General features: G+C 36.8%; 4 protein-coding genes, 1 long non-coding RNA gene and 1 pseudogene across 6 annotated transcripts in view; 2 read left to right on the top strand and 4 right to left on the bottom strand.

The window, feature by feature from the left end:
• Nucleotides 1–281: 281 nt before the first annotated feature.
• Nucleotides 282–4,786, top strand: LOC137002486 (NLR family CARD domain-containing protein 3-like). The gene is made up of 7 exons (XM_067362178.1): nucleotides 282–343; nucleotides 651–752; nucleotides 949–2,811; nucleotides 3,009–3,182; nucleotides 3,280–3,453; nucleotides 4,108–4,154; nucleotides 4,242–4,786. The coding sequence occupies exons 1-7, from the start codon at nucleotides 282–284 to the stop codon at nucleotides 4,784–4,786; spliced, it is 2,967 nt and encodes a 988-aa protein (XP_067218279.1).
• Nucleotides 4,787–9,784: 4,998 nt separating this feature from the next.
• LOC137015762 (uncharacterized) lies at nucleotides 9,785–13,388 on the bottom strand. Of its 2 annotated transcripts, XM_067380728.1 has the most exons (5): nucleotides 13,170–13,388; nucleotides 11,478–11,801; nucleotides 10,979–11,320; nucleotides 10,750–10,891; nucleotides 9,785–10,677 (listed from the first exon to the last, which is right to left on the bottom strand). In XM_067380728.1, exons 2-4 carry the CDS (start codon nucleotides 11,761–11,763, stop codon nucleotides 10,758–10,760), a joined length of 762 nt encoding a protein of 253 aa, XP_067236829.1. In that variant the 5' UTR covers nucleotides 11,764–11,801; nucleotides 13,170–13,388; the 3' UTR covers nucleotides 9,785–10,677; nucleotides 10,750–10,757. The 2 variants fall into 2 exon arrangements, with proteins under 2 accessions (XP_067236829.1, XP_067236828.1); XM_067380727.1 differs by having other exon boundaries at nucleotides 9,785–10,891.
• A 3,597-nt stretch (nucleotides 13,389–16,985) lies between these two features.
• Nucleotides 16,986–18,073, bottom strand: LOC137016962 (uncharacterized). Its single transcript, XR_010894524.1, has 4 exons — nucleotides 18,044–18,073; nucleotides 17,609–17,662; nucleotides 17,421–17,492; nucleotides 16,986–17,279 (listed from the first exon to the last, which is right to left on the bottom strand). It is a non-coding gene; the product is annotated as an uncharacterized lncRNA (long non-coding RNA).
• Nucleotides 18,074–18,649: 576 nt separating this feature from the next.
• LOC137002478 (uncharacterized) lies at nucleotides 18,650–19,848 on the bottom strand. Its single transcript, XM_067362164.1, has 3 exons — nucleotides 19,788–19,848; nucleotides 19,092–19,409; nucleotides 18,650–19,011 (listed from the first exon to the last, which is right to left on the bottom strand). The coding sequence occupies exons 1-3, from the start codon at nucleotides 19,846–19,848 to the stop codon at nucleotides 18,650–18,652; spliced, it is 741 nt and encodes a 246-aa protein (XP_067218265.1).
• A 6,132-nt stretch (nucleotides 19,849–25,980) lies between these two features.
• Nucleotides 25,981–34,412, bottom strand: LOC137016126 (ras-related C3 botulinum toxin substrate 1 pseudogene; annotated as a pseudogene).
• Nucleotides 34,413–44,634: 10,222 nt separating this feature from the next.
• The window catches only part of LOC137015578 (DLA class I histocompatibility antigen, A9/A9 alpha chain-like), a 12,396-nt gene continuing 5,679 nt past the window's right edge, over nucleotides 44,635–51,351 (top strand). Inside the window, exons 1-3 of the mRNA XM_067380631.1 lie at nucleotides 44,635–44,834; nucleotides 47,697–47,933; nucleotides 51,332–51,351. The exon at nucleotides 51,332–51,351 is cut by the window's right edge and continues 259 nt beyond it. Coding sequence (XP_067236732.1) covers nucleotides 44,786–44,834; nucleotides 47,697–47,933; nucleotides 51,332–51,351 — 306 coding nt within the window. The 5' untranslated portion in view covers nucleotides 44,635–44,785. The remainder of the gene's footprint in view (nucleotides 44,835–47,696; nucleotides 47,934–51,331) is intronic.

Raw genomic sequence — 51,351 nt, 5'->3', positions numbered from 1 at the left:
ATGTCTATTCATAGCGCACAAACTACATAATGACGCAAGTATTACGCTGCCCCAAAGACTTATGGGAATTGCAGCACCAAACTCATATGTCACCCGGTTACACTAGCATAACCAGAAATAAAAATCTTAACACTTTTTTTTCCAGTTCTGCAACGTACAGTAGTAATGTATAATGTATAAACCATTTTGACCAGGACAGCATCAATGTACTACAAAAAACTAGAGACAACTTTTTAACTCTGTATTTCCACATAGAATTGTCTAAAGACACTGCCTCTAAAATGAGCCTCCATGACAAGAAAGATTGTGAATTCAGTGATGCAACAGTGACCTCTGACCCCAGGTAAGACGCTACCTATTTTTGCATTTGACAGATGATTTTATCCAAAGTGACTTACATTGTATTCCTGAAGCCTACAGTCAGCTTTGCTATTTACAGTGGCTTTGCTCTCATTGATTCTTATTGGTGGAAAGATCTTCCTAAAAACATAAATGATAAACTGAGCCCCTGGCTTTTTTCAAGCCACATATAAAGCTGCAGTAACTTTGAGCATGTGAAATTTTGGATTCTCCTGTATTGTGCAATTACTACAGCCACACTAGTACAATATAACTAGTGCTCTAATGCCATTTTGTTTTTCTTTTGTCAGTATCAGCAGGATGAAGAGACAGAGATCAGAGTCAGTAAAGTCTAACAACTCTAAGATGGAACCCCTTCAATTCAGTAATGGACCAGTGACCTCTGAACATCTGTTAGTACAAACGTTTATTTGCTAATTTATTCTAGTGCATCTCAAATGCATAATGATTTCATACTCCTGCTTATCAGCAACAGGGGTACATCACAAAGAGGGCCCCCAAAATTATACACAGGCCAATATTTTTTCTCACAGTTCTTAACAGTCATTGTAATCACTGTGATTTGTGTTTTTTCTGCACTTTTTTCAGCAGGGGGGGGATACATGAGACTCACAATCAGACTTACATCAGGAAGGACAACACAGAGGCATTCCTGCAGACACTCAAACTGGAGACTGGAGACCTGCAGCTAGTCAAAGACCAGCACAAAACCAGCATGAAGAACAAGTATGAGAGATTATTTGAGGGAACCAGACTCCAAGAGAATGAAACCCTCCTGAACAGGATCTACACACAGCTCTACATCATAGAGGGAGAGAGTGAAGGAGTAAATGAAGAACATGAGGTTTTACAGATGGAGAAAACAGCCAGAACACAACACTCACAAGACACTCCAATCTACTGCAATGACATATTTAAAGCCTCACCTGAACCAGGATGTGAGGAGAAACACCAGATCAAGACTGTTCTTACTAAAGGCGTCGCTGGAATCGGAAAAACCGTCTCTGTGCAGAAGTTCATTCTGGACTGGGCCGAGGGAAAAGCCAACCAGGATGTAGATTTCATGTTTGTGCTTCCATTTCGAGAGCTGAACTTGATCCGAGATCATCAGTACAGTCTTCACAGACTTCTGCTGGACTTTCATCCTGAACTTGAAGATCTGGACTCAAAGATTTATGAGGAGTGTAAAGTTGTGTTCATCTTTGATGGTCTGGATGAAAGCAGAATGAGATTGAGGTTTTCAGGCAAAAATAAAGTTTCTGATGTGACTGAGACTTCATCAGTGGGTGTGTTGATGTCAAACCTCATGAAAGGAGATCTGCTTCCCTCTGCTCTCATCTGGATTACCTCCAGACCAGCAGCAGCCAATCAGATCCCATCTGAATACATCAACCGTCTGACAGAGATTCAGGGATTCAATGAGCCCCAGAAGGAGGAATATTTCAGGAAGAGGATCAGTGACGAGCATCAAGCCAGGAAAATCCTCTTCCACATCAGAAGAGCAAGAAGCCTCCACATCATGTGCCACATACCCGTCTTCTGCTGGATCTCATCCACTGTGCTTCAGAAGCTCCTGAAAGAAGATCTGAGTGCAGAAATCCCTCAAACTCTGACTGAAATGTACATCCACTTCCTGCTGACTCAGATCAACATGAGGAATCAGAAATATGGAAAGAGAAAACGAAAAAAACTCCTGAAGTCCAACAGAAAAGTGATTGTGAAACTTGCTGAAGTGGCTTTCAATCAGCTGATGAAGGGCAATGTGATGTTCTATGAGGAGGACCTGAGAGAGAGCGGCATAGACGTCACTGACGCCTCAGTGTATTCTGGGATTTGCACTGAGATCTTTAGGGAGGAAAGTGTGATTCATCAGAGGAAAGTCTTCAGCTTCATTCATCTGAGCGTTCAGGAGTTTCTTGCTGCACTTTATGTCTTTTACTTTTATCTAAGTACAACAATGGAGGGACTGAAGAATTTAGTTTCAATACAAAATCTGCTTAAAGGAGCTGTAGATAAAGCAATTGAGAGTGAAAATGGACGGCTGGATCTGTTCATGCGGTTCCTGCTGGGCATCTCATTGGATTCCAATCAGAGACTCTTACAGGATCTACTGACACACACAGACAACAGCTCAGAGAGCATCAGGAGAACCACACAGTACATTAAAGAGAAGATCAAAGATGGATATGGACTCTCCACTGAAAGATCCATCAATCTGTTCCTCTGTCTGCTGGAAGTGAAAGATCAGACTCTGTCCAGAGAGATTCAGGAGTTTGTGAAATCAGACAAACGCTCAGAGGAGAAACTCTCTCCTGCTCACTGCTCAACAATCACCTACATGCTTCAGATGTCAGAGGAGGTGCTGGATGAGCTGGACCTCAAGAAATACAACACATCAGATGAGGGTAGAAGAAGACTGATACCAGCTATAATCAACTGCAGAAAAGCCCTGTGAGTGTTTAATCTTGTATTACAGTGAAGAGTTTCTGAATAAAATTACAATTGTTGTGAAAATCTTAAGTATTTTTGCTTATTTTTAGAATATCTTTTTTTTTTTTTTTTTTTTTTTTTTTTAAAAAAATTAAGTTCATATTTTTTAAATAATTATTGTTGAATTCAGTTAAGAATATAATTCTTGTGACTTTCAGTTTTGCTGGCTGTAATCTCACCGAACAGTCGTGTGAAATTGTGACATCAGCTCTTCAATCCTCAAACTCTGTCCTGAGAGAGCTGGACCTGAGTAACAATGACCTGCATGATTCAATAGTAAAGCTGCTCTCTGATGGATTGAAGAGTCCAAAATGTCAGCTGGAGATACTGAGGTTTGGCTTTCACATTGAGTTATCCATATGTTGATGATTATTTGAAGGTTAGTGTTCCATAGAAACTTCCCCTGTTTACTGTTTTGTGTGTCTGTAGGTTGTCTGGCTGTATGGTGACAGAGGAAGGCTGTGGTTATGTGTCATCAGCTCTGAGATCAAACCCCTCATACCTGAGAGAGCTGGATCTGAGCTACAATCACCCAGGACAATTGGGAGCCCAACTGCTCAATGACATTCTGAAGGGTCCAAACTACAAACTGCAGATACTCAAGTGTGTACAACTTAAGAACCCATGTAGTGTTATCTATTGGTTACAGAGTTACTGAATGCAGTTGATATACAACTGAATATTACATTATTTGTTTTAAGATTATTTGCATACATCTAATTTGTTTTAGCTCCTTTGGCTGTTCACTACCCAGCAGGCACAAGATGTATACTCCAGTGTAGGTCAGACGCTGGATTTTGGTTTAAAATTAATATCAGGTTGATTTTTAAATCCAATGTTTGGTTGATGTAAATCTCCAACATTGGGCAGACATCGAATTTTGCTTGGAATAAACATAAAAAATGTATAAAAAAAAAATATATTAAAAAAATTGTGAAATCCATGGCAGTACAGGTGCCAATCATTTGCCATTAATGGAAATAACAATTGAAGACCACCTGTGCCTGCTGGGTAGGGTGTCAAAAACACTACAGCATATTTTCTGTAAAGTTATTCACAGGGGCCTAAATATATCAATATATCAAAAATCTGAAAACATTGAGACATAGGGCTCTGTAAAGCTGCTTTGGAAAGATATCTATTGAGAAATGTGCTATACAAATAAATGTGACTCAACTCTTTATATTAACAGACTGATTGTGAATATCTATTCAAACTAATTACAGTTGTTTTTTTCTGTATGTTTGTGTGTTTTAGTTTGGATCATGGAGGGCTCTTCAGGATCAAATCAGGATTACAAAAATGTAGGTTCTTCCTCTTGCACACTCTTGCACATTCAGTGAAAACCAATGAGAATAATAAACTGTTTTTATTTCTCTTCTTGTGTTTAGATGCCTGTGATCTCTCACTGGATCCAAACACAGCAAATATTCACCTCATTCTGTCTGAAGAGAACAGAAAGATTAAATATGTGAAAGATCCTCAGCCATATCCTGATCATTCAGAGAGATTTGCTCATAATCCTCAGGTTCTGAGTCGAGAGAGTCTGACTGGACGCTGTTACTGGGAGGTTGAACGGGTCTCCTGGGCTCGTATAGCAGTGGCCTACTCAGGAATCGACAGGGAAGAAGAGACTGACAGTTGGTTTGGATACAATGACCAATCCTGGTGTCTTTTCTGCACTGATAATGGATTTGTTGTCTGGCACGGTAACGACAGCATTAACATACCGACCCATTTAACAAAATCTAAGAGAGTAGGAGTGTATCTGGACTGGCCATCCGGCACTCTGTCCTTCTACAGCATCTCTGACACAGGCCCACCAACACACTTACACACATTCAACACCACATTCACTGAACCCCTCTATGCAGGATTTGGGGTTTTTAAGTCTGAACTGTCACTGTGTAGGAATCAACAACAAACAAAGGCTTAAATGCCAAGGCAGACTGAGTACAGATGCAATGGAGTACTGCTGTAACACTAAATATCTCCATTCTCATGCAAGTTGCACACAGATAATGAATGTATATAAAAATTCACACTGGTTTCAGGAAAAAAAAAAAAAAACATTATTAATGTCTATTTTTAATATATGGCAACAAGTCAATCAACATTTCCACAATCATGCCACCACTTTGATTTTGCCATCCAACTACATACAAATCAGTGCAATCTGATGTCTTATTTATTTACTGATTTATTAATTCATTGTATATATTTATTAAATATCACTTTTAAATTTTAAATTTTAAGTGAAAATAATTAAATAATTTGATGAATGAATAATTACGCTTATTCTCTCTCATTTGGCCTGATTAGTTGGGCAGATTCCATAATAAAAGAACAAATGTGAAATAAATGGCAGACATTCTTCTTTACTGAGTCAGCACTTCCAGCCAATGGTTATGTATTTTTCATTTACATGAAAGTTTTAGACATGCAGTTTGTCTTCTTTTTTTTTTAATTAGTTTTTTTTTTTTTTTTTTTTATTTACAGTAATGTGGCAACATATATATACTGTTGGCCTGTTGTCCACATACAAAAGTTCTTTTAAATGAACTGACTGTATGTTCTTTGTTTACAGTAAAATTGTTCTGCTAGAAAGGTTTAAAGGGTGAGGGCATCATTTCTGGGTTACAAACACGGACTCTGACTGGCACTGTGTATATGATGGTCTTTACTCTTCTAGATATACTATGAAATGTAAAGAAACTCCACCTTTCATCTCTCGACTGTCAGATAGCAGACAAACTATTAGGAAATCAGAGAGACGTTCAGCAGCTCTTCATGCTTCAGATGCCAGAAAGTGTATGTAAGCATCACAGGAGGCCAGTGAAACCATAATAAGTCATAAGAACTGTGTTTTGAGCAATACAGAGTCACTGAGATCCTCCTGTTTTCTCAGGATTGTGTGCGAGACAGAAGTAAATTAACTGGTTTCTTTAAATGTGCCATTACTGCAATGTTTGTATTGTAAATATTTTTTGTGGTCTGTATCCACAGTTTAGTCTGACAAAAACCCAGTTCAAACTATTTTTATTGTCAGTTTGCTCATTAATTAATGAACTGTAAGTGGCATTCAATTCAATTTATTTGATCACTTTTGTTCCAATGCAACTTTACAGAGAATATGTCTGTGTAAACAATATTATATGAATAAACAAAGGAAGATGATATGAATGTTAAAGGTGCCCTAGAACCCTTTTTCAAAAGGTGTAATATAAGTCTAAGGTGTCTCCTGAATGTGTCTGTGAAGTTTCAGCTGAAAATACCACATAGTTTTTTTTTAAATTCATTTTTTAACTGCCTATTTTGGTACATCATTATAAATGCGCCGATTCAGCGTGCTTCCCCTTTAAATCTTTGTGCTCCCGCCCCTGAGCTCTTGACTATAATACAGTGCATAAACAAAGTTCACACAGCTAATATAACCCTCAAAATGGATCTTTACAAAGTATTCGTCATGCAGCATATCAGATCATGTGAGTATAGTATTTATTTGGATGTTTACATTTGATTCTGAATGAGTTTGATAGTGCTCTGTGGCTAAAGCTAACATTACACACTGTTGGAGAGATTTATAAAGAATGAAGTTGTGTTTATGAATGATACAGACTGCAAGTGTTTAATAATGAGGTTTATAATAATAATAATGCTCCATCTGTCATTTTTTCGCTATTGTCCTTGCTTGCTTACCTAGTCTGATGATTCAGCTGTGCACAGATCCAGACGTTAATACTGGCTTGTCTAATGCCTTGAACATGGGCTGGCATATGCAAATATTGGGGTTGTACATATTAATGATCCCGACTGTTACGTAACAGTCAGTGTTATGTTGAGATTCGCCTGTTCTTCAGAGGTCTTTTAAACAAATGAGATTTATATAAGAAGGAGGAAACAATGGAGTTTGAGACTCACTGTATGTCATTTCCATGTACTGAACTCTTGTTATTCAACTATTCAATTCTAGGGAACCTTTAACATTAGACATGCAGTAGAGGTCACAACAGTGTTTAAAGTGTCATGAAGTGTCCTGAGACTGCCTTGTTTCCCTGGCTGAAGCCTGGGGATGAATCTGCCCCAATGACGCGGTTTAGCCACTAACTAGAGATCCAGTCTTTGTGGTGGTTTCTGCACTCTAGTCGGATAATGACGAAGATGAGGCACAGGTTGCATTTTTACTAGAAATCTTGCCCACACCACCTACTAGTGAACCTTGGGCAACCGTTCCTTCTGAAAATACATCGGTACGACATGTTGCTGGGCCTCCAAATCACTGGAGATTGCTGAAGACAATAACTGGTCAACATATCTCCTCCATGTCTGATTGTCTTTATTTTCAACAATGTACGAAACAAGGCCAGTTTGTGCAAGAATGGTTGCGAGTACACATTTTGCTCCCTTTCCATAATTACGAGCAAGTGAGCGGCCACCTCTGTTGAATCTTCTAAACTTTGCCTTACGTCGCCTCTCCACCTGCATTCGCTGTTGTGACAAGACAATCTGCTTGGTTCCTGTTGGTCTCAGCAGGTCCAGTCCAGTGCTGTAGCTGGAGAGACTTGTATTTTACAGACATTTTTAAAACGTTCTTTATGATCTTTTACTGACTGCTTTCACTAAGTGTCAATGATAGTCTTTTATTGTACACAAAATGTAAAAAAATTTTTTGTCTCATCTACCGAATTCTAGTTGAAGAATAAGGATCTTTGGTCTTATTTATCTGTCACTGGTGATTCATTGTGTCACTGGTGTTACTGTTTTTTGTCTGTCACATTAAATAAAATGTGTCATATGTGACATGATAATAATTTTACATTCACTGAATTCTGCTACACTCAAGAATTAAGATGTGAAGGATTGCATCATTACTTGTTTATAACTGTTTTTTCAAATATTTTCATTGTTATATAAATACATGGTTGTGCAACTGAATTATCATCATTCAATCACACTTTTAACTAACCTGATTGAAATAAAAAAAAACCCACATTATCTCTTTATTTTTTTTGCATTATCATTATTATTCTGTAACTCTGACTGCATGTGCTGAAAACATGAGAAGTAATATTTCATAAAAACGTTTAAAAATGCCAGAGAAGTAAGGTAACACCAGTGACAAAAAAAAAAAAAAAAAAAAAAAAGCACATGCGGTCTTTAAATAAATGCACAAAAAATCATTAATGTATCATTTATGTGTTTCATAGGGCCTGTTTACTACCTGGTCACTTCATGCATTTTCCATTTTTGGTCTGATTTTATTTGTCCATTAGTACTGTTGGTAAATTAATGAACATTTGTATTGGATAAGAAGTGAGTAACACATCATCAACATGTGAATGTAGATTTGAGCACATAAATCTCAGAGGAAACTTGAGTCTTGTCTGATGTTACAGGGACAGATGATCACGTGTTTATCCGGTGATGAAGGAATGAAGCCATCAAAGGCTTTGAGTGACGATACTACAGAAATGAATACAAAGTCTATTTAAATCTCAAGTTGTAGTTTATTTTAATTATTGTAATATAAACAGAGTTATTACAGCACTTTTCTGATTCTTGATGTCTGTATGTTTGCTGATCTTTTGTGGTGGAGCAGGACCTGTGAGGAAAGGTGACGGCGGCATTTGTTAGAAAAAAAGGAAAACACGAAAAACAAAAATATGAAGTAAGATCGTTTTGTTAGTTCTAATACAGAAATCAATCGACACTGTGCTCTTAAAATGACTGCTTTTGTATGCTGTTCAGATGTACTTTCACTTTCGGTTCCACGTGATCGAATCACTGATGCTGATAAACTCAATATGGATATCTGGCGCCTCCTGCTGGACACTCAGAAAACAACATCAACACACACCAGAACTTTACACTTATTTTTATTATTTCAGCTACATTGTGTTTTCATGAAATACATAAACTAGTGAAATTCAGTCTTGTCTAGATGAAGTAAAACCTGAATCGGTTCACTCTGAATTAATAAGTTCTTTAAAACAGTGTGAATGTGTGAGACAGACTTATTTACAGATCATGTATTTATTATTGATGTCACAATACATATTTCAAAGCAGCTTTGCAGAGATCTGTGTGTCTCAGTGTCAGTCAGAAATGATTATTACAGTCTTTGTTGATTTATTTGTGCTATAATTCACTGTACATTGGTTCATCAGACATTTTGATCTAGTTTTGTTTTAATCTGAACTGGATTTGAGCAGTGGCCCTCCAGCAACAGGTTTGGACACCCCTCGTTTAGAGACACTTTAATGATTAACACACTTCGGTTTAATGCTCTTCTGATAAAATAAATGCTGATAAGCATCCTTTCATGTCACTGAAGCTCTCAGGAGCTTAAAGTGTCAAAATCTGTCAATCTTTTTTCCCAGTGTGCCGCACTGTGGTCCAAGAGCAACTCTCACGGGCCACATTTACATATGACGTCACCAATGAAAACCAGTCAGATCTAATGTTATGAACAGATAATATTATTATTATATCTAGATGTCACACACAGAAGAGACGGTGTTTTCTGACGGCACATACAGTGTTTTATTTCTGTCACTCTCTGCAAAATCACCAAATACTATAAGAAATTTCACAAATGTCTGACCTCTTGTTCAATAAACTCACGTTACACAATCCCCTGATATTCAGTATGTCACAGAAAATGAGAACAATGTATTCCACCAAATAAAAACTAACTTACTGACATTACAGTAATCAGATAATAATGCTCAATTAACACTATTTAACTGTGGGTGTAAATCCTCTTCAACAGCATCGTATCAGTCACCAAACAATAACGGCGTGTTACAGGCCTGTCATGACCGTATGGGGTCAGCTGAAGCAGGAACATGAAGAAAGAGTCTCACTACCAGAGACATGCTGAAAAAAATAAGCTTTATTTCATAATAAGGGTTTGTTGTCAGGGGCAGACAAGGCCAAAATAACAAACAGAACAATCTCTTTGTTTAACCTCTACACTTCCTAACACAAAAATAAAGAAAACAAAATACAGTTTAAACTCACCAACCTCCCGAACCAAAAACAATGAGAAAAGATAGATATGCAAAATAAAATGCCATCAAACCCCATACATTCTTTAGTTTGTCAAAAATATACTGTATTTACCAGAATATTTACAGGTGATAATACAGAAGTCTGTAGCAAACAAAGCAAGATCAGAATCCAGAATCGTCAAACAGGCGAGGGTCAAGAAAACAGGAACTATCAAATGTCCAAAATCTCCAGATAATCCCTCACAATCAATCTCTCTACGACACTCTAGACCAGCACTAAATAACTATCTAAACTGAAGAATAACAAGTTTTGACTAATTTTAAATAAACACAAAAAATAAAGATGAAAAATGATCGTGAGAAATGTAGGTCTACTTTTGCTATTGTTAAATAAATGTTCAGCAATATCTCCCAAAGATTTCTGAATTTTTGCACATTTTTCTCTTTATATATATATTGTTGATATGATAACTAGTAAATACACAAAGAGTCATCATGCTTATTTAAACCATGTCTGAAAATAATATATGATCACCAAAATGATTTTATATGGCAAAAACACATTATAGTTCGAACTTACATTCATTTAATCCATTTTAATTTAGATAAAAAATAGTGAAAGTGTAATGTTTAAGTGTGGTCAGCATATCATTGTCAGCATGTGCGTTTGTGACGGGCGCAGGTTGAGAACCACACTAAACATCATCTGTACTTGTGTTGTTTTGCCATAAATGAGACGACTGAATTCTGATGGATCAACATGACTCTCTCAGTGAGTCTCTCCTGCAGATCCAGCTGTAGCGCCTACTAGTGACTGAACATAGAAACAACACATTATTTTATGTGATCACAGCCTGATCCTAGTCTTGATATCAACAAACTTAACTTTGATGGTTATTTCTGCACGCTCTTCTTCTGCTGAAGACTGCAGGATCTGATGTCATAAACCAGAACAACCACAGTAGCCACGCCCACCAGAGCAGAGAGAGCCAATCGGATCACAGCTTCAGTAAAGCCACAACAGCCTTCTGAGAAAAGAAATGAGCAACATAAAAATATAAATATTGTTGAGTTAATGAAAACAAACACACAAAACAATTATAATAGTTACTTACGGCTGACAGTGACAGTGAATCTCTTGTGTAAAGTCTGTTTGCTGCTGCTGATCTTCACTTTATAAACTCCAGAGTCTGATAATCTGGTGTTTGTGATGGTCAGAGATCCAGTCTGATGATCCAGCTTCAGTCTGTCTCTGAATCTCTCATCAGGATCATATAATGGTGGACTCTTGGCCTCTAGATCATGTTTAGCTATGAGTTTTCCTTCATCTCCAAACCTCCACACTATCAGCTCTTTTCCATGTGTTTCAGTATCAGTCTGAAGAGTGACAGATTCTCCCTCCGTCTCTGATACTCTCTTCATTTCACCTTTAAAAGCTTCAATAACAGCTGGAGACTCTGCATGAGACAGATTCACAGATATTAAACATTAAACACAGTTACTGGCACTAGAATATTAACTTTAACAGTCAATTAGTTTACTTAATTCATTTTAATTAATAAAACTACAATAAACTTCAAAACATCTAATTATTCATAAATAAAGTGTCCTCACCATAGACAGTAACTCTGAAATTCAAAGGTAAGGTCCCAGTTCTGTGGTTGATCTCTAGTTTATAAAGTCCAGAGTGTTTAGTTCTCATGTTTGTGATTGTCAGAGATCCAGTCTGATCCAGCTTCAGTCTGTCTCTGAACATCTCAGGGAGACTGCGAGACAGTGAAATGTTATTTTCCTCGATTTGAGCAATGACTGAATGTGAATCTCCAAACCTCCACATCATCTGAATAATTCCCTGTATTTGAGTAAGATCAGGGTTTAGAGTGACTGAATCTCCCTCCATCACTGTCTTCTCTTCATCTGATTCAGCACCAAACACTCCTGCAGAACAAACACAAACAGTTTCTCAGAGATTAAACTCATATAACACTGATGCTCATGTTACTGAACAGAGTTCAACAGAAATCAGTCTTGGCCTCATAAACAGTATTTGACTTATTACAAGGCCCCTATGATGCTCATTTATGGATTCATAATTTTGATTATGGGGTCTGCAAAATTGGGTTTTTCACCCTCTGTCTGAACGCTCTATTTTTATAATTTTTTACAGAACCATCAGAACAATACAGCATGTAAAACTGTGTAATTCCCCAACAAATGTTAAGATTGGGAGGTAATACATGATCACACTCTCAAAGTTACACAATATATCATCAAAACGGTAATACCTCAGGAGACACAATTACAGAACTGGTCTCTGTCAAAAATAACTTGCACCAACAAGTACCAAAATGTCTCTCTGAATATCCACAGGTCTGAAGTGCACTGAATAATATGAACAAATATTAAATGCTGTGGGTCAGCACCGGGTGTGGCACACATTTCCTGAAAACAAGTGAAGCCAAATCGTTTCGATCGCCCCCTGGTGGCTAGCTGGTCATAAAGCCCACCATCTCCATGTAAACCAATGGGACAATCAAGTTACACTTCAATAGCATTTTTCAGGAATGTATCACAACCTTTGGAACATGAAAACAAAATAATTTTGGTAAATTGCTGTAATTTTTTCTGAGCATATTTGTGTGTACCGTACGTACATCAGGGGAGGTGCTGTCTAAAGCAGGGATGGGCTAGAGAGACACTGCCCTGCATAGTTTACTCCCAACCCTGATGAAACTAGTAATCCTGAAGGAATTGATCAGCTGGTTCAGGTGTGTTTGATCAGGGCTGGAGCTGAACTCTGCAGGACAGTGAGTTTGTCCATCCCTGGTCTAAAGTGACATACTGGCAACATATAATCAGTCAGTTTGCCCACTAGGCATTTACTATAGCCCTGTAAACATTCATTTGAATTAATTATTGGACTTCATTTTGCACAGTGAGAGTAATTTGCAGACTTATCTTCAACCATGGTAAAAAATAATTAAATAAATAAATAAAAACTCCCCTGCCCGTAGCTCCCTAGTAACTCTTGAAACCTCGATTAGCTTGTTTAGATGCGTTTCATTTGAAGCAAAACTCTGCATGACTCTGGGTTTCCAGGACCATGTTGGCCACCATACTGATCATACTGTTTCCAGTGTCAGAAATACCGATCGTACTGTTTCCAGTGTCCGAAATACTGATCGTACTGTTTCCAGTGTCCGAAATACTGATCGTACTGTTTCCAGTGTCCGAAATACTGATCGTACTGTTTCCAGTGTCAGAGTGAAACCCAATGTGAAAAATAAACAGAAATCATGAACTTACCGCACAGTAGTAGAAAAATCTGAAACTATTTGAAATTGTTCTTCATACTGTCGAAGATTCCAGTAAAATCTGATTTCAGTGAATATTGCTGTTGTTTCTGAACCACACTCTCCCGACCGAAAGCGATGAGGGTGATCAAACACCCGCTAAACACCAACACAGAGAGATCTGAAAGACTGCAGAAGTGCAGAAAACTGTAATGACAGAGACTATAACGGTTCTTTCTTTTGTCCTGTCCAAATACCCACACTTGCAGTCTTTGCACTTTGACCACTTCTCTACTTACATGACGTATTTCCTGTCATTTCCTGTATTTGGCTGAAGTGGGCGTGAAGACCACAAGTTTGTGTAGAACGTTTGATTACCCGATGAGTCTTGTAAAAAATCCATGTGTTTACAGAGCTTTTTATTATTATTATTATTATTATTATTTGTTTTCAATACTCTGCATTTTAAATACACTTCTAAATGTCTGTTCAGTCGCTGTGTAACTAACAGAAGACACAATATTAAAATTGTGGTGCTTCTTTAAGTGATAAACAGCAGTTGTAAATGTTGTACAAAATACACACAGCCCACTCATCTTTGCATCGATAAAATGCGAATTTGAATATGAAGATAATTGTTGATCATCAGATGTTTGAGTGACCCTAGAGTGGCCCTATTGCGTCCATTGCCAGAGTAAGCCAATGAAACAGGCTGGGAAGTGCTAGATAGGCCTTGAGACACTGTGCAAGCGGCACCAGCTGAACTCCAGACGCACCTGCAGAGGGGCAGCAAGGTGGAGCGCAGGGGCCCAACCCGGGAGGCATAGCGTCCTGCATGTGTTTGATCACTTCCGTCCGCTTCTGCACTGCAGAGAAATGCTGGGCAAACTCCTCAACAGTGTCGCTGAAGAGACTGGCAAAGCAAACTTTGCTATCCTCCTTTATCTCAGTCCGGTTCTGCCGTTCCTGGACCACTAAGGTGGGCCTCGTCTGACCCACACGGTGACTTTCATTGCCCTGAGGGTAAAGTCCATCGCTGTACGCAGTTCCTGCATCAACCAGAGTTCAGAACTACCTTCATGCAGCTCGTTTGGTGCTTCGGACTGTGTACTTGCAGGAGGGCCATAGCATGCAAGGTGGAGGCAGCCTGTCCGGAGGCACTATAAGCTTTGGTGGCCGAGACCTTACAGGCCTTACGGGCATAAATGGACCGCAATTGCATGCTCCACCTGAGGATTACTCTGGGATCAATCCAATCCCTCCTTCAGACAGCACACCAAATAAACACTATATCTGATTTCATGTATGTAGGAACTTGTGAAATGATGGAATTTTAAAAGTGTGATTTCTAGAGCTGGAAAAGTCACGGGAAATAATAAAATCTTGAGTTAAGCTGTAATATATTCTACCAGATTGAAATTGCTTATTTTAAAAAAATAAAAGAAAAACAACTTTGCATGAGGTTTTTGAATGGCAATTTGACACACATTGGACTTATGATTGCTATTTTCAAAGGTGCATTAACACAAAAAACTATACAGCAAGCAAACACACTAAAGGAAAGTGAATCATTGCCTAAACATAAAATAATGAGTGTCCATATAAAGGTCATTTGTTTGTTGTATCTCTGCAGTTATGATAATGGTGATTATGGAATCATCATCATACAGATTATTCAATAATCATTAAGTCAAACTCTGAGTCTGTATGAAGTTTTACAGTGACATTTTCATCTATTCCAGAGTCAAGACTTTCTCACAATATTAAGATGGCTGATAGCCGTCCTACACTTCCGTAACTAAAATAGTGAATTAATTATAGCAGTTGTGTTGTTTTCAGAGCTGTGATCTCACTGTTGAGGTTTGGAAACATGTTAATGTAGAGTATGAGTTAGTTTAAGCACTTCCTCTGTAGTGCCGCACTACATTCAACTCTATCTGTTCAGTTAACAATAGCATTAGTTCAGCCTGTTTAATAAACTGAATTTTAACCCAGTTTAGAAATGCATCAACAAAAACAAACTTCTGGAAGTATATTTTCAAGAGTCTGTTTGAGTGTCAGTGTTACAGTTAAAGTTTTACTGTATTCTCATCTTCAGACAGCATGTACACCAACTCTGTCAGATAATAAAATATAGTGGCTGGATCTGACATCAGCTCAATCTGATTGGCTGCTCAGCATATGCAGCTTCCATTGGTCCTTTGTGTCTGAATGGGCGGGGCTTGGATAAAATTAGATGAGCATCAGACTTTGCCTGTATAGAGTTTACTGTAGTGTTGTATTGTATTAACACAGTTTATCTACACTATCTCTGTATCTTTATACTCAAACAAACTAAGTTGGTGAAATTATTTTAAGTCAATATCTATAAGTATTTTAAAAATAATTGCACTTACAAGCCTAAACCAATAACTTTACTCTTGTAAGGTGAAGTGTGTTAAAGTCATCAGTGTATCAAATAATGCGAATCATTATGAACATGAATGAATAATTTCATTATTAGTTTATCTTTGCAGCTTTGCTTCACAGTTTAACATCCTCACATTATGAGCTCATGAAGGGGATTCACCATTAAACAATCTTGAATGCCAGGACCCAAAGTTTGACAGCAGAACCTTGCCCTGAGCATCACACTCCCTCAACCGGCCTGCCTTCGTCCCATAGTGCATCCTGCTGCTATCTCCTGCTAAAACCTCACTGTTCCTACACATGATAACACATGATGTACATAAATAATGAACTGAATGTGAATGTTGCTTGCTCTCCAACAGTTGTAAAATGGCAGAAATGTGTTTGTTAACTTAAAATTAAAGACAGTCATATATGTGTGTGGTATATGCCTATATATATAATAACATCATAGAATGTGTAGGATTGTGTGACAGCAAAAATATGCTGCTTCAAATGTATACATGGTATATCATGAATCCCACAAGATTTGTGGACGAAAACATTAAACACTATCAGGTGCATCCCTTTACTAAAATATACATTATATAACACCTAATTTCAACATTTATTCTCTCTATCCAGAGCGAATCCTGAAAAGCTCATTGTTTTCTATTTGGTTTCAATTGTTTTCATTAATTATTTTCATTATTTGTTTACAATTGTTTTCATCAATTGTTTTCTATCTTTAATGCTTTTTTTTTTTTTTTTTTTTTTTAGATATTTTTAAAATGTTATTTACCTCTAAACTACTAGATTTATTAATAATGTAATTTAATAATATAATTTCAGCACATTGTTTCATGTAAATACAAAATAACTCCTTAAGAAAATGTGTTAAAATAACTCAAATGTCTCACACTGGGTGTCTCTGCTGACCTCTTGTGGAAAAAAATATATGACATGATATTTCATGACTTTTGCCACTAGTTGGCCTTTAGCTCTATATGGAGCAAATGAACTGTTCCTCTGGGTCCTAAAGTCAGTTTTTCTTTAGGTTTTTTTTCTTCTTCTGTATGCTTTCAGGTTTATATTTATACATTATAAAATCATTTTTTGGTAAAATTGTAGCATTTTTTCTTTTAATTTTGAGCATTTTTAGATTTGTATTCATACTGAAGTGTCAGATATTGTAATAATTCAAGAAAAACAAAACAACAACAAGTTAAAAACAAGAATATTTATTTGAAAGAGCTCATTTTAATTCACAATTTAAACAAATGCTGTTGCAGCTTTAAAAAAATGCTAATGCTGCTATAATTTCACCATTTATTTGTCATTTAATGAGAATGATGTAAGAGAGTAAAAGTGTCGTCATTTTCTAGTCCAAACCTGCAGCTCTGAATGAATAATAAAGACGCATTAACTGATCAACAAGCAGACAGAAACTATACAAAAAACATGCTGAACTGAGAAAAATAAGCAATAACTACAAATAAATCAGAGCATCACTTTGGATTGTTTGTGAACATGTAAAAGACATTGAAAGTATTTATAATGGCACTGAATGACACCATTAGATTCATCTTCTTCTGCTCATGTGGTTTTTGTGTCATTATTTGACTGATTTGTGATGGTTCTTGTTCACAGAGGCATAACGTTCACTGCAGTTTTCCTGAGATCCAGCTTTTGCTCCTCTGATGGAAGCATAAGTCACTTTATCATCACAGCGAACCTGAATGAACATCACAGTTATTGTTTCAACACACAATTATTACAGCATGATGTTTGAGCTCAATTCATGACACAAATTCAGAAGAAAACACAAACTATCATGTTGAGAGAAGCTGGACAACATCAAGGAAGTGTTTCTCACCTTCTTCTTTTGGTCTTGGTTTTTACTGTACGCAGTGACCTCAGAATAAGTCACATGATCATCTGTCTGCTCCTAAACACCAATGGAAATATGACAAACCAAGATATTGTAGTAGACTGAGTTCAATTGTGGCAGTTCCAGTTGTGTCCTCTAGGGGGTGTGTGTGCTTATGTTGAGTGTGAATTTACCTGTTGAGGAAGAGTGTTCTGTCCTGTTGGATAGACAGGTCGTGTTTGCTGATCCTGTAAAAAGAGCAGTTATTAGTAAAATCCTCTCCTGCATTCTCCTCTCTTGTGTGGTTTATTGATGCCAAGTTTCACAATGACGTTATGATGACAGATCCTTGAGACATGAATGATGTTACAGGAAAATCACCACAGTGTCAAATATACACAAACATACACAGATTACTGAAGATGAATCATATTGTTCACTGGCAGTAGATGAATGTAAATGTTGATTGTGTCGTTGGTTCATCATATTTATTCTTATCTGTGAGTTTTAGAGCAGAAACAGTTCAAATACACTAACCTGTCATTATATAATCTGACTAATACGAGTGTCATATTTCAGGATCAGAGCTTATAAACACTAATAACTCATGATCGACCTACAATACTCACCTCAGAGTCATCAGTTCCTCTTCTGTTATCTGAAACATAACGTCAAGAGAATATTGATGATCAAACACATAATACAGTCTCCAATTAAACTGATTTTATAATAATTCTAGTGCTGTAGAATAGAAACATTAAACTCTGTCTGAGAGGAATTCTGTCTAAATTACACGTTTATTTCATCAGATGTTTTGGACTTTTTGTCTGTTATATAATATGAGAAACTGTAAAAACTCACCGTCTCTTTTTCTGCGAATCATCCAGATAATAAGAGCAGGAAGGAGAACAGCGAATGAAACGACAACAATCACAATCACTGAGAGAGAGACGATATTACAGTCATATTAATACTGATGTCCACTGAGCTCATTTTCACTACAATGAGTTCATTTAGATCCTGATTCTAGAAAAACTCCAGAGTGTGAAAACAAGCACTGAAATGAGGATGATCTTCATACACACCTGGAGAGGTTGGGATCTTCTGATTCTCTGTACAAATGAAAGGATGGATGAATTAAAGTTTGGCTTGATTTCTTCTCAGAGTTTGAGCTGCTGACTGGAATCAGAAGATGAATGTTCAGATGTTCATCTGTAGGACATTAACATCATATTTTACAGTAGTAATAGTTGTTTCTCACCTGAATACTTGACAGTGTATCTGACTGAGGTCTGGAGGTGATTTCTGAGAGTAAGCTGACATCTCCACTCTCTGTTGTCATCTTCATTCAGGAGTGTTGTAGTCAGAGTGATGATACAGTGATCTGATGAGAATAATATCTGATATCTGGAGTCTGTCTTCAGATCAACACCAGCCTGATTCACCCACAACAGATGAAGACCATCAGAACGAACCCAATCATCACAGGAGAATCCAGAATATGAATACACCTGACAGGAGAGAGTCACAGAGCGACCTGGACTGATCTCAGTCTGTGAGGATGATGATGATGATGATGATGATGATGATGGAGACACTGAAACTAAGACACAGGACACAATAATCAACTGAGTTTAAAAGGAAAATTTTAAATTGATCACATGATCATAAACTCACCATGAAGAACATGCAGATAAACACGTTCATCAGGTCCTTGTTTTCCTCCATTCACATATTGTTGGCAGATATAAGATCCATAATCTTCTTCTGTGACGTTCTTGATGTTCAGAGAGCAGTCAGACCCCAGACTCAGTCTCTCATGTCTCTCTGTGTCTTTCTTCTTTATCCCTAATTCAATCAGTGGAACTGCTGCTGAATATCTGTTATAGTAGAGCCATGTAGTTGATTTACAGTCAGAAAGATCATTATTACAGGACAGATGGACATTTTCACCAGAACTGATGAACACATGAGCATCATTCACTCCACTGGACCCTGAAACACAGTATATTTGAGTGATCATTATGATATATATTAATAAATGAAGGTAAAACATACCAACATATAAATCAGAAGATTCAAATCATAGTCTTTTTCCCTCATGAACACAATCATCACACTCTCCAGAATAAAGTGTTTGTCTTGATCATGTAGCTGTTGAAATCTCTGAATATGAAGATAATTGTTGATCATCAGATGTTTGAGTGACTCTATGTCCAGTATCAGGAATAATACAGTATGATCTGTATGTATCAATACACAACTCTGAGATCACAACGTGAATGTGTGCAAGAATAAACTGAGCATGTTCAAATCAACTCTTTCCAGACTAATTCCACTAAATGTCTTTAGAGAAAATCCAGATTTCTTTACCTGTGAGAAGTGAAGAGAGAATGATCAGTCCCAGCAGACACAGATCACACTGATCAGCCATTTTCTGTTTCTGTCAGTCTTTCTCTTCTTTATATAGTTATATAGTTACAGTTCTTCCTCTAAACACTGTCAGCTCCTCCTGTGTGTCTGAACTTCCTCTGATCTGACCGACTAAAGTGTTGAAATCCTGCTAGAGTTGATATATGCATATGTATATATAGTGACACTGTACCAGTGCATGATGGAGAAGTGTTGCTTGTCTTTTTCATTAATGCTCAAATGTAATTTACAGCACATTTAAACTGTAATAGGAACTGTCTCTCAAGAGAATCTGATGGTGATGTGCCATAACCATAACTATAACTATAACCATAACCATAACCATAACTATAACTATAACCATAACCATAACTATAACTATAACTATAACCATAACTATAACTATAACTATAACTATAACCATAACTATAACCATAACCATAACTATAACCATAACCATAACCATAACTATAACCATAACTATAACTATAACTATAACCATAACCATAACTATAACTATAACCATAACCATAACCATAACTATAACCATAACTATAACTATAACTATAACCATAACCATAACTATAACTATAACCATAACCATAACCATAACTATAACTATAACCATAACCATAACCATAACTATAACTATAACCATAACCATAACTATAACCATAACCATAACCATAACTATAACCATAACCATAACTATAACCATAACCATAACTATAACCATAACCATAACCATAACTATAACTATAACCATAACCATAACTATAACCATAACTATAACCATAACCATAACCATAACTATAACTATAACTATAACCATAACCATAACTATAACTATAACCATAACCATAACTATAACCATAACCATAACTATAACTATAACTATAACCATAACCATAACTATAACTATAACCATAACCATAACCATAACTATAACTATAACCATAACCATAACTATAACTATAACCATAACTATAACCATAACTATAACTATAACTATAACCATAACCATAACTATAACCATAACCATAACCATAACTATAACTATAACCATAACCATAACCATAACTATAACTATAACCATAACCATAACTATAACCATAACCATAACCATAACTATAACCACTAACATGAGAGAGATCAGGCTTTGACAGGACAGCGCTTGTGAAGCTTGTTCTTCAGTGTGATAAAGTTCATATTGTAAACCACACTGGCTCAACACACATCTGATCTGAACTCAGTCTATAAGGATGTACTTTTGCACACGAGAACATTTACTGTTAGTTTCATTTCTTTATTTTTAAATTTCCTGCATGCAGTTAAATTATAGAAATACAATCATTCAATTATTAGTGCTCAAACAAACTCTTTATTAAAAGTCACTGGACTACATAAAAACAAGTTGAAACGACGTGTTCATCCAAACACCATCCTCAGATGTAAAAACACAGGAAGTGAAGGACCTGCTACAGTCACATGACCAGCACACAAATAGAAGTCACATGACTTAGGTTAACCACATAGCAGATGGTGTTCCTCTGCGCTCATGGTAGAGCCTCTTCTCCTCCCGCGGTGGAGCACACTGACCCGTCCACACAGCGCCGTGGCATCGTTTCTTAGACAGCGTTATATACGTGAGTCACATGATGTCTCAAACCCCTCCTCTGTTCAATGAGGGACGCTCCAACCCTTTACATGAATGGCACATGAATCTCCTTAGTTTTCTCTGTCCAGAATCCTCCCCTCATGGATGTGAAAGCTGTGTTTCTTTTGGTGTAAGTGATGTAAACTGCTGAGTCCTGCCCTGAAGAGCTCGTCTGTGAGATCCATGTGTCCATAAAGTGGCTGTTTTGTTTCCTCTATGGACAGATCCTTGCATTCCTCACTGCACTTAAAGGGTTAGTTCACCCAAAAATGAAAATTATGTCATTTATTACTCATGTCGTTTCACACCCGTAAGACCTTCATTAATCTTCAGAACACAAATTAAGATATTTTAGTTGAAATCCGATGGATCTGTGAGGCCTCCATAGGGAGCAATGACATTTCCTCTCTCAAGATCCATAAAGGTACTAAAAACACTTTTAAATCAGTTCATGTGAGTACAGTGGTTCAATATTAATATTATAAAGTGACGAGAATATTTTTGGTGTGCCAAAAAATAACAAAATAATGACTTATAAAGTGATGGCCGATTTCAAAACACTGCTTCAGGAAGATTCGGAGCATAAATGAATCAGCGTATCGAATCTGCTGATCGGAGCGCCAAAGTCACGTCATTTCAGCCGTTGGCAGTTTGACACGCGATCCGAATCATGATTCGAAAACAGAGTACTAAAATAAACTGTATTTCAACTTTCTGTGCGCTTTTTTTTCACATGGGAAGTCAAAGTGTGGATCTAAACCACTCACAAGTACAAATAAGACTTTAAGACTTTTATGGCCTTAAATTTTAATCTAGTCTTAACTTTTAAACTAGTGGATAATCCAAGGCACTCGAATCAAGTAAAAAATGATTTTAAAAAGCCTTTATTTCATCTTGGCTAATTCTTAAAAACAGGTGACGCGTACAAACTGCACACCTTTGCGGCTGGTATTGCCTTCATCAGGGTGTGAGTAACAAACACATTTGAGTTCATTTTGAGCAGCAGTTAATTAGTCTAATGAGTTTCACCTGATTGAGCTACACAAGACAAACAGAAGTGAGGAAACTGAGGATTACATATCAAATTATATCAAACACAGTATAATCAATATATTAGTAAAGACTCCACAATTCAATGAATATAATCAATAACATCACAAATCAATAAACATTATATATATATATATATATATATATATATATATATATATATAAAATAAAAAATATATGTTAGATTGAGAAAATATTACAAAAAAAAGGTACAAAGTCTAATTCCCCATTTGAGCCTGGAAATTTAGTTGCTTTCAATGTATAGATCCAGAAAGACTCTGTTTGTAGAAGCTTATTAACCCTATAACCTCCTCTTATTGACCTACAAACATGTTCTGTGCCGATTATCTTCAATGTTCCTGCTACCATTCCTTATAATGAAGAGCCATCGGATATAAAGGGTTACAGACTCGAATTGCATTCTTATGTTCTGCTAATCTAATCTTTAATTTCCTAGTAATCATCCCTATAAAAGCAACCAAATGGACACTCCAACCGATACACCACAAATGAAGTATTACAATTAATAAATGATTTTATTTTATAATCAAAGCCTGAAGTTACATCTTTAATCATGTTAGTCTTAACCATATTGTCACAGTGATTACAATTGCCACATCTGTGATTTCCTGCACTCGGGCATTACCAAGAACTAGATTTCTTAGAGGGAAGATGACTTCTCACTAATTTATCTCTAATCATAGATGCTTTCTGAAAGGCAATGGAAGGAGACTTAGGCATGACTTTCCTGAGATGACGATCACTCATAACAATTTCACAATTATTTTTTATAATTTTCTTAATTCTGTTCGCTTCTGTACTAAACTGTGTAACAAAATAAACAGAATTGTCAAAATCTTGTGGTTTGCGTTTTTGTACTAGTAACTCATCTCTACTGATATTTCTTGCTTTATCAAAAGCTTTTGATAGTTTGATAGTTGGTTTGTACGTGTCACCTGTTTTTAAGAATTCGCCAAGATGAAATAAAGGCTTTTTAAAATAATTTATTTTTTTATAAAATTCATTGTTTTTCTTTGTGTAATTTAAAACCTTTTAAGGATCTGTAGGAACCCTGCATAATTTGGCCTCACTTTTCAGGATATGTACAGCACGATTTTTCTGAACACACAGATCTCAACTTTCTTGTTGGTGTGAACAGGAGTTAATGGATCCCAATTAACTAACAAAATGACTTGTACATAAGACATATTTTGTTCTTCAGCACATGAAGATGATCTGCTTACCATGATTTCAGACTGTGGTGATGTGGTTTCTCCACTGCATGGATCTTCATGTGTATCTTCAGGTGAGTTTTAATAGAGAAACTCTTTCCACACTGATCACACGTGTGCATCTTCTCTCCAGTGTGGATCCTCTCATGTGTTTTCAGATCTGCTGACCGACTGAAGTGAACATCATAAAACTGAGACTTGCTGTGATAGACAACTTGCAATAATTTGCATTTTTATAAATTAATTTCATATGTCCCTGAAGCTTTCTATGAATGCGGTACATTAATCTTCTGATTGTACAGAATCAGCTGTTGGTCCACTGACAGAGTCCAGCGGTCTGGGTGAAGGTATAATGCGTGTCATTTCAGCGCTCCTGCTAATCTGATTTGATAGGTTACATTATCTGTTGTTACTTTATCATCTGAGGTATCTGACAGGACTTTTGTGCATTGGACTTTTGTATGAATAGACATATGCTGTGTTTAGATAAATCATTCAGATTGACCTGTATGATGCAGTTAGATCATACGACACACTGAGAGGTAAACACTGTAAAAACGTAGTAATGTATAATAAATTAAGATAATGTGTATGTGTTTGCACATATTGTGATTTTAGCTGACTGTTTATCATGATTATATTATAACGGTTATTAGGTTATTAGTTAGATTTGATAATAAGATAATGTTATATCAGTGTAGGCATAAGTGTATAGTGTGGTATATTGCATATGATCAACATATTATCCATATAATGTCTAGGCTTGATAATTGCTGCTGTTATGATTATCATCGTCATTATTATTATGTCAATATATAACAATGTATAACAATCAATTTGTGATCAGGAGCAAAAATTGAATCAATTTAAGACAGTGGTGACAGTGTTGATGGTAATAAATATAGAGATAATTACATGGAAAAACAATGATAAATATCTTAATAATTGAATTTATTGCACACAACATAATTCTTAGATCAGGGCTGGCAAGTGGTGGCTCTGTTGCTTGGATAGCGCCCCCTTCTGGCAGCTGACTCGCCAAAATCTTGTCTCTTTTAATGCACAGCACAGACAAACAGGTAAAGGGTGGTCCTGTTGTTTCTCTCTGACAGCAGGTTCACAAGAACACCTTCGTTAATGAACAACACACACAATTTAACTGATTATTATTACCATCAACACCACTAAACCATCATAATTATTTAATACAATTGTCATGCTTAAATAGTGAGTTATAGTATATTATACATAATTGGAAGTATTATTCACAATTCTTAACTAATATATTGATATATAATGATGTACGATGGTAATATGAGCTATACCAGTAATATTTATATAACAAGTATCATAAGCATAGAGAGAAACATGTACGACATTGGTGTGATATTGTATATAAATATATTGTTTTTTATATTGGTAACCGTTCATTAGGATGAATAGGGGGTGGGGTTAAATAAGTTTGTCATCTTCCCACTCCTTTTCGAGCTATAATGATAGATAAACTGTGAACATCTCTGAAATATATTTACAGATACTGTTATTCCAGTTATTTCTTTTGTTTGTTTTTTTTTCTTTAACCACTGTGGGTATAATGTTTAATACTGTACAATATATTAATTTTTCTGTGTACAATACTTTTATTTCTATGACTCAAAATAAAGTAATCAATCAATAAATATATAAATGAGGTTTATTGTGATCTATAATCTGGTCTGAGAATCTCATCTACACTATATTTAGTTTTGGGACGCCTGCCTTTACGCACACATGAACTTTAATGACATCATTCTTAATCTGTAGGGTTTAATATGGAGTTGGTCCACCCTTTGCAGCTATAACAGCTTCAACTCTTCTGGGAAATCTTTCCACAAGGTTTAGGAGTGTTTTTATGGGGATTTTTGACCATTCTTCCCAGGTGAAAAAAAGTACACTTCTATAATTTACTTAAAGTGCTCTATTTCCGTGCACTAATTTTGTATTTAATATACTAAAAATTCTTCTTTAGTGCTTCTTAAGATCATCTAAGTGTACTCAACTGTGCTATTTCGAGACAGTATGAAATATGAACTAAAATGTGCTTTTAATACACTATCTATTAGCTACCACTTGTAGCATGCATCTCTTACTGACATCTCTCGACATGATTAACCTTTTTTGGTGAAATATTGAGGAGACAGGAGCTAATGTGTGTGTCGCACATAATCCCCAGCAATTGTTTATTCAATGTCTTCCTTTACATTGTAGTTCAATAAAGCTTTATCAAAAGTATATTTCTTTTTTTTTTTTTTCTTATTAATGCACAAACGTCATTTTTTTCCTCTGTCAAAACAATGCACAATGCACATTTCACATTTATATTTCCCCCCTTTTTTCCACACACACACACACACACACACACACACACACACACACACACACACACACACACACACACACAAATCACACATTTGAGCTTTTCACTTCTTTAAATCTACTGAGACAATTCAAAAGTTATCTTATGCATATAAGATCATCACACATGACTGGAAATGTAAGGCCTAAGAACCTTAGAAATGTATGTAAACCATACACATTTAACAAGTTACTGATTTTGTAATCAGATTTGCCATTATGTTACATTACATCTTCACAAACTGGAATATTTATATACAATATATTTGCAACATAAACATATGCATAGGAATTAAATGACTCGTGTGCATATTGTTTTGTTATTGACCTGTTAAAGCAGGAAAATTGAGGAGATAGGAGCAAATGTGTGTGTCGCACATAATCCCCAGCAATAGAGTACCTCAGGGATGACGTGTTTTTGTAGGCAAAACCCGCATTTTAGGACTTCCGGTTCCATCGCCGTAAAGTCTATGGGTTTTTTGAATGGGTTTTTGCTAAATCGCCTGAAATAAGGTCTGTGGTTAACAAAGACTCTAAATATGTTCACGTTTTGATCTATGACATAAAACACACCAGTTATAACCTGCTTGTGATTTTTTGACTGTGTCTTAAAATCGGTGGTTGCTAACAAATTGCTAAAAGGGAACTACTTCCTTTGGCGGGGACTTTAGACGTCATCATTAAAAACGGGACATTTGGACAGCATTTCTCATGAAAAAGTGGATAAGTATTCATAACAGCACAGATCATAATCAGTGAGCATGTTTTTAAATAAAGTTGTTTTCTAAATAAAGTTTGAGGACGCTTGGTGGTGATGACATTGATCCGCGACCATGGTGTGCTGTAGTCCGTTTATAGCCTACTGTTAGCCTTTTATATCTGACGACTTTATTTGGGCTTCAAAATGTATAAATGTTGTGTTAACTTGTAAAGATTATCTTGATAGACAAAACGTGTAAGTGTCATAACCCTTTGTTAAACACAGAGCTTATTTTCTGCGATTTTCCAAAAGTCTATGGGAAAAATGCATAATGCCGCTAACTTCCGGGTTGGCCTAAAAAACACGTCATCCCTGAGGTACTCTATTGTGAGAGCGCCGGCGCACAATGCTATTCTGTACGAGTCCTCAGCTCATTTTCAAAATAAGAGTCCTGATCTCACTCAGCAAAAGACAATGATTTACACTTTACATTTTTCAGCTTCCTGTTACATTTGACATATCAAATATAAGCAAAAATGAAAAATAGTATATGGAAAATAAACTGTTTCTTCCAAAATCACAATACCCAAAATGTGTACATACTTTAGGGTGTCACACAAACAATTAAAATGCAGTTTAGTTTGTGAGGATGCCAAGGAATAATTGAATAAGAGTGTAAAAGTAGGCTACATAAAATAATTATTATTGTGTAACAAGCAAATTAAAATGATTCACATTTATTATTTACAAAATGGAAAAAGTAAATAAAACGTTTGTTAAGATCATGACTCAAACATTTACATTTTGGGCTTAATAGCAACATGCCATTAATGGGCTTATTCAAGTCCTCTTTTATTTTTGGAGTTATTTTTCCCCATTCCACATCTTCCACATGTGTGTTTCAGTCTGTGTTGCAAGTTGGTGAATAAAGATACTTGCCAGGTTTAGTGTCACTACTCCACTTTATTAATTTATCCAGTGTAATACCCGGATGCCGCCACACAAATGTGGCTTTTTGTTAATGACTGTCCTACTACAGGATTTAACACAGAGTAACAGCTCACTACCAGTTACAAAAGACACTGGAACAGTCCGTCACAGCCAATTCTAGTTGCATTTTTCATTAATTACTTTCTTAAATTATACTTTGACTATGTTCTGGCTCGCCATCTAGTGAGTCAACATTTTTTTTGGCCCAATGCCAAACTTACTTGCCAACCCCTGATGTAAAGTATAATTTAAACAATTCGCTTCTTCGCGTGGATTTCCTTTGCTGTACACAACTTGGTTCGTGCGAGACTAGCCTATTCTCACCGGAGATCACACTGCACCTGGGACGCCACTCTCCTGTGAGCGCGCGTATGACAATTAGTGGAAGCTAGAGATTACAGTTTATAAAGTGTTAAATATGGATATTTTTCTTACACAAATGCACCGCTTCGCTTCAAAAGGCCCTTATTAACCCCCTGGAGCTGTGTGGACTTCTTTTATAATAGATGAGTGCAATGTTTTGGACTTTTTTGCAATGCTAAAGAATCCAAACAGAACATCCTTACAAAACAGAAAAAAACAGTTGATGAACTTTGAAAATTCAAACCCCAGATGATCTGAAGAGCAGTTTCTTTTGGGGCACCACAAAAAGAGCAGCACATGTCTGTCTCTGACTTAAATCTTTTTAAAGTAGGCTTTAGCTGGGTGAAATAATAATTTGTATGAGATTTTTTTTAAAACTTGTCTTGTCTTATTTCCTGAATGACCTGTCAAGTTTCTTCTTCCCCAGCAAACACACATTTTCCAGCAGGTTCAGAGGATGAAACACTTTTTCTCTCTTTTCTTCACCGGCGGCTGGTACAGAACTGCACGGATGGCTTCATCAAACACTGTTTTAATTCCCTGCTGTGTTAAGGCAGAGCACTCCAGGTACTTCACAGCTCCTATATCCTTGGCCATTTCCAAGCCTTGATGATATGTAATTGGGGTTTCATTCTCCTTTTTCAGCCTTTCAATGGTGTCCTTGTTGCCTCTCAAATCAAGTTTAGTCCCGACAAGTATTATTGGTGTGCAGGGGCAAAAATGTCTGACCTCTGGATACCACTTTTGAAGGATGTTCTTAAATGAGAATGGCCTATCAAGAGAGAAACAGATCAAGAACACATCTGTGTTCACGTAGGAAAGTGGTCGAAGCCTGTCATAATCCTCCACCCCTGCTGTGTCCACCAGTTCCAGTTTTACTGGCTTCCCATCAGCAGTCACACTGACAGAATGATTTTCAAAAACAGTGGGGATAAACGCCTTTGGAAAGACATTGTTGATGTAGCTGATGAGAAGACGTGTTTTTCCCACAATTCCATCCCCAACAACCACGCACTTTATGTCCCGCATCTGTACTCACTCACTGCAGCGTACTGTCCCGTGTCCCGTTATTCCACACAATAAGTGGTGCAGTTTCTGTGAAAGCCAAAGGAAAATGTGAACTTCCTTTTGCTCTGAGTTAGTTGTTTGGCTGCATTCCAACACATTTCCTGTTATTCCGGTTATACAAACAGCCACCACCCAAAAAATCAGATGTGAATCAGATCTCATACATTATATATTTACAACAAATATTTTTAATAGTGTTTATAATCTTCTTTAAATAATATTTACATTTAATATTTGTTTAAAAATGTAGTTTGGGTAAATCAGGAAAGATAATTACTCTTTTTAAGATATGCCAAACACAGATATGACTGCTCAACCCCATTATCATCCTGTCCTCGTGTGAACACAGACACTCCTGATATCCATCCATCTATTCATCTATTCTCCATACCACAGACAGATGTGGCCCCTGATGTGTTTTAAATCAGTGCCTTTCAAGTAAGAAGCAGATCTGTGTACTTTCGGTTTCATTTTAGCAGGAAAACTGCAGCATTAAAGGGTTTATTACAAATTTGACAGAAAAACAAATCTGTATTCTGTAAGTAATAAAGAGAGCAGAAAAGTAAGAAGTAACTGAAAAGAAATCTGAGACAGACACTTCTTTAGACTGAAACACATTAATATGATTTAAAATAATATAATTTTGTTGGTAATTACCTGGAGATGTTGCGTAGACATGATAAAGGGTTATAGCGAGGGAAATGCTTGAAGAAACCACTGAAATGTGACAAAAAAAAAAAAAAAATGACAAATTAAACACCACTCTGGGAATCTTGCACCTGATGGCAAACAAAACATGCACAAGACACAAGTATGAGTCAAAATGCTTTATTACGACAGCATAAAAATGCAATCAAATTTCAGAGAAGCAAAGACATGACTCAATATCACTTCTGAGAAGGACTTGTAGTGTGTTTCTCTATTTGTTGTGGACTTTTGCAGCGCATGTGTTGTCAAACTGATGAAGATGTTTTCTTTATTTGCTGGTGTTTTTTCTGTTTGCATGTGTTTTCTTCATTTGCAGCGCGTTGAGCTCACTCTGCACTGACAGAACGTGTGGTGCAAACTGCTTGTGGTCGGTGCCAACCCAACACTTCATCATAACCTTTCAGTTCAACTTGGGTCGTCAACCATTACTCCTTCCAGGACAGCCAGAAACCTTGGAGTGGTGATGGATGATTGTTTAAGCTTCACAGATCATGTTGCTACAACGGCCCGGTCCTGCAGATTTGCCTTGTACAACATCAGGAAGATTAGACCCTTCCTATCGGAGCATTCCACACAAATTCTTGTCCAAGCTCTTGTTCTATCCAGACTGGACTATTGTAATGCTCTTTTGGCTGGCCTTCCAGCATGCACTATCAAGCCTCTTCAATTGATCCAGAACGCTGCAGCAAGACTGGTCTTCAATGAACCGAAGAGAGCGCACGTCACTCCTCTCTTCATCAGTCTGCATTGGCTGCCAGTAGCTGCTCGCATCCAAATCAAGGCTCTGATGTTTGCCTACAGAACGACCGCTGGCTCTGCACCGCTATACCTTAACTCACTATTTCAGACTTATGCACTCTCCAGAAACTTGCGTTCTGCAAGTGAACAGCGCCTTGTGGTGCCATCCCAGAGGGGCACAAAATCACTCTCACGGACCTTCTCCGGGTCTGTTCCTGGCTGGTGGAATGACCTGCCACGCTCTATCCGAGCAGCTGAGTCTCTAGCCATTTTCAGAAAAATGCTAAACACATATATTTTTCGTCAGCACTTGACCCGGTAATAATAGCACTTTTTATTTATCTTTCTTTTCTTCGATTTCTACTCTTTTTCCATCTATTTGTGACTTGACACAGCACTGTTGTACTCATGTTGATTTTATTGCTTCTACTGTTCTTATTTGTAAGTTGCTTTGGAGAAAAGCACCTGCTAAATGACTATATGATATGCCGATTTGATACTCAATTATTATCAATGTTGAAAACAGTTGTGTTGCTTAATATTTTTTGGGAAACTGAGATACTTTTTCAGGATTCATTGATGAATAAAAGGTTAAAAAGAACAGCAAAATTTATTCAAAATAGAAATATTTTCTAACAAAAATGTATCACGTAATTAAAAAAATATTAAGCAGCACAACATTAATAAATCATCATAATAGAATAATTTCTGAAGGATCATGTGACAGTGAAGACTCAGAAATGATACTGATAATTCAGTTTTGATCACAGGAATAAATTATATTTTACAATATATTATAATAGAAAACCATTATTTTAAATTGTAATATTACTGTTTTTTTTCTGTATTTAATCAAATAAATGCAGGCTTGATGAGTAGAAGAGACTTCTTTCGAAAACATGAAAAGTAGTAATGTTTCCAAACTTTTGAATGATAGTGTATATTTTTTGTGTTAGAAGTAGTTCTATTTATTAAAATTGCAATATGCAGTTTGTGTGTATCATATGTATAGATATAAATAATATAAATCATATAGTTAAGCATGCAGTATTGTTTACATCTAATTCCTTTGCATAGCTACGCAATGCATCCGATCTCAAAATCAATTTTTGGCGGTTTCGTACAGCAAAGATATGGATTTAAGAAAGTGGTTTAAAGATTCATTGTTGACAAAGATCTCCACACAGAATACTTTAAAAGATATGTACATAATTTTGTCTTTTTCTTGGTGCATTAAGACACATGAACCATTCTTCTTCTTAAGTTTTTGAATGTCCCCGTTCAAGTTCTGCTAATTCACGAGCAAGTCAGACTCATTAAAGGGTTAGTTCACCCATAAATGAAAATAATGTCATTAATTACTCACCCTCATGTCGTTTCACACCTGTAAGACCTTCATTCATCTTCAGAACACAAATTAAGATAATTTTTGTTGAAATCTGATGGCTCAGTGAGGCCTCCATAGGGAGCAATGACATTTCCTCTCTCAAGATCCATTAATGTACTAAAAACATATTTAAATCAGTTCATGTGAGTACAGTGGTTCAATATTAATATTATAAAGTGACGAGAATATTTTTGGTGCGCCAAAAAAAACAAAATAACGACTTATTTAGTGATGGCCGATTTCAAAACACTGCTTCAGGAAGCTTCGGAGCATAAATGAATCAGCGTATCGAATCTGCCAAAGTCACGTGATTTCAGCAGTTTGACACGCGAATCATGATTTGACACAAAAGATTCATAACGCTCCGAAGCATCCTGAAGCAGTGTTTTGAAACTTTATAAGTTATTTAGGTTTTTTTTGGCGCACCAAAAGTATTCTCGTGGCTTTATAATATTAATATTGAACCACTGTACTCACATGAACTGATTTAAATATGTTTTTAGTACATTAATGGATCTTGAGAGAGGAAATGTCATTGCTGGCTATGAAGGCCTCATGGAGTCATCGGATTCCATCAAAAATATCTTAATTTGTGTTCTGAAGATGAATGAAGGTCTTACGGGTGTGGAAGGACATGAGGATGAGAAATAAATTACATTATTTTCATTTTTGGGTGAACTATCCTTTTAAATAATTCTACATTGACACTGATGTAAGGCTGTTTATGGGATGAATGGATACTATTTGGTTACTATTAGGCTCATTCCTCTTCACTCTAGGGTGTGAAATAAATAAATATTTATTTTAGTTGCTGAATTGAACATACCTATTAAAGTTGTTTGACAACTCTAAAACCTAGCTTTACTATTTCTTCCATTTCTTTAAATGGTAGTAATAGCAGCAGTAGTCAGCCTATGCCATTATCAAATCAGCCATTGTTTTTGTTTTTTTTAATTTCAAACTTTGTTTTTTAATTGCGTTACAGCGATCACCTGTAGTTTACTAAAAATTAAATGCACAATAATACAAAATAGAGTAAATGATGAAGAAAGCCCATAAACGTTTATTTTCGGATCAGGTAAACAGCACTTCACAATGCACATGCAAATCAAAAGTAAAACTAAAATATTTTTGTTGAAATCCTATTATTCATAAGGCGTAAAGTTACCCTGTGTCTCTGTTTTGGTGCTTGAGGACGACATGATTAAGACTTAAAGCAGATCAGTAATGGGCGAATCTCTCCACTGCGATCACTGGAAACAGGCAAAACAGTATTAATATTAACGACAATAATAATAAATTCTGCCATGTACAGTGCAATCTGTTTGTTTATGTATTACAAGAAATACAGTGATGATGCAAGACTTTAAATAAATCAAACCGAACAAATAATACAATTATATAAGCCTATAGACAATATAGCTGATAACTGAGAGGAAACTTCCACTTCTCCCCGCCCTGTGAAATAAAGGTTAAAGCATAAAATATAAAAAAAGACGTACAAGTGTGGTGAATCTGGCTGTGATTATTAGTTGAGGTAAAATGGCGGCCCACTGCTTTGTACGTGTGTCTGTGTGTACTTGGATTAGTGAAATGCAGAATAACAATAAACAATCCACTTTATTATACAGTGATTTCTCCCTCTAGTTTCGTCTTGCTGAGCTGCGCAGATCTGCGTCTGAAACTTTGAACGAAGTCGGGTTATGTCGCGTTCTTTAGTTTTAAACACTTTTTAAGCAGTTTTAAGCACTTCATTTATTGCCACACTATAATCTGTGAATTATCTTATCAGAAAACTGAACACATTAAGCGTTGTCAGGCTTTTATTTGTGCTGAATGGATACAACAAAAACATCGGAGTTTTAATCACAAGATGGCTTCCACACTCCTGATGCTTCAAATGTAACGAAACAATCAGAGTAAATCTTCAAAGCTGTAGCAGGCTTCATTTGTCAATACTGTGATCCTCAGTCATATCAGACAAAGTTACTGACAATATAAATTCGCCTACACAACATATAATGACTTTAATGTGGCGTAGCTTAGTCTATATTTTCAGATGTAAAAACTAGCTGCACAAATCGAAAGTAAAACAGTAGGGATAATCTGTGGTAAAGAAAGACACTTCCCTACATAGATAAAGTCAAAATATTGTCGGTATAATTATTATGATCAAAAACAATATTAAAATAAAGACAGAACGCTACCTTTTGTCTATTTTGTGGCGCTTGATAACGACATTATGCGGAGCAGCAAATATTCTGCGCAGTTGTATCAAGGCGACTTCCTCAAATGCGATCACCGGAAGAAGAACATAGTCACATGACACTATCTTCTTGTATGTAGCTGCAGTATAAACGTATGAGGGAGGGAACTAGAATAAATTATCTACACAGTTATTTTTATATTGCAGACTAAAATCCCGAGAGGATATTTAAGCTAATTTACGAACGTGAAGGCAAAAGTGCCGCTGCTCCGATTTTAGTTATTTTAGAAACAGGAGGAGGATCTTCACAGCAATTCACAAGCATCCGTTATTACGGAGCCCTAATCCTGACATAGAAGAAAAAAAAATTATATCGTGGCCACGAATTAGGAATTCGTTCCCACGATTTAACAATACGTGCGCACGTTTTATTAACTCGTTCCCTCGATTTAGTTAAATCGTTCCCACGTTTTATTAATTCGTTCCCTCGATTAAGCTAAATCGAGGGAACGAATTAATAAAACGAGGGAACGATTTAACTAGCTAAATCGAGGGAACGAATTGATAAAACGTGGGAACGATTTAGCTTAATCGAGGGAACGAATTAATAAAACGTGGGAACGATTTAACTAAATCGAGGGAACGAGTTAATAAAACGTGCGCACTGTTAAATCGTGGGAACGAATTCCTAATTCGTGGCCACGATATATATATATTTTTCTTCTATGTCAGGATTAGGGCTCCGTACGTTATAGCCCCCGAGGTACATATTTTATTTAACAACAGTAAGCTCAATAAAGTAATGGCCAACACATCTCAGTTTAAACACTGGCCTATAAGCATCGCTAATTATAGAAATTAAATTATGCAAGAAAAATTCATGCCTCGCAGTAAAAATGAATAGTAAAAGAACTAGGAGAAAAACATACTTTATAGGAACAACTCTATCAGTTATAGGCCTATCTATGCTCTATTCAATATATCAGCTATATGCTGTATTTTGAGAAAAACTAACTTTATCTTAATATACCAACTTTTGAGGATTAACTTGTTTATTATTTATATCAACTGACTACCAACACAAAAAAGCAAACACTCTACTGAATCCTTTGATGCGCAAAGTCTTTCACTGCAGCTTTAATGTCGATGTTACGAGCACGGGCATTCTCAATACTCACAAGAGCTAAACTGTGACATTGTCTTTCTTGTGACATTGTGCTCCGGAGAAATGTCTTGATCACTTTCAATTTCGATAATGACCTTTCAGCAGTTGCAACCGTTACAGGCAAAGTTAAAACAACTTGAGAGCTGTTGCAACATCGGGGACACTGGGCAGGATAGAGTGGTGTCTTATAATTAACAGCTGCGCAAGATCTGCAGTAGAGCCATGCTCAATCTCATGTAGCCTATTGCGGGCTTCTGTGCATTTCTGAACGATAGCAACTGCATGGCAAATTCTGATGACAAGTCGTCAGTGTACTGAACCACTAAAGTGTTTGCCATTTGAAATAGTTTGTTGTCAGAGAAGCGCAGAAGTGCACCAGGGCACAAAAACCCAAAGGGCTTTGCCACTTCATTCATCCCACAGAACCTGCGTTTAAGTTGCCCTGTACATGTGTCGACTGTTGCACAAAAAACTGACACCCTAAAGTACTCTTTGGCATTTTGCAGACGCTGGTCTTCGCACATTTCAAAGTGCGTTTTAATGCGCCTCGCGCGCTTGAGTAAATGAAGAACCACTGCCCCATGATTCCGCCAGTGCTTCTGCTGTGGCATGTACGCTCTCAAACTAGTTTGGTGAATGTGTCTAATGCATTCCCAAGGAGTGCTGGTCAGCATGATGTCCATGTTTTTATCTTGGAGGGCACGTGAGGCAACGTTTACTGTCTCCAAAATTTTGCCCTGCATGACAAACTCGAACTTCTCCATTGCCTTTTTTCAAACCCATAGCTTCTGCACGCTCATCGAGTTTCTTATAAGAAAGATTTTACTGAGCGCTTGTAAAACATCCGCATAGCGAAATCGCAAAGATTCAATTGCGTCTTTTCTGGATGCCCAGCGCGTTAGGCATTAACTCTTCAAAGTGCGCTGGCCAGATGAATTGGAGAGATGTCCCTCTAACAGTTCCCACCTCTTTATGCTCCCACTAAAGAAGACATAAAGCTTTTGTACGGTGTCATAATATCCACGCACCTCTGTCACATTCTGGCAGGCGTCGTTGAGAACAAGATTCAGGTTATGGGAAGCGCAGTGGATGTAAATTGCACTCGGCTCCCTTGCTAGAATGCGTTTCTGAACACCATAATATGCTCCACTCATTGCGCTTGCACCGTCATATCTCTGACCTCGGCACTTGTGTATAGATATGCTTTCAGACTCTAAAAGCGTCACTATTTCATTTTCTATCCCCAAAGCACCGTGGTCATGTACTGCAAGGAGGCCCAAAAAGCTCTGGTTAATTTTGACCTCTGTTGGTGTTTCATTGTGATCCTTAAGGATGGTGACGTATCTGAGCACTTGGCTCAGCTGATGTCTTGTGTTGTGTCCATTATAAGAGAGTAAAAGTCAGCATCTTTTATCTCTTTCACAATTTGGCCTTTTACTTTTTGAGCAAGCATATTAATGATTTCATTTTGAATGCGAGGACTCAAATAGTTTATCCTGCTTTTACTTTCTAGCAGCCTTTGTAATATCGGGTCATATCTCGCAAGGAGTTCTATGAGCGACAAAAAAATCCATTGTTTAATTCAGCAATTTTCTCCTGATGAAACGCTAAGTTGCAAGATGCAAGTGTGAGTGTCACATCCACAATTCTAGTGAGAACCTCAGCCCAATAACCAGGGGTGCACATTAGAGGTACGCAGGTACGCATGCGCGGTAAAAATAAACTATGCGTACCAGAAAACATGGAGGGAAGCGCTTTTGAGTACCGGTTCACAGGGATACGTTTACTTACTGGAGTAGGATTTTTCTCCATCTCTGGTAAGATAGCAATCATGATAATATGTGTGTTCTTTAATTATTAGGTGTGCAACGGATCGCAGTTAATCCGTGATCCATACGGATAAGGTCCAACGGTTCGGCACGCATGTGATTCGCGGATTAACTGCTATATTTAACCATCATGGAGTGAAAGTTTGTAATTTGGACGTGTTTTGTCTCGCCAATTAACACATTCAAACGACTTTAAAAGCGGAAGAAGAGGCGAAAATCGGGACTCGCGAACTGTAATCTGTGCGCACAGCCCCCCGAAACGCGCGCATGATGAGAGTCAGACAGCGCTCGAACACCGAATTAATTCCGCTTTCGCGTTTACTTGCGCTTGAAAGGAAACATACACACAAAATTATGTCAAAATACCTGTCTCGGCAAGTATTCTCTCGGTTATGTCATAAGTGAAGTGTTGAGAAAGAAACCGGATGTGTGTCAGTTATTCGGTCCGTGCTTTCCTTCTTAAAGTGACAGCAGCCTTTGCTGTCAATAATGTTAGTAAAAAAAATAATAAAAATCCTTATCATCATCTACCATGTTCGAGAGAAAAGAAGATAGTGAGGAGAGCAGTCAGGAGGAAAGTGATTAGGACAGCTTTTAGGATGTGTCGTGTAAAGTGTGAGTACCAAGCAACATCTCCAGGTACTCCCTTGAGAACCAGACCAAAAAAGTTATGTGCACCCCTGCCAATAACTGACCTCTTGCGCATATGCGGATGATTTGGGTATCAACACTAAGGTTCCGTTTCCATGTATCATATCACAAGCAGACAAGTGTGATCGGGTAAGCTCATGCTCTTTTATTTTCCGAGAAAGCCCCTGCTAGTCATTTATACCAACGTTTCTGAGGTTCTGGGTTCTAATCCGCCCTTATATCTGTGTTTTTTTTTTTCTCTCTCTCTAATTAAAAGTGTTCAGTGATTGTACATCAAGAGCTCATGTGCACGAGCGCCAAGAGAACCGATAACAGCAGCAACGAGCACTGGCCATCATTTCAGAAACAACACGTTCCAGCGGATAGATCGCGTCTTATTTAACACAGACCTATGAATTTCTTATCGAATTGAGATGTTTCTTTCTTTTAGGTACAACTATTCGCTGAGTTTAAGTTAATTTTTGAGACGTTTCAGAAAGATTCTCGCAGAAAAACAACTGAAAGCGCACCCTGTATTTATATTTATTTTTATTTTACAAAAATACAAGGTTTTGTTGTTATTGTGAGCATACACAAATAAAAGTAGACCATTTGTAGTCTTGCATCAATCTGTAGGCTATCGCCAAAAATGACGGAAGGCCTGTTTTACGTTGTTTCAGCTGTCATGAGGAAAAACTCCATCAGAATGTAATCAGTTTAGTTTCATATTTATATTTAAATATTGAGCTATAGCCTTATATTATTTTTTTTAAAATTTCACATATTATGAAAAGTGAATAGCATGACGGATGCGCAATGTTGGGAGACCTGCAGCGGGTCAGACATGAGTTTGACCACTTCATTAAGTTTTGTTTTATAGTAAGTCTTTCTTTAAAGTGAATTTCGTTTTGTAGAAACTGTATCTTAATTTCAATCAATGTTTCATTAACCAATTGCCTATATTTAATAATTATGAAGAAAACGCTTGTGGAATGGATTGAAGAAACCCATGTTTCCGCGGCCTTTGAATAAGGCTGAAGCGATAGACGTCTTTCTGTTTTTATTACATTTCTTAAACACGTCTTTATTAATTAATTGATAAGATATTTTTGGTCTAACAATATATTTTAGCTGGTCTAAATTCTAAGTTAGACACAAATTTGCGTAGGCCTATATAAGGTTCCCTTCTAGATAAGTGCGTAAAATTGCTGTTTCGGACGCATATTTTCGATCCAAATTTGGACCCCGACAACACTCTTGAGAGGAAGGCTCTTTGTTGCCTTCTAGTGGTCACTCTCCAAATGACATGCAGCTTAATACTTCACTACAGAAGTGACCTTTGTCCAAATCAGAGTCAGTGGCTGCGTCCGAAACCGCCTACTTCTCTACTATATAGTAGGGGGAAAGCAGTAGGCGAGAGAATAAGTATGTCAGAATCCTCAGTAATCATAAATGAGTAGTCGAGAAGTTCCCGGATGATCTACTGCTTCCGCCCAGATTCTGAAGTGTTTCTCGCTGGATACTTTTCTATCCCAGGAGGCCACGGGAGAGGATACGTCATAATCGAACACGGAGGAGAAAAGTGTTTCATTGCACAATTTTTTGTGTGTATAACTTACAAAACAATATGCACAATTAAAAAAATAACACAAATACAAATGCAATTTCATATTTTTATTTAAGAACATTATTTGGTTCACTGTGCTGGAGCTTAGGTGGATACTTTTTTAGGATATCACATCACCAGCTTTAGAAAATATTTGTTCGTTTGACCCCGACCTGACGTGTCAGTGAAACAACTAAGCTTAATTTCCACAGGTCATGTGACAGCCTCATTTCAAGCAATGAGCACACATGTGTTTATGAGGGAATGATGCCATCAAAGGCTTTGAGTGACGATACTACAGAAATGAATACAAAGTCTATTTAAATCTTAAGTTGTAGTTTATATTAATTATTGTAATTTAAACAGAGTTATTACAGCACTGTTCTGATTATTGATGTCTGTATGTTTGCTGCAGATCTTTTGTGGAGGAGCAGGACCTGTGAGGAAAGGTGACGGCGGCATTTGTTAGAAAAATAAAAAAGAAGGAAAACACGAAAAACAAAAATATAAAGTAAGATAATTTTGTTAGTTCTAATACAGAAATCAGTCGACACTGTGCTGTTAAAATGACTGCTTTTGTATGCCGTTCAGATGTACTTTCACTTTCGGTTCCACGTGATCGAATCACTGACGCTGATAATCTCAATATAATGGATATCCTCCTGCTGGACACTCAGAAAACAACATCAACACACACCAGCACTGAGAAACTGGAGAAACTTGAGGATATCTCTGTCAATCCCAGAATCAATCACCAGAAGAGAGGTTCCACTGCAGTCCGAGTCTGAAGTTTTCAGGAAGACTGTCCCGTCACCACAGTCAACAATTTAACAGTCGGAGGAAGCAGCAAGACAGATAAATGAATGTCCTGACCTTGATTATATTTGTTCTCATGTGTGGAGACACAGTAACAGCAGCAGGAGGAACGAAACGCCTGCTGAAAACCAGCGCTGTTATGAAGAGGTTATGATGAGACGCTGAAGGAGGAGCAGATGTGTCCGTGGAAATCCAGTTACTCCATAATGGGAACTTGACTGACTGCTTCATTTCCACTTTAAGAGTGTCATTAAATTCCTCCGTCTTCCAGCTCCATCAGGATCAGCTCATCCTCATCATCTGGCCAGCAGGATGAAGCTGGAAAACCCGAAGCTGGAGCTGATGTGCTTTAACAAGAAGGAGTTGATATGAAGAATGAGTGTGAAATGATCCTGATGAACTCTTGTGACTCTGAACAGAGAATGAGACAAATATGAACTGACAAAGATCATCAGTGAGAGTTTGAGTTCAGATCCTGTCAGACACTCTGAACATTTCTCTCTCCGTCTCTGAACTCTTTTGAACTTCAACTTTACACTTATTTTTATTATTTCAGCTACATTGTATTTCCATGAAACACATAAACTAGTGAAATACAGTCTTGTCTAGATGAAGTAAATCCTGAATCGTTTCACTCTGAATTAATACATTCTTTAAAACAGTGTGAATGTGAGACAAACTTATTTACAGATCATGTATTTATTATTGATGTCACAATACCTTTACAGAGATCTATGTGTCTCAGTGTAATAGATGTACAGAAATGATGATTGTAGTCATTGATTTAGTTTTGCTATAATTCTAATAATAATAATTATAATATAAACATAATAAAATAATTCTATAATTTTAATTTGACCTGGATTTGAGCGTTGGACACCCCTCATTTAGAGACACTTTAATGATTAACACACTACGGTTTAATGCTCTTCTGATAAAATAAATGCTGATAAGCATCCTTTCATGACACTGAAGCTCTCAGGAGCTAAAAGTGTCTAAAGCTGCAGTTACTTTTGCTTTTATCCACGTGAATGTGTGAGAGAGATGAAGTGTGAAACCCAGAGCAGAAACTGACCAGTGCATTGGAAATGTTGTGCTTAATACTGAACAACTACATTTGAATGAGCTTATTTTAAACATTTGTGAAGATTATACAACTATGCTCTTGAAATATGAGTGATACAGGGTTCTCAATCTTTTTTCCCAGTGTGCCGCACTGTGGTCCAAGTGCAAGTCTCACGGGCCACATTTACATATGACGTCACCAATGAAAACCAATCAGATCTAATGTTATGGTATTAACAGATAATATTATTATTATATCACAGAAGAGACAGTGTTTTCTGATGGCACATACAGTGTTTTATTTCTGTCACACTGTAAATTCTGTTCAACGGCATCTTAACAGTCACCAAACAATGACGGCGTGTTACAGGCATGTTATGACCGTATGGGGTCAGCTGAAACAGGAAAATGAAGAAAGAGTCTCACTACCAGAGACATGCTGAAAAGAAATGTTTCATTTTATAATATGGGTTTGTTGTCAGGGGCAGACAAGTTCCAGACAAAACAATCTCTTTGTTTAACCTCTACAATTATAAAGAAAACAAAATACAGTTTAAACTTACCAAAAACAATGTGAAAAGATAGATATACAAACTAAAATGCCATAAAACCCCATACATCCCTTAATTTGTCAAAAATATATTACAGGTGATAATGTAGAAGTCTGTAGCAAACAAAGCAAGATCAGAATCCAGAATCGTCAAACAGGCGCGGGTCAAGAAAACAGGAACTATCAAATGTCCAAAATCACAATCTCCAAATAATCCCTCACAATCAATCTCTCTACGACACTCTAGACCAGCATTAAATAAAACTGATAAATAACAGGTTTTGACTCATTTTAAATAAACACAAAATATAATGATGAAAAATGATCGTGAGAAATGTACTTTTGCTATTGTTAAATAAATGTTCAGCAATATCTCCCAAAGATTTCTGAATTTTTGCACATTTTTCTCTCTATATATTGTCGATATGATAACTAGTAAATACTTTTAAACCATGTTAGGGCTAGACCCTATGCGACATATTCTAATCAAAACTATGAGCGCGAAATTAGAATTATCAATATTTTAACACTTTAACGTTATTCTATAAACACTATTACTGCAAAATGTCTGTTATTATAATTATGTCAGAATTTTTTTTTTCATAATTATTAAATCACTTTTTATGTTAAAGGTGCTCTAAGCGATCTCATGCGTTTTTAGGCCAAAAACATTTTTTGTCACATACAGCAAACATCTCCTCACTATCCGCTAGCTGCCTGTCCCCTAAACACACTGTAAAAAAACACGGTCTCTGTAGTCGCCACAAGCTCCAAAAACGGACACAAAAGCAAACTGGTGCAGCCTGGACCACTAAAAACAATAAACAGTGCCTCAGCCAATAACAGACAAGCAGCGTCAATACGCAAGCTACTTACATTTTAAATGCGCGTTCATGACTGTTCAGGAAGCACGGAGGGGAGGAGGAGGAGGGAGGGTCTAGCTAGCCTCTGTTTTGTTTGACAACACTTCGAACGTCAACAGGAAGTTACTCCGCTCAGGATCGCTTAGAGCACCTTTAATTATCTCCATAAAATCTACTATGTATTTATTTTAGATGTATTGAGTGTTTGCTTTGTATGGATATAACCATGAATTGTTTGCGTTGAGAAGCTCAGTCACTGAATCCCTAAATAATCTGCATGTTGACAGAGGAAAGGTTGTTAAACTTCTTAAAGGGGTGAATGAGAGGAAGAGCCCAGGGCCTGATGGTATTGGGGGGTCGGATTCTCAAAAATTGTGCAGAGCAACTAGCCGATATTTTCTGCCACATTTTTACTAAATCTCTTGAGCTATGCATAGTACCTACTCTCTGTTATTATTCCAGTTCCTAAAATTAGGACCCCAAAAATATTGAAGGACTTCAGACCCATCGCATTGATTTCCTTAATTATGAAAACTTTTGAAAAAAATTGTAAAAGTTGAACTTATGAGTCATGTCCTACCAGTGCTGGACCCACTTCAATTTGCCTACAGACCAGGAAGAGGAGCTGATGATGCAATTGCAACCTTGCTTAACTTGTCACTAACTCATCTTGAGGAAGCAAATGCTCTGGTCCGTTTACTTTTTATAGACTTCTCATCAGCATTTAATTGCATTCAACCTCACTTGTTGGCAGAGAGACTGAGATCTATTAATGTAGACAATACCCTCATTCTGTGGCTTATCGATTTTTTAACAAATAGAAGTAAAACTAAAGAAATGTGCATTGACTTCAGGAAATCCCCTCCTTTGCTCCCCCCAGCACTGATTGATGGTCAGTCTGTGGAGGTGGTACAAGAATACAAGTATCTGGGCATAATGATGGACAATAAACTCTTCTTTGAGTCCCAGGTGGATGCCGTTTGTAGCAAAGCTTACCAGAGAGTGCACTTTCTTCGCAAACTGAGAAATCTTGATGTTGACCGTGTTTTTATGAAAATGTTTTATTGTTGCTTCATTGAATCAGTTCTTACTTTTTCGTATGTCTGCTGGTTTAATGTTAAATTTAAAAAAAACAGAAAGTGAAGGAGTGTGGGAAAATTGCTGGCATACAGCTTAACAACTTCATGGACACTTTTAAAGCCAGGTCTGTTAAAAAAGCTAAAGATATCCTGGCTGACCTTTCACATCCCCTGCAGGAGATGTTTAAACCACTTCCCTCAGGCAGGAGGTACTTAGTGCCCAAATGTAGGACAAATAGATAAAAAAAAAAAATCATTTGTCCCCACTGTCATTGGCTTCTTGAATAAATTATAGCTATATGTATTGCCTTTAGTCAAGGATGCTGCACTATTGATATTGTCATATTGTCTTTTTTTTTGCGCTTAGTTTATTTTATTTTATTTTTTATTTTATTTTAATTTATCTTAACTTCTCCAAACTTAATTTAACTTTTGTTTATTTTTATCCCTATGTTTTTATTGTATTGTCCTGTTGTCGACTGGGTGGATGCATGTATTTCTCTGTTTGTCACCACTGACTGCAAAACAGTTTGCCCCTCGGGGATCTAATAAAGTGTTGAAGATGAAGTTGAAGTATATTCATACATGCATTAACGTTACATTCATTATAATCGTTCAGTTTATCATGGTGAATAAGCCGAGGGTAATGGTTGCATTTCAAATTTTCGTGTGACTACCGCTAGGGGGCGAAATGCGACAATGTCATGTGAGGTGGAAAGGCGGCTATACCCGGAGATCCTCAAAGTAACCGATGTGGGACTTCTTTAGTTAATGAGCTTTGGTTGTGTTTTTAAGAACATACACCTGCTCTATCTGGATTTCTAAAAAGATTATTTAAAAACTGTTGTAGGGGAAGAAAAAAAATGCGATCCTCTGCGCTTCTAATCCTTGGGATTCATCTCACATTTGCTGGTGAGTCGTTCATTTTGGATATACTGTACATAAACACTATTCTTTATAACAGTTTTATTGCGAGACGTCGGTCGATGTCATTCTTCTTTCTTACTCAAATCATTCGCTTTTATGTTCAGTTTCATTTAGTTCCTGTTTTTGTCGATTATTTTGAAGAATTACTGCGAGTCTTCTTTTTTATAGGCTATAAAGGCTATTTCTACTGCAAAAACAATTATTTTAATTGCGTTTTGAGTTAAATTGTTATGAGAGTGTTAGCTTGACTGAAAAAAACAAAAACATTTTCTTTGAAGAAACTGAGATCCCAAAATCGTGTTTAGGAGTGAAGATGTGTTTATTTCTCCTTAACACGCTGACATAGCCTAATTTGAGGCAGCTCTTGGCTTCCATATTAAGTTTCTGTTTAATAATATAGGATATCAATCAACAGAATGGCTAAGCTGAATAAATATTTTGGGTTATGTTTTTAAGGCTGTAATAATATCTGTATAAAACTAATAAACAGAGTGTTAATTCTTTGTTATTTCTCATTGGTTATTCACGGCCAAGTGGGCACAGATGATCACTTCCGTTTTTGTATTAGCCTATTTCCTTTGTCAGATTGATTGTCAGTGTATGAAGGGCCGTGTAGCGGGAGCAAACTTTCTGTTGACCGTATTTGTGCTGGTCTGGTCGTGTTTTCATGTGCTTAAATGAAACCGAAAGCAAGTTAAATCTTCGTCTTTTGTTGCCAAGATGACCGAGTCGATATGTCGATTTTTTTCCCCTTCAGACCAAGATGGCCGATGGCCAGTCAATAATAGCCTACTAAGTTGGGAATAATATCAGGATTACAATGGTTTAATTTAAAGCTAAATAAATAAGTGTTTTGACTTAAATCACTTAAGCGGCCGCGCTGCTTTCTCCTTTTCAAAGCGCTTGCGCTCCCCTGGCGTCTGTCGATGCTATGGACTGCGCTCTCCACAGTAACGAAGTTTCAGCAAAAGAAAAATTGATTTAGTCCTTGCATAGCTCTACCTACTTCTATTTATGAAGATGCGAAATAAAAACCGCCCGATACAGCGATGATCAGCTGTTCGGCTAATGTTATTTAACATTGAAATCGCAGTAATGAGTTCTTAAATCTTCTTGTTCCCCCCTAATTGCTTTATACGGACTGATGGAGTACATCTCTTTATGTAATGGATGAGATATGTAGAGTTAATGGCAGTTATTCCCCTCCTATATATATATAGATAGATAGATAGATAGATAGATAGCAAATATATAGCAAATTTAGGGTCTGTCTCTAAAGTTACATTAGTTTCTACACACGTTTCTAACTTCAATATCATTTTAAGAGTAAGTACATTTTATTTATAGAGCACATTTAATTCAGCTTACACTGACCAAAGTGCTGTACAAAACAATACAATAAAATATAAATGAAATAAAATGAAGATAATGACTTGCAGTCATAAAACCAACTGTAAAGTGATCATGTAGGTCACATGTGTCAGGTGTGATGCACACTTTTTAGATTTTTAGATTTTAAACTGTCAAATAATATGTAAATATTTCTATGTATTTCATTGTATTTACTGTATGCTCACACGCAAAATATACCATAATTCAAAGCTCAATAGCATTTGAACACAGTGACTTACAGTCATAAAACCAACTGAAAATGTTCATGTAGGTGTCGGACTCAGGTGTGATGCACACCTTCAAATAAACGTTCAGGGCTGCATTTCCCAAAAGCATTGTAAGCCTAAGTTGATCATAGAACAATTGCCACCAATGGTCTCTATGACCAGCGTACACAGCAAAATCTCCAGAGTTTAATAAACTCTGCTCAGAGTACATATGGTCCCTCTCTAAATAGTGTTAAAATAACACTGAACCAGAGTTAAAGTTAATGAGATAATTAAGCAATTAATTAAGTAATGATTGTGCATTAGTGATGAACGCCTGCTGTTAACAAGCAGAATCACTGAAGAAAAGACAAACACAAGAACTACAACTGACTTCAGTCGCATTCTTATTAATTGCTTAATTATCTCATTAACTTTAACTCTGCTTCAGTGTTACTTTAACACTATATAGAGAGGGACCATATGTACTCTGAGCAGAGTTGATTTAACTGTGTAGGCTTATGGTGCTTTTGGGAAATGCAGCCCAGATCATGTGTAAATATTGCTATTTTGAACTACTATTGGCTCATTTATTTTAATAAACATCAAAAATTTTAAAAGTGTGCATCATGTTTGACACCTAGATGGTTACTTACCACATTAATCTTAATAATTACTATTAATTTTGTATTTAATCATTTATAAGTGATATAATTGTTCATGATGGCTGGAAATGTTAAACACCTTATATTCAGGTGTGCAGAATTATTATATTTTGGGTCAGCATGGTCAGACAAAAACAGGTGGAGAAGAAAAGTGGTAACTGCAAAATGATTAAGAAATATTGTGAAGAATAAAGTGTGAAACCATCAGGAACCCTTGAGTCTCTAATCATTATTGTGATAAATGTTAATGCGACCCTTTGCGCTTTGGTTAGGTTCAGACTGCCCTAGTGTTGAGTGAACATTTTATTTGCCAGAGCATCATACAACTGTTTATTGTTTCTGGTTTGCAGTGTCTTTGACTTCCAAAAAATAAACACAATGATGGTGACAGAAGACAAGTCACATAGTAACAAAAATGTTCTCTAATTTTTCACACCATAACACATATGTGAAAAGAACAACATCACCAATGCAATAACATAAACCTTAACTGATTACATAATTTTTTAATTCTGCATAAAGCAATATAGTATTTTGGTGGATAACATCATTGTTCTTCATGTTTTCACCATCTCTGTCCACAGGAAAACACTCTCTGGAATATTTCTACACTTCTGTGTCTGGAGACGATAATGAATTTACTACAGTTGGTCTGGTCGATGAGAGTCAGTTTATGTACTTTGACATCAACACAATGAAAGCTTCACCAAAAACAGAATGGATGAGAAAGAATGAAATATCGGATTACTGGGACAGTCAGACACATTCATTGCTTCGTCAACATTACTGGATTAGAAACAACGTCCGGACAAATTCAGCAGGTATGACACAAGTACATTCACATATATTATGTATTTGGCTTCTGATATCTTCATCCAGAATGGAATTAAACATAGTGAAAAAATGGAGCTGAGAATACTCACAGCATGTTGTTTTTATAAATCACTTAAAATGTTACATTTACCAATGTCGCTATTGTGACTGCTGCCAAGACCTGTTAACTCTGATGGACATCAATCAAATCAAAAATGGCTTTTTGATTTTAAGGCAAGTGGTTACACAAAATGTATAAATTTATCTTCATTTTAAACATAATTTAGTTAATTTTAGTTTATTTTAGTCAAATACATGTAATTTGTAAACAGAAAAGACCTGTTTGTATTTGACTTTCAGTTATGTACAACTAAAATAATCATATATATATATATGTACATATATATATATATATATATATATATATATATATATATATATATATATATATATATATATATACAGCTATGGAAAAAATTAAGAGACCACTTTACATTGATTTCTGAACTTGGAGTGGTCTCTTATTTTTTTCCATAGCTGTATATATACACACACTATATTGCCAACATTATTGGGACACTCCTCCAAATCATTGAATTCAGGTGTTCTAATCACTTCCATGGCCACAGGTGTATAAATCAAGCACTAGGCATGTTTGCAGGCTGCTTCTACAAACATTTGTGAAAGAATGGGTCGCTCTCAGGAGCTCAGTGAATTTAAGCGTGGTAGCTACAGACCTCCAAACTTCCTGTGGCCTTCAGATTATCTCAAGAACAGTGTGTAGAGAGCTTCATGGAATGGGTTTCCATGGCCGAGCAGCTGCATCCAAACCTTACATCTCCAAGTGCAATGCAAAGCGTCAGATGCAGTGGTGTAAAGCAGGAGTCACTGGACTCTAGAGCAGTGGAGACGTGTTCTCTGGAGTGATGAATCACGCTTCTCTGTCTGGATATCCGATGGACGAGTCTGGGTTTGGCGGTTGCCAGGAGAACGGTACTTGCCTGACTGCATTGTGCCGAGTGTAAAGTTTGGTGGAGGGGGATTATGGTGTGGGGTTGTTTTTCAGGGGTTGGGCTTGAACCCTTAGTTCCAGTGAAAGGAACTCTTAATGCTTCAGCATACCAAGACATTTTGGACAATTTCATGCTCCAAACTTTGTGGGATCAGTTTGGGGATGTTCCTGTTCCAACATGACTGCGCACCAGTGCACAAAACAAGGTCCATAAAGACATGGATGATTGAGTTTGGTGTGGAGGAACTTGACTGGCCTGCACAGAGTCCTGACCTCAACCCGATTGAACAACTTTGGGATGAATTAGAGCGGAGACTGTGAGCCAGACCTTCTCACTAACATCACTGCCTGACCTCACAAATGTGCTTCTAGAAGAATGGTCAATAAACACACTCCTAAACCTTGTGGAAAGTCTTCCCATAAGAGTTGAGGCTGTTATAGCTGCAAAGGGTGGGCCAACTCCATATTAAACCCTACGGATTAAGAATGATGTCATTAAAGTTCACATGCACGTAAAGACAGGCGTCCCAAAACTTTTGGCAATATAGTGTATATATGTTCAGGGAAAAAATGTTCTACTTTCAAATAAAAATAAAGAAAATAAAAATCAAGCACAAATAAATACAATAGAGCAAAGATTCAAATAAAATAAACAGTGCTTTTTTTTCAGAGATCTAACAGTAGTTTTCTGGTACAAAAACTCAAAGTATCTAATCAAATGTAAACAACTCTGCATACAATCTTCACTCAGTAAATGAAAGATTAATCATTAATTATTAATTAATTTACAAAAGCTATTCAGAATTCAGTCAAGAGCGATGAGTGATTTCCTTATCTTTAGTTGTTACAGTTGATTAACATACACACATACGGACAGCAAGAATATTAGGGTGCTCTGTCACTTTAAGACACAATGCACAGATACAGTACACTGATACTGAACACATGCATTCTTTCTCGCGTGTTTAAGTTCACTTAAGACACGACCTACTATGTTTGCTAGGATACTCGCCAAGATAGGTGTAAGGGTGGAACTCCTACAGCGGTTCAGGCTGTAAGGTTTGCCGAGTGACTAAAGAAACTTTATCAGTAAGATGTTAGAATACTTTACATTTCTTGTCTATTACCACCCACTGCAACTTATACCAACGACGGAAATAAGCGCAGTTATAATAGCAAAATATGTGGGAGAGCGTTGCTATAGTGTGACAAAATTGTATTGCAATAGGGAACACATTAATGTTAATACTAAATCAAAACTAGTTAGCACATCAATTGTAATTGAAAGGGTTTAATGTCAATATCGGATTATGGTTACACTTAAAATAATTACAAAATAGATGTATGAGATGATAAAATCATATACCATTAATTGTACACAGCATGTATGAAAAAGTTACCTGAGAGAGAGAGAGAGAGAAATAGAGAGAGAGAGAGAGAGAGAGAGAGAGAGAGAGAGGGCAAGAGGGCAAGGGAGTGCCCAAGATCCAAGAAAGAAGAGCATAGAAAAAGAGCCCAGAGCAACAGTTAAAATCTTCTTTTATCCCTCCCTTGACCATGTGACTGGAACTCAAATGTGAGACATTCAAACTGACCAATCAGAAGATTAAAACTTCCCCCCCACTGTACTAAAGGTGTGACCATTTGTAGACCCCCGATGTACACACATCTTGGCCTACAGGCCTTGATCACTATCACCTTTGTGCCTCCCAAATGGCCCTTGGCAAGAGAGAGGGGTGTGAAACAGTAAAGCAAATGTCTTTGTTCATTTTAAAATATCTTTGGATATTTTCAATTCTTACATAGGCATGCTGACATATTTTTTGTGTGAAATTGTCCGTTCAAATGCAAGACTTGAAAGAGACCTCAATATTTGCGCGTTGAATGAGTGCACAGATCTTCTCGCAGCACCAGCAAGAGTTCTCTTTCACGTCTTGCACTTGAAAGCTTGAAATTGGCAAGATTTAAATGGGTTCAGTGTAAAGACAGAAAGCAACGTGTGTTGTTCAGGTCTCACCCGGTTGACTGATGACCGATCATATAGAGTGTACGGCACTCACACTGAACAAAGTTTAGGGAAGCCAGAATGGGTATCCACTGGCAGAAACCTACTCTGTCTGTTTTATTTATTTTCTACAAACTATATTATAGACGCGTATGCGTTGTCAGATATGAGATGAACCGCGGTGCAAGTGCAAGTTTGTATATGAACAAAAACGGCAAGCTTTTTTTGATTTGCGGAGAGTTTTTATTCATATAGTCACTAGCATTCTTCACATATTTCATTTTTGTAAGCTCAACTGTATCCTTGAATAATGAAGCCAAATGAAGATTAAAGTGTCAGATTGGCAGACATTTATTGATACAGACACATTCAAAATCTTGTCGCTTCAGGTATGCACACATGCCAGCTA

Source organism: Chanodichthys erythropterus, chromosome 3 (assembly GCF_024489055.1).
Source record: "Chanodichthys erythropterus isolate Z2021 chromosome 3, ASM2448905v1, whole genome shotgun sequence".
NCBI classification, from domain to species: Eukaryota; Metazoa; Chordata; class Actinopteri; order Cypriniformes; family Xenocyprididae; genus Chanodichthys; species Chanodichthys erythropterus.
This window is presented reverse-complemented; position numbering and strand designations above follow the sequence as displayed.

Excerpts from the sequence above, each read along its gene's own strand:
- LOC137002486 (XM_067362178.1), top strand. The coding sequence starts at position 282 with ATGAGCCTCCATGACAAGAAAGATTGTGAATTCAGTGATGCAACAGTG. Across the intron at positions 344-650 it reads ACAGTGACCTCTGACCCCAG|TATCAGCAGGATGAAGAGAC; the intron begins GTAAGACGCTAC and ends TTCTTTTGTCAG. Across the intron at positions 3,454-4,107 it reads TACAAACTGCAGATACTCAA|TTTGGATCATGGAGGGCTCT; the intron begins GTGTGTACAACT and ends TGTGTGTTTTAG.
- LOC137015762 (XM_067380727.1), bottom strand. The coding sequence starts at position 11,763 with ATGGAGGGAGATTCAGTCACTCTAAACCCTGATCTTACTCAAATACAG. Across the intron at positions 11,321-11,477 it reads TTTCAGAGTTACTGTCTATG|AGTCTCCAGCTGTTATTGAA; the intron begins GTGAGGACACTT and ends TGTCTCATGCAG. Across the intron at positions 10,892-10,978 it reads ATTCACTGTCACTGTCAGCC|AAGGCTGTTGTGGCTTTACT; the intron begins GTAAGTAACTAT and ends TTCTTTTCTCAG.
- LOC137002478 (XM_067362164.1), bottom strand. The coding sequence starts at position 19,848 with ATGGCTGATCAGTGTGATCTGTGTCTGCTGGGACTGATCATTCTCTCT. Across the intron at positions 19,410-19,787 it reads TCTCTCTTCACTTCTCACAG|GGTCCAGTGGAGTGAATGAT; the intron begins GTAAAGAAATCT and ends ACTGTGTTTCAG. Across the intron at positions 19,012-19,091 it reads TTATCTGCATGTTCTTCATG|TGTCTCCATCATCATCATCA; the intron begins GTGAGTTTATGA and ends TCTTAGTTTCAG.